The sequence below is a fragment of the Saccostrea cucullata genome, unplaced genomic scaffold, assembly GCF_032062105.1.
Source record: "Saccostrea cucullata isolate Sc308-1 unplaced genomic scaffold, CSIRO_AGI_Scuc_v1 ctg343, whole genome shotgun sequence".
NCBI classification, from domain to species: Eukaryota; Metazoa; Mollusca; class Bivalvia; order Ostreida; family Ostreidae; genus Saccostrea; species Saccostrea cuccullata.
This window is the reverse complement of record NW_026927402.1, coordinates 80198-135435: the sequence shown is the minus strand read 5'-3', so window position 1 is coordinate 135435 and position 55238 is coordinate 80198. Positions and strand designations below refer to the sequence as shown.

The following is a 55238-nucleotide window of genomic DNA, read 5'->3' as shown; positions in this document are numbered from 1 at the left end:
CCAGCAATGAACATCATTTGATAGAAACGGTCACTTCGATCTTCAATGGCGCCGTGCGCCATTACGAACTTCACAACACATAGACTAGTGCATGATGTGTGTGTGTCGGACTTTCAAAATGCCTTTTGATAAATTATTATTTTTTGAAAAATACTATTTCCATCAAATAGATATTTTATATAATACAGAAAAAAATTGTGATCATACTTTAACGAATGCTCTGAATGGAAACAAATCCACGCACCGACCAAGTCCCTGGCAGGTAAAAAAAACTTCCTAAAACCTTTTCTGTGCTGATTTTTCATCCAAACGCCACAAATTATATCTAATTATCTATCAATTAACCAATTATCATTTATTTAATTTCTAGTAAGGTTTTAAGACGTAGCCATTGAGTCGTTTTGTAAACACAATAAGTACTTCGCTTTACCAGGACTGACACCTATGACGTCAGAGCAATGGCGCGCAACATCGGCGATCAAAATATGCATATTGAGAAATTTAAACTTTGAATCGCTGAAACACCCAAAATATTATTTTTCTAACCAAAAAAATTTGATGGATGATTTTAATAGCGTATAAACCGTGTTATATCAAAAAATCATGATGCATGATAAAAACCCTTTAAATGAGGTGGCCGCCGCCCCCGCCCCTCTGGATGAGTCGAAATCCACGTGTGCCCCTCCCCCTTTCCCAATGACCCATGTGAGCAATTTTTTTTAAAGACTTCGTGGATTTAATGATCTACCGGTTTCATCAATGTGGAAAATAGGAGCCTGTCAAATTAACTTATCTTACAAAAAGTCTAGATTTCCCCGTGTATTCGATTCCCCCATTTTCCTGTCATTAGTCGAACCGCGTTCAACCTCACTGAACAAACATCGTCTGTTGAATGGCTGTAAGAAAATCACGGTGGATGAAGCGCGGAGACCTACTTTCATTATGTCGAAGTGTTACAGCTTAAATTTCTTCTGTGGAATTTACGGACGATGCAAGTGATTAATTTTGTGCAGGATTTAAGATGCCGGGCATTGTTGTATTCAAAAGGAGATGGTCAGCGGGTTCTGATGATTTTGTGCTCCCAGCCTTGTTGTTGATGATACTGCATGGAATATGGTGGGTTTTGTTTTTTAACCACAATTCACCTAGATGATCTTTAACTATTAAGTATTTAAATGTATCTAAACAATACGTCACCATACAAAATAAGATATTATATTATTGTTGTTTACGTGTGGAATTTTAATGTGCTCCATTTTCTCTCGCTGTTATTGTTTTGAAAAATTGGTTGCACATGTTTATAATTTTTCGGTGGCGGATCAAAGATAATGCACAGTTATTGTAAGTTCAGGTGTTACGCATCTGCTTTTAAACACTACGGACTGCTGGCATCTCCCAGTGTTAAGAAATTTATGTTATATAAAGTACATGTAAAATGTGTTACTGACTTTTTTTTATGTTATAATACAAAGTATCAAATTAGAAAAAAAGCATAAAGTCTAGTTGAAAACTGTAAATCAATATATTGGCAGCAGAACCATCCTCCTGTAAGATTTTATTTGTTTATTATAGAATAGAATATATTTATTATTCCAGATCAGGGCCCTTTTGGGCATATTACATAAATGATTATTAAACAGACATAAATTAATTTATATATTATGTATAAATTTACTAGATACTACAACTGATACACAGATTACACTCTGGTCAATGACACTCTTTCAAAGCAGTGAATTTCAATAACATGTTTGAAAGTTTCACAAGGTGCCCCCTATTTTTTTTGTATAGATAGTACCATCTGTTTTTTTTTAAATCTTAAAAAAAGCCCTGAAAAGTTTACAGACATCCCCCCCCCCAACAAAGAAGCTTTTTAATAATGATGCCTAGATGCCTTGAAATTTGATATCATGCTCAAAAAATGAATGTTTTTACTAGTATTAAACTATATCACATGGCAGGTGTGACCGGCCAGCAGGGGAAGCTCACTCCTCCATAGCACCTGATCCCACCTCTGATGTTTTGTGATTCCTGTGCTCCTATTTTGTATTGTTTAATAGACTTTTGTGCTTGCGCACTGTTCATTATCTCCATATATTTCATAATTATCCAGATGTATTTCATGTTATCAGGTTATTTTCAATATTTGATGAGTGAAAAATAAATTTCATTAAATAAAAATTTCAAAAGAATCAAGGTGCTTGTCCACAACTACAAACTGGAAAAGTGAAGGAAGTCAAGATACTTTTTTCACAATGGAAGTTACGTCTGGTATAATATTATAATTATTATATTAACTTCAGCTTAATCAAAAACTATAAATTCTTCCTCCATCCTCTGTAAAAGGAAATTGATGTTTTAGTTAGGATTCATTATAAATAATTGCTGCTGTCACAATTACAGGGATTTATCTAGCTATTTTGTTTTACTACCGTTTTATATGTAAAGGGGAAAAATGAGAGCCGCAGGCTCGATCTGAGAGCCAGAGGCGCGAGTATTCTAGGGGGGTCCGGGGGCATGCCCCCCCCCGGAAAATTTTTAAATAAATGGAGCAAAATCCTGCATTCTTAGAGCTTCCGAGGGTCATTTGTAGACCTTTACAAAGGCCACAAAAACTTCACTTTTGAGACAAAATATTAAATAACAAAAAAAAAAAATTTAACTAGGTCAGTACTTTATTTAATTTTTTCTCTCAATATCTATCACAAATCAATTCTGTTTTTCATGTTTCACTACTAACATTGTTTTTGTTGTTACTCCATTCTTCCGATTTATAGTGATTTAAGCTCCGTCTTACTCATCTACACTTTTCTCAACTCTGCAATCGCAGCGTATATTTCGACATCATGGACATGGCACATGTTTACCGATCAATATCAAATGGAAGCTTGAATAATCTACTCTCTCTTTCAAAAGCGTTTGAATGACTAGGATGGTGAGTTAGGATATGCTGTTAACCTTTAATCGGACAAAAATGGAAAATTTCAGTACAATGTTTTAAATATTCTCCGTTTAATCGGAGAATTTTCTATCTGAAAAAGGGGAATTTTTCACCTTTTTCAAGAGGGGAAAGGTACCGTTTACCGGTAGTAAAAACAGCCTTGATAAATCCCTGAATTAAAACACTTAATGTGGTTCTTTAATTGCTGCATGTAGCTATATCTATCAAGTGTTGCACCGAAAATTTGTTGTCCTAGATTTTATCACTTCATATAACAGCCATGGACCAATCCAGGATTTGAACCTAGATCCACATACAGAATCTCCAGACAAGTGCTCTATGGTACCAACTTAGCTATCTAACCACAAGCGATCAAAACCGTCTAACCGGCACAAAATAAATGATCTAACATTAAGAATGAATCAATGCTTAATTTAATTTGATCCATAAGTACAAAGGAAACAATAACTGCATTACATTGTGAGGTGAGAGCCTTGTTATTGTGTTCCCTCTTTGTTTTTATAGTATTAAGAGACTGAGTACTCAATTTGATGAATTTATCTACATCTATTTATGTGGAAATTTGCTGTTGACATCAATTAAGGTAATAGTACTACCGGTATTCTAATAGGCACAGTAAAGTAGGGGATTACACACAGACACTTCATATTTTGCCCTACCGGTCAAAGACCGGAAAAGCTTGAACACTACAGTCAAACTTTGTTAAATCTCAAATTTGATGGGGCTGAGGTACAACTTTGTGATATCAGAGGATTTGAGATATTGAGGGTAAAATGCTTAAAGAAAATGTAGTTGGGACTTCCACATATCACTTCGACGTATCAAGGGTATTTGAGATAGAGTTTGAGATACAAAGTTCAGTTGTATCAGTAAAATGTATCTTACAGTTTTATCTGAATGTAAAGCTGTCTGTTGTACAGCTTTCTGATGTAAAAAAAAAAAAAAAAAAAAAAAAAACCAAGAAACACATAAAGTCATCTGGTGTCATAGGTCCAAGTACATCTCACAACCAGTCCAACATCTCACAACCAGTCCAACATCTCACAACCTGTCCTACATCTTTTAACCTGTCCAACATCTCACAACCTGTTCTATATCTCACAACCAGTCCATTTTTAGGTCACCTGAGTAACTCAGGTGACCTATTGCTATCTGTTTTTGTCCGTCGTCGTCCGTCGTTCGTTGTCCGTCGTGTGTTAACATTTGAACATTTTCAGCTTCTTCTCTGAAACCACTTAACCAATTTCAACCAAATTTGGTATACAGCATTTATGGGTGAAGGGAAACAAAAATTGTGAATTTTATGGTCCCCGCCCCCCTGGGGCCTGAGGGGTGGGGCCAAAACCATCAAAATTATTGCAATCTTTAAAAATCTTCTTTTGTGGTGATCAAGCAGTCAAATTCTTGGCAAATTTTAATGAATATTTCGATTATAGAAATTGTGAAAAATGGCCCCTGGGAAAAATGTTTTTGTGCACTAGGGCTTATAAATTACCGAAATATCGATATTGTTCTATAATTGCTCGGTTCAATATTCTATTCACCATCTCGATTTTCGGTTCGATACAATTTTTTTTATAATCGGGTTTGGTTAACTCTTTGAAAAATCAATAACAAATCATCTATTTTAATTTGACACACACAAGGGAAAAAATAGACGGCAACGTTTCATCAGGCAGCCATATGCTATATATGAATAAAGTGCTCTTAATTGGAACCACAGGTAGTCAAGGATGTGCAATTAACAAAAGTATATTAATATAAAAACGATAATATAAGCATGTAATACATGAAAAACATATGGTATTTTTTGCTATCAAATTCCCAACCAGTGAATATTTTCCAAATGCTCCTACTGTCAATAAATCTCAATTATTTTCAATTTGCAGTACTAATTGACTTATTTACTTCCAAAAACGATCGTTTTTTTGGATCCCCCCCCCCCACACACGTGTAAATAAAGGCATATATCTCATTGAATTATAGCGCTCAATCAGGGCATCAATAAAGATCAGTGTTTTGTGATTCACATAAAATACATTTCTAGTGTATTTAATAATTTAATGTGAAAACAAAAGGAATTTAATTTCATTCTAAATTAGTTGCAAATGATCAGAAAAGGAAATTAAGATCATCAGATAATTTTTTTAAATATTTTTATTTTCTTTATTAATCATTAATTTATCGAAATTAATTTTAATAGAAATTAAACTTTATTTTGAAAAAAGAATTACCTTGTATTGACTTTTTCTATGATAATTTTTTTGGACATAAGTTTTATTTTAATTTTTGCCGGTTATTTTTAAAAATAAATCGCACAAATATATTGCCACTAGCCCAAAAGGGCTTTCCTTTTGAATTTCACTGGTAGTATCTCTCTCTATTGTATCACCTTTTGCTTTTTTTTTTTTTAATCTGAATATGTTTTCTTTAGCCTTATGAATAGTCGAGTTTGATTGTATCGATTTTCAAAAAATTGAATTGTGACACAAGTATTGCGCCTTCCTGGCTGCAGTGTCCGTAAGTTTAGCCCTAGCTAGGGCAGACTATATAGATTATATAGAAAATATTATGGTTGAAAATTTCTTCTTTGACGGAGTTTAACGTAAAATACAAGTGATGACCTACTTACCAAAATCCAATTTTGGCGGGTTTCGAGGGGTTCTTGTTTATTATTCATATGTGTAAATGTTTTTTATTAAAAGAAAAATTCTTCTCTGCTTCTGGGGATTAAAAACTAACTAAACACATAAAGTAGTCATCTGGTGTCATAGGTCCAAGTACATAGATCTCACAACCTGTCCAACATCTCACAACCAGTCCAACATCTCACAACCTGTCCAACATCTCACAACCTGTCCAACATCTCACAACCAGTCCAACATCTCACAACCAGTCCAACATCTCACAACCAGTCAAACATCTCACAACCTGTCCAACATCTCACAACCAGTCCAACATCTCTACAAAATGCAACATCTCACAACCTTTTCCATCTCACAACCAGTCCAACATCTCACAACCAGTCCAACATCTCACAACCTGTCCTACATCTTTTAACCTGTCCAACATCTCACAATAAATTAATGCTTTGAAATCATGTCTTTATATCACAACCATTTTATGATAAAATTTGCAAAATTTTGACAATCTGTGGCCTACATCTCACAACCTGCACAACTGGTTATAATCTCAAAACCATTTTCTCTTAACATCTGATTTATTAGGTAAATAGTCCAACATCTCAAAACCTTTCCTAATCTCACATAAGCAATATGTCTTACATCTCAAAATTGTGAATTTAACATTTCATGGCAACCTGTCCAACAATTTTAATTGTCACAACCTGTCCAACATCTCAACAACCTATTCTATATCTCACAACCAGTCCATTTTTACATCTCACAACCTATCTATGATCATCTCATAACCAGTCGAACATCTCATAACTTGTTTAACATCTCGCAACCTATTCAACATCTCACTTAAGTCTAACATCTCACAACCTTACCAATATCCCACCAACCAGTTCAAAATCAATTATTTCTAATTGCTGAGTTAATTACACATTGAACATTGTTTGAATATTGATTCATAAATTAATACATATAATGATTTTCAAAAAAAAAAAAAGGAATAGTGTTTGTGTGTCAAATAAGTCAAAAAGTGAAAAACCTACTTCTTCATTTTTCAAAGCATCTGTTCAGTTCACAAATTACTATAAGTAAAATTGCATAGCTTAATTGGTAGCATAGCATTTTTTGCAATATTAAAGGTAATGCCTGTGCACCTCTTAATTAACATTGATTACAGTAAATAGTACATGGAAGCAAGTATACATTCTGTTGTATTAATCAGTGTTGATTATCACTTGCTGTCCTACATTTTGAATGTGTGGTATTTAGAGCCTCAGTTCAGTGATTCGCTATGTAAACATAGAGACTCTCCTCCTCAGCTGCTGCAGTAGGTTCTGGCACTCCAACTTAATCAGCCGGTTAATTGTACAGCAGAGAAATACCACCTTAATGTAAACAAAAACAGGGGGCTCCAGTTATACAGGAATCCTCCCCACTTACAGCAGTTCTTATTGTCTTTTGGGAATATTTACATTTCTTCTCTGCTGTGAAACACAAGGTTTTTTTGTGTAATGAATACCTGATTATGCTGTATCTAATGAAGCCCAGTGAGGGTTTTAAAAGGCTGCTGGCTTATAATTAGGAGGCACATGTAGAAGTGCCATCACTCATTTATGTAAGGAATGGATATGAAGGATGATCAATTGAAATATCAATGATAAGAATTATAATGGTCAGTTTTTATCTTTCCAGGTATAAGATGTTTGTATAGTTCAAGACATCTGACCATCTGTTAGTTATCATTTAAGATATCTTACACCATGTATTATTTACCTAAGTTATTATTTAAAATATTTATGAAATAGAAGAGTAATAGAATTAAAATCTGCATCTTCCTTCTTTAAAATAAAATAAAGAAAATATTTTTTGAAAATATGAAGAAAAAAAAACAGCATATGGCAGCAAATTTTATGTAAAATCTTGATATAAATGTGTGTCATATAATCATGATAAAGAATGTGTATATGATGTGCATTTATAAATTGCAATTTTTTTCTGATTCAGAAATATCAATGTTGTAATACATTGGGATACTTTTCTCAGTCTCACAATGAATGAGGCTCTAATGATTCATGATAACTGATTCTGCAATTAACATGATTAGGTGTAACCATTAGCAGACAATATTACACTTGTAATCCATTTATTAGTGCACTAATTTTTCATGAATTATATTATGAACTCCACTAGGACAGAATTCAGCAACTGCAGAAAATTATCCCCTTTGCAAATTAAGATTGAGGTTGAGGTTCAGTGGGCAAAGTACAGAAATAGAGATTATGATTAAGAAATAATAGTATAACAGAGATGATCATCACCTCTTTTCTTTTTCATGTTTTTGGTGAAGACTGAGGATTTAAGTCTTTAAAGGATTTTTCTCTATCTGGGCCATAATGTTTGCTTGCATGCCCTCTCCTGACTCGGATAAAATTATTGGGTTAAATATTATTGGAAGGTAGATGGGAAAATAATTTTCCAGATAATTTCAACATATTTGTTGACAGGATAAGAAGATTTAACAAAAAAGGGGAAAAAATATTGTATCATGGAATGTAAGTTTACATCAGGTAAAAAAAAAATTTTGAGTTGGGTGATTTTTAGTTAGTCAGTCAGGGTCAGCTTAACAGTTTTTTAAGGTGGCGGCATCTGATACATTAAAAAAAATATCAAAATAACAGGACATCCAAGAATTAATCCTGGTTGATTAGAAGACTTTAATTAAATTTATTATTATGAATACTTGTGTACTAAATGTCATCACAAGGAAGATTTACAGATTTGATTAACTTTTTGAAATAAATGTAATATTCCAATAAGCATATCCCATATATTCCTGTTGGAACCTCTAATGGGACAGGATCTTTTTTAAGACGAAGCTCATCTAGGTCGTAACGAATTTAATATGAAGCCTCGGCACCCATTAGCGGGGGAGCTTTATACTGCTGATATTGGAGGAACTCGTAAAAATTCCAAATTTTCTTCATTATTGGAAATAGCGGGATACGGATAGGTCATTGTTCTTGTAGATTTCAGTTCGGTTAGTTTGGGCTGTATGGATGATTAAATTATATATTGACTAACGTTATTCAGATTGTGCGAGTGAGCTGGACTTCTGCCGCAGTTATGTAAATTCGAGACCTTGAGTCCTGGTCTTGATTGCATTTTGTAGCTTGTGATCGTGGTAGATTCCTATAGGGGATTGCTGAGATGAAGAGATCTAGTGGTTAAAGTTGACACTGCTTGATTATTGAGCAAACTGCATTGCATGTCATATGGTTACACACTTTGCACTCAGCTACTGTATGCAAAAAAGGCATGCTAAGGGGAAAAAAAAAGAAATAAATTGTGTTGACATCTCACTTCTTCTTTCATTGCATTTATCTCCATGATTGCAGAAAATTATGGAGTTCTGAAGGAGCGTAATGATTTCATTTGCTAATGGTGGGCATTGGGATGAATTTGTTAGCTCTGAAATGTCAATAAATATTGATCACTTTGATAAAGTGTTGAATTTATGAGATTTTCATTGATTTAAAACATTTACCGCCAAGTTGCCATTGGAGTGTGAAATAAGTTTAAACCAGTGAACTATAAGGCTCACCCCACAAGATTTATTTGCCACTGATTAAATTACATGGTTTAATTTTTTGGCAAAGAATTTACCTATGTACATATATACATTCATGAAAGCCTTTGAAGAAGCAACAGTTTAAAGATTTAACTAAAACATTTATTAAAAAGCAAAACAGGTTATTAATCATGTTAATATAGGGGTAAATTTACAGTAATTCATATGATTGGAGTTATGTCTGTTTGTTAAGGCTGTTTCTATGTTGATGGAAATGAACTTGTTTGTGTCAAGTGTTCAGTTGGTGAACTATGAAATCTTCAAGATGTTGAAGCTTGAAGAAAGGATGATGGACCAGATCAAATGAAAAAGGACCATTTATTTTTCACTGAATTTCTATTGTTTAAAAGATTTATAGACAATGGCAAATCATTATGAATCAGAAAGGGTTGGTGTCTCAATATGAGTGAATTAAAAACTCTCAAAGGGACATTTATAAAACAAACAAACAATAGGAATTTTGATGCTTCTTATTAAGTTTGATTCAGCTAGTTTTTATACATATTGAGTCATCTCTTGTTAATCTGTGTTCCCAAGCAAAAATGTCCAGATTAGTGAAGCATCCCAATGAAATACTTGCAAACATATACTGTAAATCACGTTTTATTCGCGAGAACTTAATTTTCGCGTAATTACGCGAGACAAAGAGCTCGCGAAAATTTCATTCTCGCGTTTAAAAGTATTCCTTACGATTATATAGAGGAAAAACAACAACTCGTGAAAATTATGTCTCGCTAATAAAGAGTCAAGAACTATCTCGCGAAAATAAGGTGTCGCGAAAATTTAGTGATCTACAGTATATTGAAATAAATATACAGTGGACCTTCAGATATCCGTACGCCAGATATCCGGATGCTTCAGTATCAGGATGATTTTTCATGGGAACGAAATTCTTTAATGTTATTTTGTCTTGTTTAATTGGTGATTCAGATATCCTGATGCTTCAAATATCTGGACGATTGGCTGGGAACCAAAGTGTCTGGATAAATGAGGCTCCACTGTAAATGTTGTGTTTCCCTACAAAAGGAGATGTGCCCGAATAATCTGCATCACTTCAGAGGCTCATATAAAGTATATATCATCCAATCATGACACAGAGTACATGGCGAGTGTGACCAGGTGGCTTGAGATGCTCACCTTTTCCATGGCTCCTGCTCAAGCCTCTGAGGCCTGGGGGTCATAAAACTTCGATGAGCTCTCTTTTGATCTCAGTCTCACTTTTCCACCAGATATTCCTTTGGTAAAAGTGAGACTGAGATAAAAAAAAAAAAGAGTTCGTCTAAGTTTTTTGGCCCCCAGGTGGCCAGGCCTAGTGTTTAGGTCCATCTTTCCTTTGCCTCTGCTTTATATTGTTTGGACTTTTGAGCTAGAATACTATTTGTTATCTCTTATTTCATCTATATTGAGCCTCCATTTGCAGTTCTGAAAAATGCAATTGAATCTAGGCATCTGAGGAAGTTAAGATATATTTACTATTTAAACAAGACTGACATGGCTTCCTTGTCTTAGCTGAGATAGATACCAATGTTGATGAATGCTTTCTCAGTATGACACAGCATTATTTTGTACTTGAATGTGTCAAACTTGATATACAGATGTAATTCTATCAGAGAATATTTGCAGAGCTTGATACTGGGATTGACCAGGGTGGTATGTGAAGGTGTATGATAAATGTCTTGCAATGGATTTTAGCTTGTTCCTGTAACAAACACTCCAAACTTTTTATAGCAATAGATGCAAAAATAAGCTGAAGATTTAAAAAGTTAATCAATTTTTGTTTGAATAAATTTAAATATATAATATTATATATACCAGTATTAAAACACTTTCATTTAGACTTTATTTTTACTGTGCATCAGAGAAATCAATCCCCCTGATTATAGGTTTTAGCATCAATTTAAAGTTGCATGCTGGACAGATAAAAGAACCCTGTGCTAAATGAAAATTAAGTCAAGGTTAAAGTAGAAAATTTCCAAATGACCACTGATGACAGGCATATTAAACTTTTCAATGCTTTTTATCAACAGCCTAGAATTTTGAGATAGTACATGTGCACACCTAGGGGATAAACCACACAATCAGATACTCATTATTCAATAGTAAAATGTAATAATTGTCATCACAAACATGATAAATTTTGGAATGATGTCTTTTCTTCCCTTAATTAAATTCCCATTTAGGGACTTTGTACCAAGAAGAATCAATTTATAAGCCTTGGCATTCATGGAACAAGATAGGTTTTCTTTGCACTTTATGCAGAAGAGGGATCGGGGCTTTCATTTGCTGCACAACTTTGCATAATTTCAATGACCGTGATGACTGAGTTTTGTTAAGGTTCAGTATAACAGTCATTTGAATCTGCTGATGACTGCATTAGATTATCATGAACTACACAGTAGTTGGCCGTTTTCTGCAGACTCCTGTACATACAAGATGTATAGTTCCGGATTTCCGTCCTCTTTGTTGTTGCGGATTTGTATTGATTGTTTAAATCCCTGAGTTTATCAAGCTGATAAAATGGTTCTGCCAGAACAGTAGAGCCTCTGATCAGGCATGTTAATTTCATTGTCTTGAAATATTGATTGGATTTGGCGGACTCATTTTTCCTGGTCGTCTCTAAGCTCTTTTTGATCACACAATCATTACTCTGTCTGTACTCAGACTTGTTATGGTTTAATGTGATATATATTTAACTATTAAATACATACACTGTACCATTAATCATTCAAGATATGGTAGGCATAAGGTACAGAGGGAGATGATGTCCTATAACTTCAGGGGAGATGGGATACACTTGACAACTTGCACTCCTAATATGAATGCAATCTTTTCCATTTCTGTCTTTTATAGTCTCGCAAATTTGCTTTTTCACAAATTTGAAGGAATGAATTGTGGCAGATGGCAGAAATTTGGTTTTGCTTAGGGTACTTATTATGTAATCATGGTTTTATGGAGTGCATTCAACTAAATCCTTGTAAGGTGGAGAATAATGTTGGTAATTCTAACTTTGAAAATAACATGTAGGCATTGCATTGCCATGGGGCATTTCTATTCATACAAAAAATATAATTGCATATACATGTATACAGCTTTCAATATTATATTCTCATAATATAGGAAGACAAAATCATCTTGCTTTAATTCGCCTGTGTGGCATAATGGTTAGAGCGTCTGCTCTAGAGGCAAGAAGTAAGGAGTTGATCCTTACATTGCAGGTTTCAATCCAACTTTGAGTGGTGGAGATAGGTCTTTTGTCAGAGACCATAGAAACTGAGGTCCTCTGTCACAGTAGGTGCTGGCACAAAAGGATCCCTTACTGCTCAATGGCTGTAAGTGCCAAACTTGTACAGATCAGAATTTGTAGCCGACCTTCACCTGCAAGTGGTCTTCATAATGTGTATGACTGAAAAATTCTGAGAAGGACAATAAACAACAAACAACTAATCAATCAATCTTGTTTTAAGCACAAATGAAAATAAATAGGAAAAACACTCTTCTGACATAAAAAAAATTGCACTTTAATTCTATAATGACGAGTTCATTATGGCAATGCAGCTAAAATATGATTTGATGCTGATCGATGTCAAAGTTAAACATTGCAATGTTCCATAATTAACTTAAATATTTTGTTTTTTTAGGCTAACCATTCTGTGTATTACAATGGGGGTGACTGCATCAGAGTATGATGACTCGTGTTTCGTGGGTGGCGTGTCGCTGCTGTCATTTGACCTTGGCTACGTAGTCTCCTTGGCAGCAGGATTAATTTTAGAAATAGTCCTTTTCTTGGTCAGCTTAAGAGGGACTATCCTGGAGACAGAACCTCGAGTTAGCGTCCAGTACATCCTGTACACAAGACTGGGTAAGGCTGTCCCATAAGGTTGGACTATGACAGATTTTTAAAAAATATAATATGTCAGATTGAATGTACATGTTTTTGATCCTCATTTGCTCGGAAAATACCGTATACGGTAAGCAGAATTTTTAGTGAGGATTTAATTTTGGCATTATTAGCAAGGGTGCCGAGATCGCTAATATTTAATATCACTAAAAATTAATTGTGCTTTATTTGTAATAGCTTCATTAGTGAGCATTTTAAATTTGCTAAAATTACATCTCGCTAAAGATAAAATACCAGTTTTTAAGGACTAATCGCTAAATTTGCGTCTCACCAAAATTTCTTCTTGTACGGTATACGCTAACTGTTTTATGTTTGTAAGCATTACAACTGTAAAAGTGAATATTGATCATTAGGGAGATTAGTTTCAAGCATGTTACACTTGGGGGTTAAAGATTTCCTCAATACCAGAACTTGTACTGTGAAAAAGAGTGGGATGGTTATCTCAGAATATCTGAAGGCCAATTCAGTGAAATGTTTCTGAATGCTGACTTGTCCATTCCTCATAAGGAAAGATTTCCATCTCCATCCTAGGTTTTTTTGCCTTAGAGGGAGTGTGAGTGTCGTACCTGGATCAGTCTTAATCAGTGTCATATACATGATCTCCTTGTGTCACAGACCAATCCTAAGAAACTGTAACAGCTGCATGCTGAAATATTGATTTAACCCAGATCATATAGCAAATCAGAACAAATTAGTCATGTGTCAGCGTGCATATAATCAATGCATATCTTCGAAAAGATGAGATGCATTTTCAGTAAGATTATGAATTATTGAAAGGATGCAGGTAACATGTTTTGTTACAATGATCCTATTGACCAGTGAATGGTTGAACAAGCAGAAAGTTCGGCCATGAATGATTTGATGTTCTCCATTTATTTCAGTCAACTTCTATTTATAATTCACAGTTTCATGCACAAGATAAAAAATTATTAATGATATTTTAAGTGAAATTCAATATCAACTTTACTTCATTCTAAGGTACCTTGAAATGTGAAAAATATCAATTATTTTTTGTTTGAAATTGTAATCTTGATAAAGAAGCTTACATTTGCAGTACAGCATGTACACTTATAACTGCTTATGTGAAGCCCATATGTATCAATATGAAGACTGCAGCATCAAATTTTAATTGCAGTTACTTTGCTACCAGTATTTAATCATTTAAAAATTGAGAAAAGATTAATGCTTAAAATTTGCCTTTTATGCTGAGGGGAAAAAAAGATATTGATTGAACATGATGAGGGAAACAAAAGTTATAAATAATTGATAATAATCTGAAATTTATGTCGTAGTAGGTTACAAGTGTTGTTTTCATATAGGTAACCATGACAATGTTGAAAGATACGTAGTGTAGATTATGTGTACATAAAATAATAGTTCTGAAAACCAACCAACCAAAACCTTTGATGGTGTCAACATGATACATATACATAAAGTATCAAATTTAATCCCTAATAGTATGTGAGTTAAAGGGGATACATTTAGCTGACAGCTAATCTTTTTGAAAATTCATAAACATGCTGAAAATGATTTTGATTTACACATATACATGTATTGATAAACTGTTGTAAGGTCTAATAAATCCCATTGCCTGGCATCATTGGTACATGTACAGTAATTAGGGGTGAATCTTTATCAATTACTTGCTCAATCACGTCAATGCCATGTTGTGACGTTTACAAGAATCCATCAAGAAATATTGAGAAAATATCTCTGATAGACACAATAGTGATACCATATACAATATCACGATCTATTCTGGGTGAAGAAATTAAAATACAAGTACTTTAGAGTTTTAAACCGATTTTTTCCATTCACTGGACAATGGGCAAAAATCTAATTCTTCTGGCCAAAAATTCTAGCTAATCAGTTAAGTCAGTCACAAAAATAAAAATGTATGCGCAGTAGATAAATTTTATCTTACACTCAGTTTAATTTGACTTTGTAGCAGGAAAAAAAACACTCTAACTTAACTGTACTCACATCGGATATCAGATAATGTTAAAGAGTTAAAAAAAATACCAGAGGGAAAAAAAACTTAATTTAATAATTTTAATCCCTCAGAGTCCATAGGAGAGTCACTAGACTGCTAGTCTAGTAAAGTGTCTTGGTGTGATAATTTCCAGAATTTTTTTTTTCATTAATTGAATCTTAATAGCACTGTCACTGGCAAACCTCTGAGCTTATATTTAGACAAAGTGTAAAATTGTCATTTTGAGATTGCATAGATCAAGATTTATTAATTAAAAGATCAGAAAATAAAATTCCTGATTTGTACTTGGATGATAATTTCTAATGTCTATTGTAGAACATTTACCAAGACCAATTTTCGTAATGGAAATAAGAGTCAGATATCCTTTAGTAGTGGGTGATTTATTTTATAAACCGAGGACATTAGTTTTCTCTCTATTGAATGGGGCACCCTACAATTGATTTTTGCTTCTTCTCGTTGCTACGATCAGAGAATCTGAAAGTGGGAGAACTTGGTCTTTCCTATGTTTTGATTGTGATATGTTGATGTCACAGATGTTATATTTATATTTGTGAGACTCGGACTAATGCTCTTTCATTTTGTTCATAAATTAGATTTTGTGGGGCATAAAACCCCATGAGAATTATGTAAACGTTTGATCCCTATCTTGTATAAATATAAAATCTCGTAATAGAAATCAACTGATGGATTAGGAATGTCCATAAAAGACATATAGTTCATCTGGTAAAAGGAGGCAAAGGACCTTACTTTTTATTGATATAGTCGTCAGATTTTAGTTATATTCACATTTCTCAGTTGTTGTGATGGTTTTTTTTTTTCACAAGTAATTAAATGGCAATAAATTGAAGGAAGAGTAAAGCATTCAGTTTTTAAGGAAGTTCAGTATAGAATGTGTAGATATAAGTCTAAGTGAAGGAGGTAATGAGAGACATCCCTTGAAGTTCCTGCGAAGCTCTCGACCCTGTCGTAATCTGCAGCCATTCAATGTTATATCATTAACTATACAATAATGTACAGTAATTAGCCGTGTATTGGATAGCTGTGTAGGAAAACAATGCAGTGTTAAGTGACAGTAATTTTAGCAGTTAATTGATTAATATTTTAGTACACGTTAGCTAAATAGAAAGAATTGTTTCTTAAATGAAAGCTAAAAAATTACTGTGAAATCACTTATTTTTGTGGGGATTTAATGATTGTTGTTTTTGTGGTATAAAGAAACCCTAGCTGGCCTGGAAATGTAAAATTTCAAATATATAATAACTGGTAAAATTTTCAACCACAAAATCAAATCTTCATAAAGCAATATTTTTACTCAGAACCACAAAAATTTTACCTCATTTAATGTGAGTTTACAGAACATAGTTTTTAGGGGAAATGACTAGACATATTATTGGTGGTATTCATATTGTAAGACACACTCAAAAGTTCAGTAAAAAAGGAAATGTGAAAAGATTTTTAAGAATACAAAATGTCAAGTAAGCTGTGAAATAGCTCATTTCTTTTTCTCTGTGCACATAAGTAAGAATAAAAACAGCTAGGACTTAAATTTTCTGATTTAAGAAGTACCTTTGATAACATACTATATTTTTAGAATTTATACATTTTTTTTATCTTAGAATAATAAAATAATAATTGATAAAGCTTTTCCCTCATATTACCATTTTTTTTTTTACTGTATTTCATTTGAATGCATTCTTTGAAAGCATGCAGTACAAGTTATTGATGAAGGGGATATTTATTATGAACTTAAATTTTTACAGAAAAATTTTTATTGGGTTAATAATTTCTTCATGTTTCATTAATTGGCTATGGAGAAAATGCAACCAGTTTACCATAAATCATAAAAGTACAAATGAGATTCAGAAGTTCAATGGGTTGATCTCTTGTTTACCTGATGCCTTTAAGTCTGCATTGTCTAGTCTCTGTTACACAAAAAAAATCTGAGTTGTTGGTTAAAAAACTTTGTACTTGCTTTTTTCAGCTTATCTTGCCAAATTGCCTCTAGGAATGTATCTCTAGAACCATATGTTTGTTAATGAGCTGAGTTATTTTGTGATTTGATGATGCCTCTGTTTGTATTGTAGGAATTTTACTATTTGAGCTGGCCTGGCAGGTAGTTGGTGTGGTCTGGTTAGCTAAACACTACATGAGTTGCCCTTCCGAAACACCAAAGAAAGTGACATTAGGTAATCCAGGGAAAATTAAGTTCATTTACTATAAAGGTTAAGAATCATTTAATTTAAACATTTTTGCAATTATTTAATTGGATCTCTTATCTCAGTAATAAATATTATGATTTCAATTTAATTTAGCATTCCTAAACATAATTTGTTCATTGTTGGCCATTTATCCTTAAGGACATTGGCAATGTTTCTGGATTTCCTATAGAATTTTTCAAGAACATTTTAACAGGTTTAATGGTACCAAACATGTTTAATTCAGGTCCATTTTACCCATAAAGCCAGACTTCCTTTATAGATTTTGTCAAATCAATGTTTTTACAATTCTCAATGCATTTCCTTTGTAAAATATTAATAAAATGGGCTTATATTATTTTTAACCATACGTTTTCTCTAAAACTCATTTTTTTCATAAAGTTTATATATTAAATACAATGTTAAATCCTCATTTCCAATGACATGCATATACTTTGCAATTGGCTGAAAATACAAATATTGAAACAAGATACAGAAATACCAGCACTTTTCTTTAATTTTAAGTTACTTAACGTAGAAAAATTTGCAGATAACCAAGTTTGACTGACAGACAAACAAAAGAAGACATGGACAGACGGATTTAACTGATAGGGGACAGGTAGCCAAATACAATTAACATCTGAAGAACAAATAAATGGACCTCTTGAATTTCTCTTTCACCAGCTATGAATATCTGTAACTGGCTTATCCTGCTGGTGATTGGGATCAGTGTTTGGTGTACCTACGACCACGCGGGGGGTAAGTGGGTGAAGATGAAGCGATTCCAGGAAAGTTTGAAAGAGAGGCAGACACGCAACAAACGACCAAGTGGCAGGAGAAATTGGAGGCAAAGGTGAGCTGGAGGGTCATGAAAATTCAGTGAGACATTTAAGAAATGAAAAAAGAAAGTGAGATATCAAAAAAAGTTTGTAGCCCTTAATTGTCTCCCGTACCCCTTCAAAAGGGGGAAACAGTTTTTTTCTCATTTATGGATGTTAGAAGAATTCTAGTTTATTGGCTAAAGTTGAAAACAATTTTTTTATCAATATAGTACAGTTTCCTTGAGAAAAGTAAAAGAAACAGAAGGGTTTTGGGTATTCCTTGGCATTTGCTACAAGCAAGGAAAACAAATGTACAAAAAAATAAATGTTGACTCTTTAATGATAACTGTATTATTACTCTTTTGTGGGGCAAAATGATATATTTTGGAAAAATATACTTTAAAAGCAATTGTCTATAATATGAATGATATGTTATTTAATCTATTTTATCCATCAAAAAAAAATTTGCAAGATCTTATTTATTTGCCCTGTAAAAGAGTAGTACAGTGGACCCTCATTTATCCAGACGCTTTGGTTCCCAGTCATTTTGTCCGGATATGTGAAGCATCCGGATATCTGAATCACCAGTTAAACAAGACAAAATAACATTTAAAAATTTCGTTCCGATGAAAAATCGTCCGGATACTGAAGCATCTGGATATCTGGCGTCCGGATATCTGAAGGTCCACTGTACTGCAGTTATCATGAAAGGGCTAATTGGACTTTCTCATGAAAACTTATACGCTCTGATGAGTCCTAAATATAGTGAAAGGGACAAGTAAGGTATTAAAAAAACTGATTCAGAATTACTTTTGAGAAATGTACATTTCTAAAGTACATCTGTGATCTTGTTAAAAAAAATATTTATGATAATAAATAAACCAAATAAAGCTGGCATACATCATTATTTAACCAGAAGACACAATGTAAGGATACAGCAGCTAGAGAGGTATTGTGTTTTTGTGCATTAATCTCTCATACTCTATAAGTCTAAGTTTATGATTTGTCTACTGGGAGGGGAATTTGAAGAGTCTTGATCATTGTTTGATAACAGATAGAATGATGGAAATGGATGCTTAATGGTATTGGTGATAATAGGTCAAAATACCGAGTACGGTACTGTAAAATCACATATTTTTGAGGGGTCAAACTCTCATGGTTCGAGAAAAATATATTGGTTCATGGGGAGTTGATTTCGTTGTTGAGGAATTGTTCAGTAGTAATATATGTGAAAAAATTGCATTTGCATGGTGGACATAAATTTGTGGACCTCTTCATACCATGAAAACCACGAAAATTAAACCCCCACAAAAGTTAGTGATATCACAGTATATATATATTTTATTTATACAAAATTTTATTCACAAATAAATGGTATATATAATGCTGCAATACACGTATTATCATAATCAAGTTACACATTAGCATTTTGGAACAGTTTATGTAACAACTTCATCATACCAAGTTAAAGTTCTCTTGACTTCATTATGATATTCCTACAAAGTTTGCACAAAAAGTCCATGAAACATTCCTCTATGATGTCCAAAACCTGAACATGAAGAATTCTTTTACTAAATTGGTTAAAAAAAATTTTGTAACCTAAAGACCTAAAAATAAGCTTGGTCTTTATACCCTAGTTTTACTATGAACTTAAGGTATACAGAATCTTGTTACAAACTGTCTTCTTAATTTTTGATCAGTTCTTTATTAAATAATTTCTATTTAAACTGAGAGGTGTTCAAAAGTTAAGATTTCTACAAGCCCAAGATTTCTGTATGCAATGGATTTAGATGAATGTCATGTCAGATCATCATAGAAAATGAGAACTTTCAATTAATACCATTTTTGATACATGTACATTTATATTTTCCTGACTGTTTCACCAATACTTAAACCATTTATTTGTGTCAGACATTCAATATATTATCAAACAATATTCATGACCTACCAAATACCTATCTTATAATTTTGTTCAATGTAATTTTGCATTATCCTAATTTATTCATTTGAAGTGATAATATAGGGGGAATGAAATGGAAACTTCAACATTTCATTGAATATACATACAGTGTATATGTCTGTTTCATTTCAGTATTATCAGTATGTTTTGCCCTTGTTTTATTATTTGGCTACGTATACCAGTCAAATTCTACACATGAGTAGTAGCATGCCCTTGAAATCCAAAAGATTCATATGTTGTGTTGTAGCCTTATTTTAATACCAGAAGGAGGCATCTAATAGGGATATTTACAAAAACCAAATGTATAAAAAATAATAATTTTCATTCCATTACTAGGTTACCCTTGATGATCTTTTTTAAAAGTATCAACACCAGGTATGGACTAGACAACAAGAATGTTATGATATGGGTTTTATAATTGGATTTTTTCACTTAGGATTAATAAGGAACTTATGTTCTTAAATGTTAAAGATAGCAAACAGTGGACAATCTCAAAAGATACACTGATATAAGAAATCTGCAAACAATGCTAAAAACATGATTATACTGATCATACAGTAATAATCTGAATAGAAGTTAAAGTCATGTCTTATTCACATTTCTTTGAAATGGGTATTTATTTCAATATATCAATTTTCAGCAAAATGGGACTTTTTGAGATATTAGTTCCATTCTTTTTGTTGGTGCAACCTCTACCAAGAAGGTACATTGACATGATGATTGAATCAGCATTGATTTTATGGCATAAAACAATATATAAAAAGCTGTTATGGCATGTCCCTTGTATAGAAACTAAATAACCAAAATGTCAGACAAAATTAAATTTAAGTTTTGCATTACTTGACCTATTAGCTGATTCAAGATATTGCATCTATTCATTAAAGTACTACATATCATTTATCAGATTCATTATACATGTATGTATATTTATTTTAACTGGTCAGAGTTAATATTCATTTGTGTCCAGTTGATTTCCATTATGCATGCATGATGTATACAAATATGTTACAGAATATATAAATTGCCGATACAGACTGATAAAGGAATATGCAGATTCACATTCCAGTCAAATTGAACCCAAGATTCAATTACAAAACTTAAACATTAATTAATGAGGAATAACAAGAACAATGTTTTACAAGTCAAATTTTACAGGATTCAAGATTATTTTGTAAACTTATTTTCAGGTCCTTTGATGTCATTTTTCATGTTTATTGAACTGACTTGATGAATTTTATAAATACAATTTTAATTTTCAAAAATACTTTGATAAAATGACATTCACACAGTGCTTGCAATGAAAAAAGGAACTTGATTTTTAAAGAAACCTTTCTGACACATGCTCAAATGTAGGCTACAGTACTTTAAGTAAAATGTTGTAGATATGTCATAATTTATGACAGTCTTGACTATTCATTTCAGTAGGCAATTAATAGCAAATTCATTTAAAAAGGAAATATATATTTCCTGACAATCAAAGTTCTGAAGTGTTTATAATTGAATAGACATGAACCTATATAAAAATTATTGTTTGATCATTTTTTTAAGCGGAGGAGAAATTATTACATTTGCTTAATCATGTTAATTATGTATTTTCTTTTTTTCTTTTTTTTTTTTTCAAAAAAGCAAAATTGTGCCTTCCTTAAAGTCATGATTTGTATATTTTTATCATTTGCTCATTATTGAAATTACCGTTTGGGTAAGACCTTTTGAAAGTGTTTATGAAATAAAGTACATTTATTCATAAACACACCTGGAAGAAGTTGTTAATCTGTTGAAGCATTATATCATTATTTGATACAAATTCCATCTCAAAGATTTTAGGACAATATTAAATACAAGTTTGCAATGAAGTATAATATGCATCTGTTGCTTTTATTATTTTGCATCTACATTTCTTTTCATTTACATTTTGTTTCACTGCATGTATCCATTAGTATATTTACAATACTTTTGTGAAAATGCATCCTGATTTTTTTCTCCACCTTATTCCGACAATTGTATGATTTTAAGTTGAATCAATATACTAGGACATTGATATAAATATACACTTAGTAAATCTTGATTTCAAAAACAAATTTTGTTTTATTCAACATTTGGTTGATAACCTGAAATTATCTAGAAAGTTTTTAACCTTTTTTTCTAAATATGGTACACTTTGGTTCTTTTAAATATCATTTTCTTACATTTCAATGTATTTCAACATTATTTGAGATGCAAAACAAAAAAGATAAATCATATTTTAGCGCCAATGATAGAAAGAGAGAAATGTGTCGATTGCACTTTTTGGGCTCCCCAATTTACGATAATAGTTTGCATCCTGCATGATAATGCCTGTTTTGTTGTATTCTGAAGTTGCAGGTAGTTCCCATCTGATTGCATGACATTTGATTCTGCAAACACACTTCAGATATCCCAAACATATGTTTAATTCCATTATATTATGAAAACAATCAGATCTTTCATTGAAGTGGGGAAGATGTTTGTTTTTTTTTTTTTAGAGAAAATGCCATCCATCTCAAACATACAATTGACTGAAATTAACTTCTGCCTATTAAGAACAGGTGTAGAACATCTTGGAAATTCTAATGTACTGGTTTGTTTGCAGTGTACAATTCGGTATTGAGATGAGCATGATGCAAGGTGTTAGACATGTTGTTAACTATACTTCTGTTTTATTTGCAATAACTGATATTTGTAAGAAAAAAATATCCAAGTCGAAAATTTTTTAATTCACATATTTGTTTATTTGAATTACAAGATAAAAAAAAAACCCCAACAAATAACAGATTGAATTCGAAGATAAAAACCAAAACCAAAAAAAAAAAAAAAAAAAATCACTTAAATTGATACACGTTTATGTACATTTTCAATTGTACTGGATATTCTTTTCTTATTCTGATAAAGCTGATGCATTTCATTCTTTTGTTATTTAGGCGTAGTATCCTTCGATTGTTTTCAGCCTATCTCAAATCCCACAGGTATATTTTCTATTTTATTTTGCACATCATATTAAGATTTCCTCAGGCAAGTGCACTTTTAAAGATTTCTGATCAAACCGTCTATTGTCGTCTAACTCTCATTTTCTTGATTTTGTTTCTTCAAAATATACATTGCATCTCCAAAAGTATGGTGATTATATCGAAGCAAAACCAGGAAACTGCTCCAAATATCCTTGAAAATACGCAATTTTACACGTTTTATTTACTGTGGCTATCAAAGATAATGTGCAAGTATAGTTTAATGGGTATATTGTTAAAATATTTAGTTAAGCAGTAGTCAACTTTTGACTCCCCTTGCACTGCTATATATATGATTAAATCTGTATTTGCAGGAAAAAGATGTTTGGGCAGGTAGTGTTATTTTTTCTGCAAAAACTACCTTGTTTTTTTTTCACAAAAAATCAATAAGGCCATTATATTTTAAGTTTATTATTCATGTATGTATAAGTAATACTTAAAAGTAGGATTCAGTATGTTGAGTTTTAATACTACGTGTACATCAATTGGTGTTTTCAAAATTAAGCGAAATTACTGGTTATGGAGTTGTTAACCTAATCATGAATTGGCGCTACACAAATTCATGCCTTACATTGTATATTTATATAAATGATTTCTTAGCTGTAATCATAATTTAGTGCACAGTTGTCTGAGCCCAAACACCTAAAATATTGAAGCCCCGTTTTTGAAGTACACATACAGTGTTTCATTGATGGAAGATACACGAAGGGACAATGCTCAATAAATCTTTTCAGGCGACTTGCTAAGAGGCGTTAAGGTATTGATACACAAACGTGGTTCTTTTATTTTAAATAACAAATATTTATTTTAATGAGAGCTGTGTAACAGATGTTGCCAAATAGTTCCCCACATCCTGTTTTGAACCCATTTCTTACAATCTTCGATACATTAGACAAACATTTCGTAAAGTAAAACTTGTCTTCGTTTACTTAAGTACTTTTTTTGGTTCCCATAATGTCATATAGTGTATTTATATGAATATTAGACAATCGGATTTCTCTGCATGAGTTCAAAAAGTTGTCATTTTTTTCATCTTAAATTTAAGTGTCTCACAAAACACATTTAGCCAGTCAGAATTCCACACTTGTGCACACTCTTGCATTCAGTTTTTATAGTATTTTATTGAGGGAAAATATTATACTACTCATATCCTAAATTACGTCCGGTTTTGCTAAAAACTGAAAAAGTACATGTATATTCATCAAGTTACAGCCAATGAATTTGAAATAAATATAATTGCAGTGCACTTGGATGCCTGTGTTTTGAAGAAACTTTGAATATGATTTATAGCAGAGCCTCAAGCACGCATGTCCTTTGTACGTATATTTTCATCTCCATAATATAAAAAAAAATGTGAAGATATTTGTCCCCACTGAAAAAAAAAAAACAAAAGTCAAAACAAAAACACACATGAATGGGATAGTTTCAAATTAACTTTATTAATTCATCTTGTTTTCACTAAGTCTATTTAAATAATTTTATACTGAGTTTTAAAGCATTGAAATTATGAAATGTATGCCTAAGCTGTTTCAATAAACTCAGGCTTATCACTCATCGTAAGAGCACGCAAGTATATGCATATGTGGGCAAAACTCATTTTATTCTCCACATCTACACAATGACTATTTTCAGCATTCTGCTGTAATAACAACCTTTTAATTAAAAATGAACGTTCGAACTGTTGATTTAAATGAGAAGTGTCAGAAAATAAGGTGAGCGTTGTGGCCCTTGCCCTAAGTCCTTTTAGTATTTATCTTGTTTCAGTATAAATATAGCATGCACTGTTTCTATGCATGATATTGCTTAACATTTTACACTTTCACGCTAGGTTTCCGTTAATCAGCATAATATTGCTTAATATATGACCTAACCTTTTATGTTTGCATATTTGAAAGTGGTGTATGTATCAAGTATTTATACACTAACTAACCCTTTTTCTGTTGAATATGTTTTATTTACACATGTTATAAATTGATAATTTTCAAGTTATTCTAATGAATATTTATATGTAAAAGATAAGAGTTAGATGCATATGTGACATTCTTTAGCAAATTAAGGCAATTGATGTTCTGAACTGAAGTACTTTGAATTCATTGATTGGACAATTTTGATTTGTAAACATTTAGAAAAAAATATATACCAGGGTATATTATCAACGAGACCATTGAGATAGAATTTCTGAACGGGTCAATAGAGTTTTGGTTCATTTCATCAAGGAAAATTATTTTTTAATGACATTGTCAGAAAGCCAACGTTACCGCTATATTGTCAAAAATTGCATTTAATTTTCAAATTTTCGAACGATCATTACCGCTACATTATTTTGACCGAAAACGACTCATTACCGCTACTTATTGAATCAGTCGAAAACATTTGATTACAGCTATATATTGTACTATATTGTACTATACGAGGTATAAAATAGATTTTAAATAAAAATGAAATGTAAAAAAAGCATCCTACTTTAATTCAATTGTAGCGGTAATGACCAATAACAAATATAACTTCTTTCATTAGTGGCTTAATTTCACAAATTGCAACTATCATTGAATTAATCTAATAATTACCATATTTTCAGTAGAATAACACATATTTTAATGAATTTGGAAACACCAATCTAATAGTGAAATTTTAGCGAGGAACAGACCTTTCCTTATTCTGTGTTGCATGGATAGTTTTTATAATTATGACAACGTTGCCATTGTTGCCTTGAGATTGATCAGGTTTATATTGCAAACTAATTTTTTTTCCAAAAAAAAAAAAAAAAAAAAAAAAAAAATCAAGCTTGTACTTTGTGCAAATCAAGTAAGAAGACATCTAATCATATGTTAAATAACCGTCACTAATTACAATTAATTAATAAAATTATATGCAACTTTATTCATCACAATATGAATACGGAATAACAAAGACGAGGCTACTGCTGGACATAGAGACCGGTCTTTCGGATAAGATTGTTGACACCGAGGTTCCGTGTTGCAGAAGGCACTGGTCCGATAAAGATCTCTCACTGCTCAAAAGTGCCATGTATGAAACAATATTTGCCGGCAAGTGGCATGGCGGCGTCTCCATATGAGTGAAAAATTATCGAGGGGAACGTTAAACAACATACAAATAAACAAAGATTAGCCTTAAACCTTTGCGTTTTCCATGCAAAGGTCTTTTGAAACGTGTTTCTATAGCACATGTGAGGGTTCTTAATTATATATTTTTACTAATTATACACTTTAAAAATTGTATGCTGACCTAAGGGCTGTCCTGATTCATGATAGTATCTATCATATGACATATTTCGTACAATCTTTTCAAAGCAATGTCTGAAAGTCAAAATATTTAATTTAATGAATTAAAAACTGTTTGTATACACATGTACGTCAATTGAACATGGTCCAAAAGATTATTAGAGATGACTAAAACCAGTAGGTATTCTTGAAAAAAATTGCTGCTGTATACTTGTAATAAAGGATCGTTTGAACAGCTTCAAAAGAGATCGTTACCATGCAAGATTCTGTAAATTTCTTTAAAAAGCTTTGTAGATAGTCATTTATGCCTAATATGGTCTGCTTATGACTTTTACTAACCTTCTTACCTTTTTTCTTCTTTCTATATTACAACAACACACTGAAGGGAACGGGAAAAAACATTAACTAAGAAATCCAGTCTGACTTGCATTTGCATCTTAAAAATTGTAACATTTCAATAATTGCAATTGCCGATATTTGAAGCTTTATTGAGTACAATGTTTAAAGGATTTTTTATTATTTCTCGAAACTTTTGACATTTATAACAAAATTTGCATGCTTATAATGTTATTTTTTATAATTTAAATGCTAGAAAATCAATATGATTGATTTTCAGCGATAGAAAATATGAATTTAAAGATATGCTAAAATACAATTAACCAATTGCATTATATGCTTTAGACATAAATGTATATATATATATATATATATATATATATATATATATATATATATATATATATATATATATATATATATATATATATATATATATATATATGAATTTAATCACTGATTCTAATACGAAAACCTCTAAATAAATGCATATTGATGCTAGTATGAAGTTGGTCTTAATATGTTTGTTTGAGACTTATTTTTATAAACAGCATAAAAGGTTTAGTAATAGTGATCATTTTCATTTACATGAATCTGATAATCTGTATAATTAAATCATCTGTGTTCTATATAATATAAATTGTATCTGTATGATTTGACTTGTTGACGATGATTTTCAATTGAAATCTGGACCAGTATTAAGATAGAAATTAAAACATTACTGTATTAATGGCTACTTTTGTGTAAGATGGTGGAATTCCAACACATAAGATAGAGGAATCATCTTCATTGCAATGAAATAACATACGTGTAACAAAATTGTACACAGTATCATTAGAAAATTTGAAACCTGTTTTCACGTCCTCATCTACAAAGGGAGTCCGCTTTCCTTAGACCAATTTTGTGATACTTGTTTTCTTAAGGTGTCATTCACATTGATATCTCTTTATAGGAAGACTATAAGGGCCTATGAAGAAAGCTGGGACCGACGCTTCAACCTCTTGTGTTGCTGTGTGGAAAGAAAAAATAACAATAGGGTAAATCTGCATTGTAACGACACACCATTGTTATTTTTCCCAAGTCTTTTATGTGGCACTGAAATCTTTTATTGATATTGTGTCAGTAGATAGCGCCGAGTGATGAAATTTTTCAAGAAAATGGCCCTAAGCTTATTGGTAAAAAGATATATAGGGCACCATCTGCTACTTGACGTTGTCTATTTCCATGGTATTGGAAAACCAGATACATTTTTTTGGAGGAGGAGGGGTTCATTATTAATTTTCTTTAACTGGAATCGTAACAATTAATGGTATGAAGCAGCATTTTCTTTTGACCAGCGTCTTTTTATAATACACTCTAGCTACAATGTACTTGATTGATTATTCTTCAGTTGCATCGAAAATGTTTAAGAATGAATGATTACATTCTTTTCTTCAAGTAACAGGTTGCGTGTCACAAAAGTAGAAGATAAATGAGTCGAACGTTAAGCAAGTTCTATATCCAGATTGCATTCTTTGCCTTTCCAATAGAGACTGTCATAAAAATACAGCGTTAATTAATATCACACACACCATGCATCTAAATTCAGATTGTTAAACTATTGCTTTTAATTCATGTATTTCTATAAAAAAAAATAAAAAAGCATTAGAACAGTGCAAATTCGATAGGCTTAAATTGCTGTTGTTGAACATGATTGACAGTTATCCAACGCTGTTTCTTAAACCTTATTGACATGTCATGTATTATTTGAGACGTTTCAGTAACGAGAAGTTAAGTTAAACGTTAAATAGTATTAACCCAGCTTTTCATGTAAAGAGCACTTGTTAAGATGGATGGCTTCCAATATCTTATTACGGAAGGCCTGACTTCTTCCTTGAAATTGTCACCAGTAAAAAATCGTCTCATTACTAGAGAACTTGTTAAATTAAGCGTCAGCACAGAATCCCAAATGCATTATACACAGACATTCCAAGGAAATTTTCTGGAGAATACTGAGAAATTGGATTTCTGTAGCGTTTAATTCTTGATGTACAAGGCTGAGTATTTGTCTGGTCTCTTCCGAAGAGGTTGACGTGATGAGATTTTATTTTCGAGCAATTTTCTAGTCGAGTATTTGTGTACTCCTCTGAAAGATCTTCCTTGATGGGAGTAAGAATGATGAGAAATGCGTCGACACTTCAATGCTCTTCTTATGTCAAGTGCAGGAAAACCACTCTTAGATGAACCCGTACGTGTTTTACCAAGGGAGACTTCTCTTTTAACTATATGCTATTTCCTTTGTAATCGAGAAGTCAACAGAGGGCGCACTAAATTTGGGCTAAGTGCGTATATACTAGTTACTCCGGTGTAAGCAATTGTATCGTTTAATGAAGTGCACTTACAAAATCTTAAAGTGATTTGTTTAAGAAATTTTTCTCGTGAGGTTGAGAAAGGTTTTTTTTCTTCTGAAAATAACTCAGTTCTTTAAAATAATGAAAAATATTTGAAATATTCTTAAATTTAAACTAGAGGTACTGTGAGCAATGAGCTCACTAAATGATACCCCCCGCCTCCCATATGAATAAAATGGCAGTGTCCATGTTTTGCTCTAGAAAATCCAAAATATATGTCATATCAAAAAGTAAAATAGGAGGTGCACAATGGCAATATGTAATAAAGAATCTGTGAAAGTTTCATCAAATTTCATTGAGTGGTATGAGAGGAGTTGCGGATAAGAGATGGGTACCCCAAAGCGTAACAGATGGACGGACGGACAGACAGACGGGCGGACAGACGTACAGACAGACGGAAATCCCGATTACTATATACCCTCCCACTTTTCAAGCGGGGGGTATAATAAGCGGTATATCTTTTGTCAATTCCATCGTACAATGTATTTCATAATCATATCATTTACAAATCGTACTATTTCTGCCCAGTTGGATTCAGTGCCTCCTAATCCTTAATCAGATCCATGATAAATATACTATATAAGAAGTATATTCTAAAAGAATTAACACCTGATTCTTTATGTACCATGAATAAAAATATGAAATGATAGTTTGCTAAGTTTCTTACCAAGACATTTTACATTTAACATATTTTTTATAGGATAGTAACATCTTCGCTAGCCAAGGGTTTCTGATACGCCACCCTCCTCATAGGCAGAGTAGCGTATCAGAAACCCTTGGCTAGCGAGGATGAATAAGCTAATATTCTTTATTCTCACTAGATTCATATACAGCTCAACGCACATTTTAAGCTCACATGGTTTTTCGCACAAATTAAGGTCACATTCTTGTAATAAAAATTACTATTTTCGAACCTCAGAACGAATAAATAGCCCTACGTTATATTACATATATGTCAAGAACAAGAATAAATGTTCTTTAAAATTATTATCTAAAGTTTCCAAAGTGGGTGTTTTAGAGGGGAATTTATCAATAAATGGTACAATGTTTCTACTATAGGCCTCTACCATAGATTTTTTTAAAAATAATATAAAGCATGCTTTCTTTGATACAATGTAGTTGAAAATTTTAAATTTTCTTCTGAAAGGTGAGTATTTCTTAAAATTCTTTGCTCATTTACCATACTCATCTTGGTTTAGTCGAAATGTAGCACCAAAAAGGGATAACATTGCAGAAAGAAACCATACTACAGGGGTAGGATAATGAATTATTGTTTTATTTTTTCAAATAGTAATTTTTTTCTATGAAAAGAAAATTTTTTCTGCATTTACGGTTTAAAACGTTGAATTTTTGCTGCGGGATGAATCTTTCATGATTCTAGTGAAAAATACCATCTTATAAACATACAAAGCAGTCAAATAAATGAAAAATAATATTATCACCCTGCGATAAAGAGTCAGAATGTACAGAAAATACAAGTTACAGTAGCTGTACTGTGCCTGTGACTATGTTTGTGCAAAGAGTTACTGCTTTCAAAAGAACGGATAAAAAGACACCTGCAATTGGCAAGAAACTACAAAAAATCAAATGGGAATAGTTGTTATTTTTCAGCCAAAAATATATAAAAGTTCTAGCAATTGATTTGTATGAATTATGTTTTAGTAAATGAAATAATACTCAAATAATGTAAACAAATACTTTTAAAATGTATTTTGATGTCTCAATACACAATATTACATTAAAACAATGTGACCTTAATTTGTGCGAAAAACCATGTGTCTGAGCTTAAAAAGTGTGTTGAGCTGTACATATATGTACATGCATATTTAAAGTTTTTCGTCATTTTCACTTTTAGACCGTAAAAGCAGATTTGAATATACTGATCGTCATAATTATCAATTCGTCTACATGTAATAATCGTTTCTTACCTTTCAATAGTAACAGATGTGCATCTATCCCTTATTTGAGATTTTTTGCCAGAAATGAAGACTTTTAACAGTTGTTTTTCTGCATTATTTCTCAATTTGTTTTCACATTTTTGAAACGAATTTTTGCAAGTTTGACGGAGATAATAAATACTTTATTTCAAATGTGTACATTTCTCTGTTTTAGCAAGTTCAATTGCTTATTAAAAATAATTATTGCCCTCAAATATGAAATACGAAGTTAATATCTTTCAATTTTCAGAACACCATTGCGGAGATAGCCAAGTTGTTTACCGAGTTTTTCCGAGATTTGGATGTCGTGCCATCTGATGTTATTGCGGGGTTTGTCTTGTTACGGCACTACCAAAGTCTACGGAGGAGACATGTTGTGTCTCAGGTTGGTTAAGTGAAATTGATATAGATTTCTAAGCTCCTTGTAGAGCTTATTCAGATCACTCATGCACACGTTTTATTATTTCAGCAAAAGAGTGCAAGCAAAAATAAAAAAAATAGAACAGTCTTTAATTTAAATATATGTTAAGAATTAATATTTGCATGGAAAATCCTTTATAGCCATAATTTGTATTGCAATGAAAACTGCAATTAATTGTCATATGTTTGTCATACTGCAATAAGTATATGAAAGGTACGAAACTTTTAACTGTCAAATGAGTTAAATCACTTCATGAATTATTTCAAAATATGATGACCTAGAACCCCTTTCCTGAATATTAATATTGGCCTTTCACCCTGAAATTTAATTTAGCCAATAATGTGTTGAGGTTGAAGACTGCTTACAAGATCAGTTTTTCAAATAAAGATAAGCTGGCGACATTTTCACAGTGCTTGTCATTTTTTTCATTAAACAACCCTTTCTTCTTGTCACTTTTCCTTTAAAACTGAACAGTAAGGAGTGATGTGAAGATAATTTGTATTTTATTTTATATACATATTTAATCTTAGATGTGTAAATATATTTTAAATGACAGTTCTGCATCATCTTTTTTTTTTTATACACTTATGAATGATTATTTCAAATTTTAAAGTGATTAATGAAAATAAACTCAAAATTCGAAGTTGAATACTAATACTTCGAATGGATGAAAAAATCTATTTCAAATTTATTGATAGATTAAGAAATATAATTTTAAGTATATACATCCCCCCTTTTCTCCTTTTTTACAGGTTTATATGATATAATTTAAGATTATTGAAATTTAATTAAATTATTGGAGATTTCTTTTTGTCTTTTAGTTTCTTCCTAAAAGTATTAATTGAGGTTCAAGAAAATTCCCTGTTGTCGTAGTAAAGAGGCTTTCAGGCAGAATAAATAATAAAAATACTATTATTCATTGACTTTGTATTATTACTACAATGAGCTTTTTGCGTTCAAATAAACAGAACTGAAATCTTTAATGACTGCTTGCAGTCTCTGAGGTATTTTGTTTGTAGAATGTACATCAGACTCCCAACCAATGATTTTTTTGCTTTCCCTTGAAAACATAATACTGTAAATGGTGACTGCCATCTCTTTATCGCTTTAATATTCCCAGAAGAATAGGAAACGCATTATTAAATTGAAGGAAGGACAACAGCAAAAAGGATATATGATAGAATGAATCGAAGATTGTATGTAATCACTGGCTTTTTGCTAAATGATATAAATTTTTCATTGTTAAGTAAAAATTAAAATATTTCCCGGTTTTTGCAAAAGAGTTCCAATTTTCACCTTGATTTTAAGAGTTAAATTACTCTTGTAATTGGCGTTTATTCCGGTGACAACAACGCGAAAGTTATATTTGACTGACTTTCTTATATATTTCACAAGAGGTTGTAAGAGGAAGAAGAGAAAAAGTGAATCTAGGAGGGTGTGGTATTTTGAAAGAGACTTCATCGTTTATTCATAGCAATCCAGCACAAGTCAACCTTTTGCATAAATAGGGTTTTTCGAGTTTAAGAGTTCTTAAAATGCTAAATACATGCATAACGTATTTTCGGGAAAAGTTAAATTCTTTCGAAAGATAAACAAAAATTAAAGGGAAAGGACAAGATGGGTAACGGGCGAATGTGGCCCCTTATTTGATGCCACTGTAGGGTGCAGAAGTAGGGCATTTTCCCGAATTTGCTCAATTGTGGTAGAATTTCATCATATTTGAGATATTTTTCTCTTTGGAAAACATAGAGCACAAGCTTGCCTATAAGAGATTTTTACACATAAACTGCATCTGATACTTGTATATGAAATATATAAATTTGGTAGATAGGCAAGCTTGTGCTCAATGCTGAAACAAAATGTGCTGTAAAATGGATGAAAATTTGTATAAAATGAGAAAATTCGAAAATTGATAAATTTTCTGATCTTGTTGTGACCTAGCTGCAGATCTGTAACTCTCGGAAAAAAAATTATTGATAGACCGGAGAGCTACAGAGCCACCCATTGAAAAAACTGTATATTTATTGCGCACAAAAAAATGCGCTCGGTTCTCGATTTATTTCTCCATGTTTTTAAAGCTGTAATCTCAAAATATTACTAACCGTGTGTTCATAACATATTCTTTGACTCTTTCCACAACAAAACATTCCTCATAATTGTTGTTAATAGTCCTCCTGGCCCTGATATTGCAATCATCGGACATTTCGCTTATTCATACTGCCATTTTGCATGTTTTGGTTTTGGCAATTGAGGTAAGAATTTGGAAGAATTAATCAAGAAACGAGCGCACTTTTTTGTGCGCAATAAATATACAGTTTTTTCAATGTGCTAAAGATCTGCAGCTAGTTGTGACCTTTGTGTATTTCAAAACTTAGAAACAATACTCATTTGGTGGCAGGGATGACAACAGGTTTTTATTTATAAACTTTTGCATCATTCTGAAAGACACCCAAAATCGGGGGCCAAAAAGGGGTCATACCCTTTCTTGCCCTTTTCTTGAGTTGCAAAATATTTAGTAAAATATGTTTAATAAAGGAAAATGTCTGTTAAATATACGTCAGATTTAGGTATTGATGATATCAATTAACAGTTGCCTGTGCCTGTACATAATGATACTGAAAGTACATACAGATGGGCGATTTGATTTACTCGATAAAGTGAAAGGATGTTGGATATTTAAGAAACAGTTTCATTTTGATATTATTTTAACAGAAGAATCTTTAATGGAGTTTGGAGTGATGCTGGTATCTATATCAAACATACTAGCTGTAAAACTGTAGCATTATGGATTAATATTTATTAGTCTTTGTCCATGTTGCGGCTAATTGCAAAGACTAATATATATATATAAAATCATAACACTACAGATCTGCAGCTACAAACAGACGTAAACATAATTAATTCTTTAAAGGCTATGGAGTAAAGAGTAATGAAATAACATTAAATGAGGTTTACTAACGTATCTACATATCCAAATACCTGGTGTATGAATTCATTTTAAAGTAATATTTTTGCGGATTCGTTTCATCTGCAAACATCCGGAAAAAATGGATAACCGCAAACCGCAAATATACTTTATACGGTAGCTCATCTGTATTTTTGAAGAAAAAAAAACAAACCGCAAAGTGCAGCCTACATTTTGCACCATCGAAATTTCATATCTTTATATGAAGACAGCATTTGACATCGTCCCTCATGCATTTAACGTATTTTCCTTTCCACAAAAAAACAAAACAAACTAATACACACATAATAAGAGCGTTACTATATCCCTTATAACTCCCCTGCGAGGGTAAAACAAATAAAGCATAATTAAAAATAACCACTACTTCCTTTCTAGGAAAATAACGTTATATGTGATCACCTGTCTGGGACCCCTATCACACCTACCACGTCCTTCTTACAACTGAGTCAACCGAATGAGTTAGCGGAGTACCAGAAGGTGATCCATTACATGCGCCTAGCTCTAGCAGCCTACGGCTGGCCTGCCGTGGTTATGATGAAGACGGACGCCAACTGTTGCGGACTTCTTCCCAAGCTCAGGTACTAAAGCTTGTGTCAACCTTTTATTTTGAAGCAAGTGTTGAAGAAGTTTTAGTGTTGTCTAATTTTAAATGAGATAGAAAAAACAGCGTCTTTACTTGATAAGTTTTTGTAATAGGGCTTAACAACAAAAGGTTAACAAAAACGTGCATAGATTTAAACGGGGGATTTATTTCATGCATGATTGACTGTTGTTGCCTTTAGCCAAATGTATATGCCTTTTGCCAAAGCTATTTTACAGAGTTCAAAGTTTATTCAGTTGGTTGTCTGCATTCGGTCTCTTGAAAATATACACATAAATTACAATACATAGAAGACATATATAAATGACGAGGCTCTAATTTTTTTCTTTCTAAAAGTGAAATTAGGCTTAGGTTTGCAAATGAGGAAAGAAGCAAATCAAAGCACTTGGCTTTCAAAGCTAAAATGGACATGCAAATATTTTTTCCGATCATTGCAATATTGTTTTTACCATTTCAATTGAGTTATATAGAAGATTTAAAAAATATGAAGAAGAAGAAGAGGGTAGAAGAAATTTCCTTCCATTGTTCTTTCAATTAAGTAATATAATTTTAAGCGCTTTTATTATCAAATTCCCGTTTATTTTACGGCATGCAATTGATCATTAGACGCAATTTAAAAGAAGCAGCGGAGAAAATAAGCTTTTATTTTTCATTTACTTTTCAGGTGTTGCTGTTGTGTAAACAAGCCTTTATTGGAGTATGTACAGGATAACTGTTGTCAGTGTAACTTTGTAGCCTTGTTAAAACTCAGCCAGCTAAGGGAGTGTGACATCGTGTATGCCACATATCATGTTGATGTAGGTACCTTTGTCTTATCATTTGGCACGTTTTAATCTTCCTTCTTGAAAAATAAATGTTCAAGTAAATTTTAACGAAAAAGATCATTGAATACGAATGACAAACGTTATTCTCTTTTTACTTTACATTACATTACACTTAGTATGTTTGAAAAACAGATACGGATTGTCTCTCCTTCGCTGTTGATTCCCATATTGTATTTTAGATAGGAGAAACGCCGTTTTATGTCGCCATAGATCATAAATACAAGACGGTGGTAATTTGTGTCCGGGGAACTACTTCACTACAGGTAATATTGAATTTATAGAAAATTACTATAATTGTAGCGTCTAAGGACTCATAAATAAATATATATATATGCATATATTTTGTTGTTTTATTTTTAGTTTTAGAATAAAGCCATCTTTGCAATTTACTTCAAAAACTTTTAATGTTGAACTATTTTGTGAATGATGTGACTATAAATATGTGGATATTAACGTCATTATCAAGTTAAACTGTAGAAATTTCGAAAACAAAGAAATATAGAAAAACCTGAAGAAAGTCAAAATTAAAATTTTATTATGTTAAACCTCATTTTGTTGTCATCAGCAGGCATGACAATGAAAAGAGTGGTCTGTTATTACTTATTAAATGTAGAGAGGATAACTATATTTAATAAGAATAGAAAATGCTTTAGGGAAAATGATATTTAAGAAAGTCTTGTTTATAACTTGTCAGTTGAAATTTTGTGAATTTTACGAAAATTATACAGATAATTCTATCAAGCTATATAGATTTGATAATTTTTTATTGTTAAAGAGATACTTCTATTTGTGCTATTTGATTCTTTAAGTTGAAATAATTTGACATTAAAACAGGACGTATTGACTGATTTGAAAGCTGATGCAGAGATTCTTCCGTTGAATCCGCCAATTGAGGCCTGGGTAGGCCACAAGGTATGTACTCTTATTCTAAGCAGGTGTGCAAAACAATGCCAGAACACAATTAATCAATTCCCTGTAAACATTCTTGAACTTCTAATTTATTTAGAATGCTCATTGTTGTAATAAACGTATTTTTGGTGATTTTTTTTAATCTAGTAAATGCTTGTAATGCATATTGAATGTATTACAATCCTCCATCTAAACTTATATAAGATTTTTTTTACCTTCTCGTTGTAATAAAAGTTATTTTTTTCAGCGAAAAGGTTTTTGAATTATCCATTGAATTATTAGTACTTTTTTGAACGATGTAGTAATTATAACTGCAGCAATGTTTGGCAGGATTCTTCTCATATTTCTTGTATTTAAAAATTAATGAAATTTTCACAGAATTAAGAAGACAATATCACAAAATGATGGTATCGGTGAGATTAAATTTGACCTTTTATATTAGAGGCAAGGTCAGGTCAAGGTCATTACCTTTTCCCTTGACATTTCGAATAAAGAATACTGTTGTCAAATACCCGATGCCTGAATCCATTTCAATAGATTGAATGTTTTTCTTTTTGCATAATAAGATACTATCATATTGGGTCTAAAACATGAGATTACCAAATTGACATAGATAATAAAACTAAAATGGATATTGGCTAATCCGAATTTCCTCTATTTTTCTAATTTTTTTAGGATACATGAGCTTCCTATCTTTAAATTTTTCTTATTTTCACGTATAGTGAAGTCACATAGAGATACAAAATGATACAAAAGGAAAAAAAACTGATCGTTTACTAAGAGAGAAAAATACTTTTTATGGATTTTTGGCTCAAATCTGTACTTAGATTGAAAGCTTTTAAAAGCTAACATAGTTCTTATTTTTTTTTTTTTTGGATATATTTGGAAACTTTAGTCCCTTATTATTAAGGGTACTTAACACAAACAAAAAATTTTATGCATGGATTGATATATTTTTTTTGACTGACTTTGATTTGAAATGACAAATATTAAATCCCTGAAATATTAGGAAATCGTAGGTTTTCCTTGGTGCTTAGATGTGAGACTTCCTTTTGCTTTCTACATAATTTTATACAAAATTTTGTACAATTTTTTAACCTTATGACAAAATCTTATAAAATTCTCCCAATATACATGGTAAACATTATTCAGGTTACCAATTTAAATGTAAATCTATGAGATATATAGCTGATTTCTGAAAAAAAGTTTGTGTTATTTATCCTTAATTTAACTTACATGTGAACATTTTTTCAAGTCTTTGATTATGTAAAATTATAACTAAATTCATTGATCTATGATAATTTTGAGTGGCAGAAAAGTAAATATTTTCATATGCCACCATTCGCGGCATACCGTTAAAAAATATGGTCCCTGTCAGTTTTCAAACTCTGTTAACCATTTGTACAAATGTGTTGAGGAGAGAAAAATATTATCTTTTAAATCTCTTACACCTAATTATTTAAGACTCCTAAGCAAATATACTTTGAATACATGTGTATTTCATTTAATCAGAAACCAGAGAAGAATCCTACCTTAAGTAAAGCACATTATGATAATTTGTTTGGGCGCACCATTCTGGTTATGATAATATTCATTTCAAAATTATAATAATGCTTATATTTACATTTCAAAACCTTTACGTTATCTGCAAACAAACATTCTGTAAGGAACCAATGCCAAAGATATTCATGTTAAACATTTCAATATAACCATGAATTTTGAGTTGCTCGGCTTTTTGTCATATAAAAATTTGAATTTTTAAATTAAAATTTGTATAATTTTAATGGAAAAAATCAAATTTTTGTAGAGGACATTTTTAAAATTCACATTACAAAAATCATAATCTTTGACCTTGTTACGATGTTTTGAATGCTGAAGTGTTCCACGCTATTTTATAAGAAATATACACTACATTTCGTCTATATTACTTTATTTGACCCATCATTATATCCAATATCATGGCTGTTTACTGAAGAAAGTGCTAAGGAAGATGAGTGTAACGTACTATGTCCTTTTAACTTAGCTTGAAGAGGGCACAGAAACCGGGAAAAATTAGATGAATGTCAGGGTCATGAAGTATATCACATGAATGACTGCGGCAAACCAAGGAAATCCGCCTACAATGTTTCTTTGTGCCCTGATTATTATTTTGTGGTTAATTTTGAAAGAATTAACTATAATATGTTTACATATGAAAACATTGTCTTTCTTTGCGGTGTGAATTAAACTGATATGAATAAGATTTAGAATAATTTGTCTAATATTTTGTTTCTAATTGGTTAAATTTCGTGATTCGATTTTTATTACCACACGTACCACAGATTCACAAAAACAATGATTGGGCTTCTTTTTTGACCTCAAAATCGTGCCTTACTTTGAGGTGACTTTCAGAGCAAACAAAAGCATTGTCATATTAGTTCATAATGATAATCAATTGTATAATTAAAGTGTTTGTCTTAATAACTTGATAGCATTTCCCGATTTAACTGTGCTTGATCTTGATTTATGATATTTTTATGTACTACAAGAGAAAAGAAAATACCAGCAATCAAAATTAATTATTATTCAGTAGCAAAGAAATATTTGTGATTTAATTTAATTTCAAACTTATGAAATGATTATATTTGTATTTTCAAGATTACATACAGCCCATGCGTTCTTTTATTATTGATTAACACATATGTAAATATGCTGTTTAGCTTGAACATAATGTACAAGGCGATGCAATAAGTGATAGTAATATAACAATTATCAGAAGTCGAAAGCACTAAAAATTTGTTTACTGCATTCATAAAATGTTTGCGATTTCAACAATGGAGATTTCTCTGTATAAAAATTTGCTAATCCCATTACTGTCTGAAAGAAACAATGTCATCGGAGTTAGGTATCTTTTTAATTTGTTTCCCTTTCCAATATCAATTGAAGGGTATGGTACAAGCAGCTGTTTATATAAAAGACAGATTAAAGGATGACAATCTTTTGTCCAAAGCTTTCAGCAAGGTATTGCTTCTTTTTAATTGCATCATAAATGAAAAGTGTAAGATAAATTAGAACAGAAAAGCTTATACAAACACAACATCATTTACTTTGAGAATATTTCAATGTGTTTATTAGTGCTTGTACACAGATATAATTTTATAATGAGAATGGAAATGTTCTTTTTTGTATTTTGGTGTTTAAGTTTAGAAGTTAAAATATTTTACATTGTATATACATTTATGTTTGATATAATAAAAGTTAATAAATATATCTCTTTTTATTGTTAATATAATCACCTTTATACTGATATAAGCTCTCTTTGGAATAAATTTGTGCTTGTATGCTAGGAAGATGTGGATGAAACATACGAGCTGGTGTTAGTGGGACATTCCCTCGGGGCGGGGACGGCCGCTATTCTAGCTATTCTTCTGAGACAGGAGTTCCCCAATTTACATTGTTACGCCTTCTCTCCTCCTGGTGGACTTTTAAGGTAGTATACATGTCAATCTAATTTAAATTAGATGTTCCGAATACGCTTCTGCTTCTCAAACGGTGGGAAGCGGGTAGTGGATTCGGAACATCTAGTTTTATTAGATTGGTATACATGTAGAACATCTCAATATACTTTAATTTAACAGATTTTGTGGTATCAAATATTTGCGGTATTAGGATAAAATATATGGATTTGGCGAGATCATTTCGTTGTGAGCATGCATGGCTTTCATAAACGAAAATTAAATCGCTTCAAAAATTACCGATTTTACAGTAAAACTTTAAATTGATTTTTAAGTAAACATTCGCTTTTTGCCGGAAATCCCACGCGATAAAAACATAAATCTTCACAAATACTGTATTGTGTACATACGAATTACATGTATAATATATGAGTAAAAAAAACTATACTCTCTTTGACTTATTTGAATTCCTTTTCCTTTAGCGAGGCTTGTGTGGAGGAAACAAAATCTTTCATTACTTCTGTAGTTGTTGGTAAAGATGTTGTACCACGGTAAGTTTAAACGAAGATAAGACATAAGATTTTATTACGTTGTTATTATTTTTTTTGAAAATTATGTTACCTCCATAGCAAAATAAAGATAGAGAAAATATAAAATATACCAGTATATTTTTAACTTTTGATTTACACAAACTTTGATTATTTTATGACTTGAAACAGATTTTCCCATAATGTCATTAAATTAATCTTGTGCATTAATTATCCAGCTGCTTGATAATTATTATTTTTAAATGTAGTGTAAACATCTCATTTTTACTTTTAAATACAGGATTGGTTTGTCTCAGTTAGAGGTTTTGAGAGCTGATTTGATAAACGTTATCAAAAACAGCAAAGAACCTAAGGTAAGGTTTTCTTTACCCCCCCCCCTTCTCATTTCTTAAGCTAGAAAAAAAAATATATAGGATGGGTAAATAATTTTAGCGTTATAGTGTGAGGAAAGCAGGCTAGTAGTTCACATAGATTTTATCAACACAATGATATTATTTTGTAAAAGCCTATGTACATTGAATCCGAAAATCTTGTTCAGTTTTTAATTCATGTGTCATGAAAATTTGAACAGCTTTATAATTAAATGTCGTATTTCTGTCACTAGTTACAAATCCAACATTTCAAAAGCTTGAACATCATTATTGCTGTGCACGAAATTCATGTACTATTCAGCAGGGAGAGAATTAAAACTGTTTAACTTTTGGTTGATAATTGGTTAATTTCCGACTTACTGCAAAGTGCATTCCTATACAAGAAAGCTATTATAAATTTCTACATCCAAAACTGGAAGAAGCTCAAAATAAATATTTAAATTATTAATGTTTAATTTACATGATATTGCATATCTTGACCATTTTTGTACGTATCAACGTTGTGCATGTTCTCCTTTTGTTTGAATGGTATTCAGAATCTCGTTTTTACCGCTTTTCAAATTAATAAAAGTAGTGTTAAACATAGTTTAAAAATGAAGTTTTATTTTTTTTTTAATTCAGAATTTTTATTTCTATGACTGTATTAAGTTGTATCTTTCATCAATCGCTATTTTAAATTAATTTAAATTCCAGAACTAGAATTTTTTTTTATTTTTGATTTGACAATTTCATTTATTCGAATGTCATTTTTTGACACCGCGGTTTTAATATTCCATTTAATTAATCTTGGAGTTGATCCTGCCACTCCAATGGTAATGAAAAATAGCAAAGACAGAATGGACGTGTTTCAATTCATCGATACACTGGTACAAAGTGAATGATTTTATGAACTTGAGTTGAAATACATGTAGTACGAATGCTATTTAATGTTTCAATTTGCAGGAAATATATAGAGAAAACATTATTTCTGCTAGATCACAATACATTTTCATGAAGTAGAAAAAAAATATAGTCTGTGTCTAGTCTGATCTTTACAGAATTTTATGTTATTTTTAATTTTTTTTTAATTGTAAGCCTTAATTTTCAAAGTTAAGGAACAATATGATAAAATCTGAACTGTAAACATGTACTTCCAATTCTAAATTTCATATACATATATACATGCGTGAATATGGGGATTGAGACATGGTGTTACAAGCTTCATTAAAGAAATAATGACTTTCATTCCCCCTTTGTATTAGTAACGAAGATATTTCATTCAAAATAGTTTTGATACACTCTTACTTTGTATTTTATTTCTTTAATTTTTTTAATCATTTATTGACAATCTAAAATGAATACCATTTGAAATTCATGTAATTTTAAAAAAAATATTGAAGAGGCTTTTACTTTAAAATATTCATTGCATGCATGTGTCATAAACTTTTTTATAGTGGAAGATTATTGCTCGAGGAGTGTGTTGTGGGAATGCCGAGGCCCGCAAGATGAATTTGGATGAAGTTCGGGTAGAAATGGAGCGAGACATTAGGGCTCACCCCTCTGATGAGGACATAGCTCTGTCTGCCCACACCCCATTGTATCCCCCGGGGAAAATCATACATATCGTCAGAAGTCATCCATCAGGAAAGCGGTAGGTTCAGTCTGTAGAACGTCGAGTTTTTTGTTGTTTTTTTTTTAATCTGTGATGTGCAATAATTGTGTGAATGGCAAATTTATGGCATTTAGATACATGTATATATGGATCAATGTTATTTTAAAGTTTTCAAGAGTTACAACTAAAATAAGCTGGACAAAGATGTAGGAAAACTATTTAGCTATAGAAGAACGCTAGATGTAAACAAATAGTATTCAAAAAAAGTATTCAGACCGAAGAAAACGACCAAATTGTAGAAAAAATAATTTGGCACCTTTTATCATTATTTTGTGTTTTTGTAGGCATGAAAAAGTCCACAAATCAAAAGAGTTTCCCAATAGTTGTTATAAAGAAATTTCTATGTAACTTACTTAGAAACTTTAGATAAATAAACATTTCAAATGTAACATGGTCAAATAAAATGCGAAATCGCTTATGATTTTAGAAAAAGTAGCTAGAATAATTTAAATTAATTTGAAGAAGAATAAGGTCAGTGCATAAAAAAGAAAGTCATCTTGCGCAATTGTGATGTTTTATATTTCGACAAGTTAGAATCACTCTTTAAATTAAGGAATTAAATAAATTAAATTAAAGGACATATGAAAATCAACCACTGAAACGTCCAATCTTATATCCAAGACACAAAAAAGTAGAGTTGTTGTTAGGAGATGAAATGTCAAGTTATTGCGAAGAGTAGATGAACATCTCACCACCTATTGAAAAAATAATATGTTTAAGATTATTTTATATACAATGAAATAAATAAAAACGCAGTGCACTTTTTGTACACATTAAATATACACTTTATTCAAGGGTTGGCACTGTAGCCTCTGATCACTCATCCCAACAGTTCGGATTTGCAGTTAGGAAAATAAATAAATGCATTGGTCAGATGAAAGCTAATGCTTAAAATTTATTAATGAAGCAGATGGATTCAAAACTTGCAAACTTGCATTCTTAAAGGAGCGAGAAAGATAGTTTGAATACATGATTTAAAACATTTTTCAAAATAATTTATGTCATTTCATTTTATCTAAGAGAATGAGACGTTTAAAAAAAATAACTATGTTATTGATGATCTCAAACTTATGATTTGGTATATCAAAATAACCAAAAATAAATCAAAATTTAATTATATTCATGACAACCTCAATTATATAAATGCGGTTTAGGGCCAAAATTAGGTGTTATATCTCTCTTCTTTTGGTAAGGTAATTTTTCTTTGATATGTATATGTAAATTTGTGCCAGATGTCATAACTGTACAGAATAGTTCTCGTAGATTAGAATGATATTTATGACCTAACAAACAACCTTAAAGTTTATCGTGCAATTTATACCACAGGAGGACACTTGTTCATAGCTTGAAAAGAAATCGTAAGATGTAATTTGCATGTAAGAGAGTTTCTTTTTTTGAAATAATGCCTATGTTTATGACATTTTTCTTACGTAAAGCCCTATAAAATTTATATTTGTTATTTTTACTCCGGTTGTATTACAGAATTGCGGTTACTTTGATTTTTTCAAGGGGGTCAGTGAGGAAATCCAAAATAAAACTCGATTTAAACTTTGAAAAAAAAGAAAACTTTACATTCGTTTGAATTGAAAATGATTATATTGAAGAATAATGAATATTTTTTTTTTTACCTTTATTTGAGACATATCTTAATTCTTTTTGGAAAATCTGCACTTGAGCATATTTCAGTATATAAGAAATAAATAAAGAGTAAAGGATTAAATCCTGTGATCACTAATTTTGTGTTAAAAATATCTATCTGCTTATCAAGATATCTTGAGTATTGTTACCAGAATGTTCAGCTTTAAATTATTATTCAGGAAGTCGTTGTTCCGCTGTTGTCAGCCCCATCAACCTGTGTATCAGGCTATCTGGGCCAGTAATCATGACTTTGATGAGGTACTTGTCTCTCCATCCATGATAAATGACCACATGCCTGATTACGTACTAGAGGCGTTAGAAAAGGTAAGTTTAGTTGTAATTTTCGTATACCTCCGATTTTAAGAATACCAGCTTGAGGATTTTTTCCCTGTGATTTTGAATGTGATGACAATAAATTTCCTTACCAAAACTTTCTTTGAAAAGAACTTTAAAAGACATTTACCATTTGTAGTTCACCTGAGCTAAAAGATCAATTGAGTTTTTCTGATCTCATTTTATTCGTCTGGTTAGTTGTCCGTTTTTCTGTCCATCTGTAAACTCAATTTTCGACTTTTCTGGAATTATTGAGAAAATGGTTTTAAAAAAAAAGGAATAAAGGAACCTTGCATCTTTTTTCAAGGGAATGTAATATTGAGCTGCAGTTAATGAATTTTTTTTTTAAGAACCGGTAAGTCATAAAAGTTTAAACGTGAAATGTGATGTTATAATATGGATTCAAAGAAGATCGAATTATCACTCCCAGCATTATTAAATTATTGGTGTCAAAATGCCGGATCTTAAATTAACCTATAAAGGAAAACTTGATAAAATGTGTAGTGAACAGCAAAGCTATGATAAACTATATGAATGTGGAAGAATCCTCACTTTGTTTAGACTCATGTGAGTTCAAGTCACTTATGGGGCCGGGTGGACTAACACCAGGAAATGAAAGTCTTACAAAGGAATATATATATAGAACAAAATCATTATGATGAATGAACAACAGGACCATTTTAACTCAGGCGAGCGTTGTGGTTATTTGTTTTCATGTCGTTTAAATATATGTACCTACATTGGATTTCTGAAAATCTCTTGTTGCGATTTATTAACATGTCTTAACAAGTGAATAAAAATAGAAGAAAAAAGTGAAATTCGTACATAAACATCAGGAAAAAAGAAAAACAAGTTTCCTTTTAAAATGTGGCATCTCCATGTTTTACCTTGAGTGTTCGTAAGTGACAGTTGTCATTATTATGTGTCTGTTCATAGCAGTTTGATAAATTCCTTTAATTGTAAGGCCTTAACAGGTTAGAAAAATAACACAAAATTAGATGGTTATCAAATCTTGTTTAACCTTGTTTAATTATTTTTAAATATATTTAATAGATATTTATATAAAGAACTAAAATTAAGATACAGTGATTTATGTATATATCAATAATTTCAAAAACAAGAATCAGCACAGTTTTTTTTTCGGTATATTTAAAAGTAAAAATTCAAAAGAATCACAACACATTTACTGCAGTGCAAGCAGTTTTACTTTATATTTATATATCTTTTTTAGTTTTATACTTTTTCTTTTCTTCTTTTTAAATAAACAAACTATCTCAGATTGCCAGGATCAATTATATATATATATGTATATATTCATTTTTTATATACTTTATCTTTTCCTCTTTTTAAATGCACAAACTATGTTCATTGTAAGGTTCAGATTTTGCTAAATTGTTATGTAAGAGTTAATTTTCAATACAGAAAGGATCAACTTTGTACTAAGTGACATGTACAAAATTTCATAAATATCTTAATGCAAAATTTTATATTGATCCATTTTATCAAGGATGGCTTCATGTCATTAGGTGCAGTATAGAAATAACAGGTGTTTCAAAACAGGTGCAAGATATAAAAATGTACATTTTAAATGTAATTAATTTATTAAAAGAATTGTTATTGGCTACTTCTTCAGAAAATTTATTTAAAAACAGCGATTTATAATAGATTTTTTAACCATTAATTCTTCTTTTCCTTACAATAACCTTTTTCCTTATACCTGTATTTTAGTGCTCCAAAGCAGAAACATATACCGAAACTTTCAAATGTAGGAAATCCTGCGATGTATTGCATGCACTTATGTTCACTTATTAAAACATGATTTCTCTTTTGCTTAAGGTAGGTCCCTACTCGTAGAATTAATTGGATAATGGTGCAATTTTTGTCCTGATTTACATAAATAGATACTTTATCTACTTCAAAAGCACAAAAAGTTAAAAATTATTTTTATCTGAGATGGGTGTGAAAGAAATTAAAAAAAAAAATCATCTTTTAAATGATTTTATGTCATAGCACATGGCAAATAAATTTTCTTGAACATAAATTACAAGGATAAGGATATTTTTAATTTCAATTTTAATTTTTTTTAAAACAAAGAAAATATTGAATAATTAATCTCATTTCACTAATAAAGTACTGGATATATGGCAAAGAAAGCTCTCTATTAGAATAATTAATTTGTTTACCCTGATTTTTTTGTCTTAAATTATAGCAACCAATGCTTGAAGTATCTTATAGTGTGATAAATGTATTGGTCTTCTGTTTTTCCCAATAAACTCCTTTACATGTACTCTTCAATGGCCTATAGCCTTTTATGTTGACAAAGATATTTAATGTTAAAAAGTGAAATATTCTTTTCTGGAACAATTTTATCATTATTTACACACTCTTTCTAACCACAAACATAAATTTTAATATCAATTTAATTCTTTATATTATGTACTGGAAAATACTGATGATTAAAACCTGGATGCTTATTACTAGTTATGAAAAAATTTAAGCTGTCTTTCAAGCAAAGTTATGTTTTTTGCAAATACATCATTAGAAACATTTGTTGTTGGTTTTTAATTATAACTGAGTATTCAAGTTTCATTATTTGTTTGAATATCCCATCTGCACAGCATACAAATTGTGCATAAATAAAAACAACAAACGAAAAGTTTTATTTTTAATAGCAAATTATTCACCACGTTTTCTTTCATATTTTTCAAATATCATGAGATGTACCAATGCAATCATAAACGTCTTTTGTAACTGTCAAAAAATATACTTCTGAAAAGCATGTCCGGAATTACTCGCGCTTGTGTTTTAAATCTATTCAATTTTCTGCTACATGCTGTAAAGTCAATCCTTGCACAAAAATACCCTGAAATTTGTTGACACCCCTTTTCTGTAGACGTTGTTTACATTTTTGCTAATTAATGTTATATGTACCATAATTTTTAAACCGAAAACGGTAATTCCGGCTTCCGGTTTGACACGAGTAGCCCCCTACTTTAAGTCATTCAATTCTTCAAAATGTTATTGGATAGCAAAGAAATCTGTCCACTGTACTGTTGTACTAGGGCTGTTAAAAATTATTTCATCGGTGTTCGGAAAGAAATTAAAAAAAAAAAACGCTTTTAAATGATTTAGTCTTAATGGTTTCAATTTAATGTCTCTTTTAATTAAAACACATGTCCGTGACATTTTTATTCAATTTTAATTGTTTTAGAACACAGTTTTGAGTATGACATATGATACTGGATATATGGCATTTTTTCCTTCTTGTTTCTTGCCCCAAACATGATGAAATATCTTTTTATCATTGGTTTGACAAAACATTAACTACTAGATGTACATATATAAGTGTGTATAAAGTACATGTAGTTTTTACTCTACATTAAAATATAAAACCAAAATACATAATTTTAACATATTTAACAAATAAATCTGTCAGTCACTAGAACCAAGAAATTAATTTTTTTTGCCTTATATTATATATAACATTAATATTATATTAATGTTATATTAGTCAAGCTTAATGTCATATGATTTCTATGTTGTGTGTCATCAGAGGTGGGACAGGTGCCATTATTTATTGAACATCCGTCGGTCCTGTCGGCAAGGCCGGTACAAACTGCCCATTTGAAAACTACTCCAGATGTCCATATGAAAAAAAAAATAGAGTATATGCAAATTTAATAAAGGTCGGGACATTAAAATATAAAACCAAAATACATAATTTTAACATATTTAACAAATAAATATGTCAGTCACTAGGTCGGATATTTAAGCCATATTTGTCTCAGACTCTGTATAAGAAGGATATGGAGATAACGAACGGTATTCAATATCAAAGTCCATAAAACAATACAAAATAGGAGCAGAGCAAACACGTGACTTGTCTGACACATCAAAAAATTTCGGGACAGGTGCCATGGAGGAGTGAGCATCCCCTGCTGACCGGTCTCCTTGCGCTCCTTGTCATGATCGGGAAATAACGGAAAATCCGTCGTCAATTCAGTATATAAATAATAGACTAACAATTATTATGAAAAACGTCAGTCAGCATTTGTCTCAATGATGAATTGTATTTGCTGACAAGGTCATCGTATCGTCCATAGAATTTACGAAATGATGACTTTAAAAAAGATCGTTGATATAAGTGAAAAGTGGAAAAACGGATCAGATATATTCATTGAACAAGTTTTTATTTTTCAAATTTAATTTACAGGTGTTAGTAAATGTTGCTCCTCCAAAACCAGAGAGGATTTTGTCAGAGGAAGAAAGGCAAGCATTTTTAGATGCTAGATCGCCATCAGGAAATACATTAAAAGCTGAAACGAAAGAAGAACAAAACGTTAATACGGAGGTAGAAACCCTACCTAGGTACCTCTATGAGAAGACAGAGGAGGAACCCGTCATATCTGTAGGTCCAGATGGACAACTTGTTGTGTATAACTCCTCGAAAAAACCCAAGTTATTAATGGATTTAAACAGCGATGAACCTGTGGAAGCGCCACTAGCTAGTCCCGACACTTTGTCAGAGAGGTCTAGTATGTTAAACTCTCTGAGTCAGACTAGTGAATTAGACAAAGGAAAGGAGAATTGTAGAATGACCCTGCAAAGTCCCCCTACTCTTGAAACAATTAAGCAGTCTCCTGAGTTAAAAAAGCACGAGTTTGTGAACCAAGTTAGCTCTTGTTGCGAATCTCAGTGTAAACAGTGTAATGGTCATGTTGTAAAAACTTGTGCTGTTGTAGAATCGAATCCGCTTTTAATCAAAGAATGCTTAGACGAAAATTTGGAAAGTGTATCTTCCCTTCCAAAGATAAACGAAAAAAATAATCCAGCTCTGTTACCTTTGAGAAGCTCAGAACGCCATTCTCCAGAAGATACATTACAAGCAGAATACGAAGATCCAAATTATTACTACACTGCTGCAGGAATTGGATATCCACACGGTTTAGGTGCTTACCATCCCCCTTTAGTAGTGACCAATTTAACCAGTAGTGATGGTGGTTTAGCTGATACTCCTTTGAAATCCAAAAACGATGTTGGATGTGTAAACTCCCCAATGCATCGCATAAAATCCACTTCTCAGTATCAGGAAGTCATGGATAGTTCTGAAGAAACCTTAAAATCCTCTCAGTCGGAATCTCATTTACAAACTCTTTCTGAAAAATACAGAATGAAACGCTCTCAAGAGCAGGGTGACATTGCTCATTTACAAGACAGTGCAAAGGTCTACCATTCCTCTAACATGCTGCCTATTCGGGAATCGCTTGATTCTATCGGAGAAGACGAGGACTCGCGGCTTTTGCGCGCCACTTCAACTGAAGGAATAAGTGTTTTTACGTCCCCATCCACTGATTCGGAAAAACCGTTGTCTTCTGCGCAGTCTGATGACGTTTTTGATCTTCCATTGGAAGAAAGTGATGTTTGATTTTATCCAATATTATTTTCTATTTTTTTTAATTTTGTTATCACCTTTGACACGAGTTGGTTACTATTTTGAAGGTTGAAAATTTCAATATGAGTTGTGAAGAAGTCGCAAAAATTATGTACTTAAAAAGAAATTGTTAAATGGTTTATTCTCCTTCTGAATTACATCCAAAATGATTTTTTTAAAGTAGAAAAAGTAGAGGTAAAATCACACAACTGTATGTACAATGTACATGTACAATAGAAGAAATTTAAAAGTTAACATTTAGATCATGATTGCAAAAATAACCCATGCTAAGGGACGATTAATTTTACTTAAAAGACAAAGGTCATGGCAAAGAATTGAAGTAAATGTCGACTCTGGACATCTCATCTGTTGATATCAGATTAATCCAGTATCACTAGTATATAAAAATGACGTCAAGACAGATATGGTTTTATTTCTAAGTTTAATTTAATGCATTAATGATATATTTTGTTTATTTCAATGTTTTTGAATTTAAATTTCGTAATATGCAGGAATGTAACTGTATAGAACTGAAGTATAAAATCATTATGGATGTTAGATATTTTCATTGATACTTAATTTTAACAGTGAACGATTTAAATGACGGTGCATGTACTTAAAAAGAAGTTTAATAACAAGACAGTATTAATTGCAATAGAGGATTAAGTTATGATTATTTCTGGCAATAAGAATAAGAAATTGTTTTTACCACAAACTATCACACTAGATGTGTCGTTGATATTTATAATGACGGAGTTTTTTCTTCAACGAGTTATTTCATTGTAAGAATGTGAGTACTTATTTACAAGTATTTTATTTAGGTGCCATTGACAACGTTATCTATGAGAAGTGTGCAATATAATATTTTGATATTTCATGTCATTTGTATTGATGTTTTTTTTTTAAATTGTAGTTTTTTTTCGTGTCAAGAGATTTTTCCCTCTCTCTCCACATTTTTGTTTTTGAACTCATGCTATTTGTTATTATATTTCTTTTTTTAGTTTTTTTTTCTTCATTATCTTCCAATGCTTTAATTAAAGAGAATCTAAAATGTTTCGTGTTTTGTTCTTGTAAAAAAATCATGATAATAATAGTAAATAAAATAAATTGGTATTCTTAAAATTTCCAGATGTTACACACATGAAGTAGGATAGAATTTATTTTATTTAACCTTAGTAAGTAATATAAGGTGAATGATTGGCCTAAATTTAAGTGGTTTGTTTTATCAACCTCTCAAGATTGCGCATTAACTCAGTAAGGTTTTGATTAGCAGTTTTAGTTGATAGCTACCAATCTATATATTAACATTAACTGGACAAATTGAAAAGGAGCTGTACTTCTGTATTTCTTTTTTTTCTGAAAAGGTTGGCCAACCCTTTAAAAATTTTCCTTACACACAATATAGATAAGGACTTTTTATCTAAAGATTTAAAGAGTAAACATTGTATGATATAATGCTAGGTATGAAATTGGCCGCGATGGTATGAATGATTAAAATTCTTTTTAAGAAGTAAATATATAATTAATATTATATTTTGTGTGCCCATCTCAGATGTTTTAAATGCTCTTTGAAAATATAAGCATTTAAAAAAGTGTAAACGTTGAAATTTTTTAGTGATATTCTCTTTCATTGCGATGCACGCTTTTGTACCTGTTTTAACTAATTTAACAATGAAATGTTTTTCTTGTCATTATTATTATCGGAATTTTTTGTTGTTGTCGTTGCAAAAAAGTTATTAACCGGAGTAAATGCTTACAAATAATTTTTGCAGTTGTTGCAACAGGAATCCCCTTTTAACAACGAAAAAACGTAATTCTTTATATTAATGTCCATCGGCAGATCTGAAGGAGGTACGATTGTTTACCCTTCCCCATTTAAATTTTTGAAAAGAAAGGGTCCCGAAAATGTTTTTTACTATAGGAAATGTTCCGTTAAAGGCTTTTTAGGTCACCTGAGTAAACTCAGGTGACCTATTGCTATCCGTTTTCGTCCGTCGTCGTCCGTCGTCCGTCGTGTGTCTTGTGTTAACATTTGAACATTTTCAGCTTCTTCTCTGCAACCACTGAACCAATTTCAACCAAATTTGGCACAAAGCATCTATGGGTGAAGGGGAACAAAAATTGTGAATTTCATGATCCCTGCCCCCCTGGGGCCTGAGGGGTGGGGCCAAAACCACTAAAATTAATGCAATCTTTAAAAATCTTCTTTACTCCTGGACATCAAGCAGTCAAACTATTTGCATGATTGTAATCAGCATTGAGTCCTCTACCAAAATTGTGAAATTCATGGCCCTGGGGTCAGGGGTTCTAGTGCTAGGGCGGGGCTAAATAAGTATATAGTGAAAATGCATTATTTCTTTGAAAATCTTCTCTGCTCCTTGGTATTAAATAAACCAACTAAGTACATAGTTATGATGAGCAAGAGTGCCTCTACCAAAATTGTGAATTTTATGGCCCCAGGGTCAGGGGTTCTGGTGTTAGGGTGGGGCTCTATTGATTATATAGTAAAAATACATGATTTCTTTGAAAATCTTCTTCTCTGCCCCTGGGTATTAAATAAACCAAGTAAGTAAATAGTTATGATGAGCAAGAGTGCCTCTACCAAAATTGTGAATTTTATGGCCCCAGGGTCAAGGGTTCTGGTGTTGGGGGGGGGGCTCTATTGATTATATAGTGAAATTACATGAATTCTTTGAAAATCTTCTTCTCTGCTCTTAGGTATTAAATAAACTAACTAAGTGCATAGTTATGATGAGCAAGAGTGCCTCTACAAAAATTGTGAATTTTATGGCCCCAGCGTCAATGGTTCTGGTGGGGGGGGGGGGACTTTATTGTTTATAAAGTGAAAATACATGAATTCTTTGAAAATCTTTTTCTCTGCTCTTAGGTATTAAATAAACTAACTAAGTGCATAGTTATGATGAGCAAGAGTGCCTCTACAAAAATTGTGAATTTTATGGCCCCAGCGTCAATGGTTCTGGTGGGGGGGGACTTTATTGTTTATAAAGTGAAAATACATGAATTCTTTGAACATCTTCTTCTCTGCTCCTAGGTATTAAATAAACTAACTAAGTGCATAGTTATGATGAGCAAGAGTGCCTCTACAAAAATATTGAATTTTATGGCCCCAGCGTCAATGGTTCTGGTGGGGGGGGGGGGCTTTATTGTTTATAAAGTGAAAATACATGAATTCTTTGAACATCTTCTTCTCTGCTCCTAGGTATTAAATAAACTAAGTAAGTGCATAGTTATGATGAGCAAGAATGCCTCTTCTAAAATTATGAATTTCATTGCCCCAGGGTCTGGGGTTCTGGTGTTAGGGTGGGGCTCTATTGATTATATAGTGAAAATACATTAAATCTTTGAAACTTTTCTTCTCTGTCTCTGGGTATGAAGCAGATGAACTACCTATATAGTTATGATGAGCAAGGGCCCTAATCTTGCAGAATTGTGAATTTCAAGGCCCCAGGGTCAGGGGTGGGGGGGGGCTCTACTTATATACTGAAAATGAATTAATTGTTTGAAATCTGGTCCTTTGTATTTATAAAACATTTATTTACTTTTTGATAGGCAATTTTAAGGGTGCCTTTTAAAATTTTGTGCAACCTAGGGTCAGGGGTTTATGTCAGAGTGTTAGGGGCACTACTGATTATTGATGAATATTACTGATTAGTTGGAGTGCATTTTTGTTCCCCTACCCTGGGTATGGGTATTCAGTAACCAAGCTAAGCAACTGCTAAGTTTATTGTTATGATGATCAATGGTGCCCTTTCAAAATTGTGAATGCCATATAGCATCTGGCTTAAAACATGAATCAAATTCAATACACTGTAACTGGAAAGTTGTTGCATAATGCTCAGGTGACCTATAAGGCCCGTGGGCCTCTTGTTTGATGAAGTGTTACCTATTTTTTGCTGTCATAATTTTTCAGGTATTTAATTTTTCCCTGGATGGTCCCCGTCAGTCAAAAAATATGCTGCGTCCTTGTAGTAGTCTTATTTACACAAAGATACATTACATTGTGTAACAACTCCCATTTCCTCTTCAACCAACTCCATGTGAAAAATTTCTATATCCCCGTTAAATGTCTTTGAATTATCCGAAAAAAGTAGGACTGCATGTATGTAATGCATCTTCGATCTGATCGCCATCGTACACTAGTATTTCATTGATGGATTGGATACTCCTTAAGATGCGGAGAAGCCATAAGCTGGCTTAACAATAAGAGATCCATAAGAAATTTTTTTGTTAAATTTAATAATTATACTACATGTACGTCCTTACCTGTAAAAGAAAAATTCTTTCTGTACTTATGTTTCGAGTTATATTTTTAATTTCTTTACCTGATAAAATATTCCCCTTCCTGAAAAAAGGGTGATAAATGGTCAATTGCATTCACACAATGCAAATACATCATGTTGTAAAGGAATTATTTCTTGTTTTTCCAAAAGAACAAAAACACATTAACATCGTTTTGTTTCCTATTTTGATTTTTATAAAGTTATACATGTAATGTTCTTTGCGCTTTCTACATGAAAAAAGAATATTCCAAGCAAAACCACAACATTTGTCCCGAAATGAGTATTGCTTGTTTTACAAAGGAACAGAAATAACTTGTGAGTAATTATAACAATACGTAACAAAACGTAACTAATATTCCATATAACAAATAAACAAGGAAAGAAATTTAGGGTCAACCGATACGAATCGTGCAGATCTGTGTTTATCGCGCGAAAAGCGTATGTTTCCTCTTGCTAGGTGCGCATAAGTCATATCTTTAGTGGTTTCTTAAGGGTCATTCTTTATTCTTTATGTTTCCAGCTACATTTGCTTATGAAAAACAAATTCCTGTGTACTGAAAGGAAAAAGAAACGCAAGGTAAATTTTGAAGAGAATTAAATTTCTTTTTCTTTTCATTTTTTTTTTTAGTATTCCTATCTAACTTTTAAAATAATCTTGAAAGAAAATGTATACAAATCCCACTTGAATTTGTCCTATAATATTGAAACTCATATGAAGATACCCCCAAAAGTGAAAATAGAAAACTCTTACTATCTTCAATAGCTCCCTCGCATATCTGTCACAGCCTTGATT

General features: G+C 31.6%; 1 protein-coding gene across 6 annotated transcripts; it reads left to right on the top strand.

Annotated features, from left to right (window-relative positions):
- Window positions 1–865: 865 nt before the first annotated feature.
- On the top strand, window positions 866–51248 carry LOC134274387 (diacylglycerol lipase-alpha-like). 6 transcript variants are annotated; one of them, XM_062756670.1, is made up of 19 exons: window positions 866–1116; window positions 12865–13085; window positions 17202–17303; window positions 17997–18165; window positions 20734–20796; window positions 23030–23074; window positions 27644–27728; window positions 31269–31403; window positions 34780–34982; window positions 35670–35806; window positions 36013–36092; window positions 36664–36741; window positions 39664–39738; window positions 40065–40207; window positions 40655–40723; window positions 41001–41073; window positions 42525–42721; window positions 44560–44704; window positions 48927–51248. In XM_062756670.1, the coding sequence occupies exons 1-19, from the start codon at window positions 1022–1024 to the stop codon at window positions 50136–50138; spliced, it is 3327 nt and encodes a 1108-aa protein (XP_062612654.1). In that variant the 5' UTR covers window positions 866–1021; the 3' UTR covers window positions 50139–51248. The 6 variants fall into 6 exon arrangements, with proteins under 6 accessions (XP_062612654.1, XP_062612652.1, XP_062612656.1 ...); XM_062756668.1 differs by having other exon boundaries at window positions 35670–35802; window positions 36009–36092; window positions 48927–51246; XM_062756672.1 differs by lacking the exon at window positions 20734–20796 and having other exon boundaries at window positions 35670–35802; window positions 36009–36092; window positions 48927–51245.
- The last annotated feature ends 3990 nt before the right edge of the window (window positions 51249–55238 follow it).

What these genes read in the sequence shown, in the direction of transcription:
- LOC134274387 (XM_062756670.1), top strand. Translation starts at nt 1,022, where the DNA reads ATGCCGGGCATTGTTGTATTCAAAAGGAGATGGTCAGCGGGTTCTGAT. An exon ending in GTGCAACCTCTACCAAGAAG is followed by an intron (nt 20,797 to 23,029) that starts GTACATTGACAT and finishes TTTGTTATTTAG; the next exon opens with GCGTAGTATCCTTCGATTGT. An exon ending in GGACTTCTTCCCAAGCTCAG is followed by an intron (nt 34,983 to 35,669) that starts GTACTAAAGCTT and finishes TTTACTTTTCAG; the next exon opens with GTGTTGCTGTTGTGTAAACA.